The sequence below is a fragment of the Nicotiana tomentosiformis genome, chromosome 11 (assembly GCF_000390325.3).
Source record: "Nicotiana tomentosiformis chromosome 11, ASM39032v3, whole genome shotgun sequence".
NCBI lineage: Eukaryota > Viridiplantae > Streptophyta > Magnoliopsida > Solanales > Solanaceae > Nicotiana > Nicotiana tomentosiformis.
In genome coordinates this window covers 93,647,638-93,719,726 of record NC_090822.1, presented here as the reverse complement: position 1 = coordinate 93,719,726, position 72,089 = coordinate 93,647,638, and the positions used below count along the sequence as shown (strand labels likewise).

Genomic DNA, 72,089 nt, shown 5'->3' with positions numbered 1-72,089 from the left:
GAAGGGTGGACTGGGTGTGCATAGCGAACGCGAGAGGTGTTACGCGTTCGCGAAGAAGAGAGGAAGCAGCCGAAGACCCCAGGCAATTGGTCTACGCGTTCGCGTAAGGGGGTATTGCGTTCGCGTAGTGAGTGGGAACGAAGCATCGCGATGTGTTGAATGCGTTCGCATAGAAGGCATTGATACAGAGGCATTTTGTGCTTCGCGAACGCGAAGGTGATGTCGCGTTCGCGAAAGAGGAATTTGGACGGGAGTTATTTTGTGCTTCGCGAACGCGAGGCACTGACCGCCTTCGCGAAGAAGAAAAGTCTGGGCAATGAGTATAAGTTCTGAAAATGGGACTTCGTCCCATTTTCAGTTTTTGGCGATTTGGAGCTCGGAATTGAGGCGATTTTGGGTGATTTTCAGAGAAAATAATGGGGTAAGTGTTCTTAACTCAATATTGGTTAAATTACTCGAATTCATAGTTATTTTTATCATTTAATTGGTAAATTGAGTTGGGAAAAATTTGGAAACCTCTTTGTTTAAATTGAAGATTTGAGGGTCAAGTTGGGGTCGGATTTTGGTAAAATTGGTATGGTTAGACTCGTGGTTGAATGGGCTTCCGGATTTTGTAACTTTTATCGAGTTCCGAGGCATGGGTCCCACGGGCGATTTTTGAGCTAATTTTCGGAGTTTTATGGAAAATCATTATTTTCTTATGAAATTAATTCCAATAAATTTTATTGACTGAAATGAATTATTTATGACCAGATTCAAGGCCTTTGGAGACCAATTCATGAGGAAAGGACATTGTAGAATAAGAATTTCGCAGTTTGAGGTAAGTAACGATTGTAAATCTAGTCTTGAAGGTATGAAACCCCATATTTTGTATCATTCTACTATTTTTAGTGATGCACGTGCTAGGTGACGGCCGTATGGGCGTGCACTGATGGGGATTTGTGACTTGGTATGTCACGTAGCAACTGTAAAGTTGCATACTTTGTTGAAACCATATGATACTTATATGTTTTAGAAAGAAGTTCTATAAATTGGGTTGAATGCCATGTTTGGGCCTTGCGTCAATGTTGTTTGGACCCTTAGGGGCTGTTTCTTACCATCTTCTCATTGTTTTCGATTGAAAATCTGTACTCAGTCATGTTTATACTTGTTTACCGCATAACTCAGTTTCATGACTCTATTTGACGCATATAAATATTTTGGGCTGAATGCCCTGTTTTACTGAAATGCCCGAGTGGCTTGAGAGGTTTATGACTGAGTGAGGCCGAGGGCCTGATTTGTGAGGGTGGGTGTGGATCGGGGCTGCCCGCCTGCAGCAAACTTTATTATTATGGCATATGAGTTGTCTGTGCAGCACGTGAGTTGTTCGTGCAGATTATAGCGCTTGGGCTGAAGGAGCCCCTCCGGAGTCTGTTCACACCCCCAGTGAGCGCAGGTACCTACTGAGTGCGAGTGCCGAGTGCTGAGTGACTGGGAGGCATGAGTGATTGTGAGGTATGCCCGAGTGGCAAGCGTGATTGTGAGGTATGCCCGAGTGACACGAGTGATTGTGAGGTTTGCCCGAGGGGTTGTTTATGATTGATGTTTTGCCTGAGGGGCTGTTTATGATTTCATCATTTTTGCTCACCTTTGCATTGAGCCTTTGTTTGAAAAACTGTTGGAAAAATATCTTTAAATAATTTTTACTGGAACCGGGTTTAAACGAGATGATTTGATTCTAACACTGATTTTTAAAGCATGTTGTACTTTACTAAGATTTCATGATATGAATGTTATATGCTTTATTGCTCGTCACTACTGCTCAGTCTCTATTTATTGTTGTTACTTACTGAGTTGGCGTACTCACGTTACTCCCCGCACCTTGTGTGCAGATTCAGGTGTAGCTAGACACGGTAGCAGTTATTGAGTGTTCTGGTTACAGATTTTCTTGGAGATAGCAAGGTAGCTGTTTGGCGATCGCAGCCCCTACTCTTCTCCCTCTTATCTTCCTCTAGTTGTATTTAGTTATTTTTCAGGCTGAGTTAGCCTTGATATTGTTAGACAGTTTTGTAGTAGATGCTCATGACTAGTGACACCCCGATGTCGGGCTTTTCTTTCCGCACTTTTATTTTGATTGGAACTCCTTTACGAAGGTTTTTATGTTAAATAACATTGAAATTATCTTTGAAATGAAATTATTGGTTTGTTTTGGAAATGAGCCGGCTTGCCTAGTTCCACGATAGGTGCCATCACGATAGGGGTTAGTTTGGGTCATGACAGATTGGTATGAGAGCCTAGGTTACATAGGTCTCACGAGTCATGAGTGGGTTTAATAGAGTCTTGCGGATCGGTACGGAGACGTCTGTACTTATCTTCAGGAGGCTACAGAACCTTTAGGAAACTCCACATTCTTGAATTCTTTTCATGTGAATCTGTTGATTCAAGTAACTAAACATCTATTGTTTCATTCTCTCATAGATGGTGAGGACTAGTACTATCGGTCAAGAGGGCTAGCCACCATTACCACCAGCCAGGGCCGCGAGAGGCCGAGGCCGCGGTAGAGGCCATAGTAGGGGCAGAGGTGCAGCCCGTACAGCAGCTGGGGTAGTACCTGCAGATCCACCGGTTGTCCCAGATCAGGACCAAGTTCCAGTTGTTGATGCACCAGCTCAGGTACCACCTGTGCCTATTGTGATTCCAGGCCTTCAGGAGGCCCTAGCTCAGATTCTGACAGCGTGTACTGGCCTTGCTCATGCGGTCTCTATTTCGACGGCCGCAACCACTTCTCAGGCCAGGGGAGGCACTCAGACTCTCGTCACTCGCACACCCGAGCAGGTTATTCAGGGACTTCAGACACCGGAGGCACCACTAGCCCAGCCGGTTACTGTTGCTCAGTATTATGTGGTTCTTGCTATTCTTAAGGATGATCAACGTAGGTTGGAGAGGTTTGGGAGACTTCATCCACCACCTTTCAGTGGCACAGAGAGAGAGGATGCTCAGGACTATTTGGATAGGTGTCAGAGGATACTCCGTACTGCTAGTATTTTGGAGAATTGTGGAGTCTCATTCACTACCTTTCAGTTTTCTGGGGCTGCACTCAGATGGTGGGAGACTTACGAGAGGCGTAGGCCTGTTGGCGCAGCACCCCTTACTTGGCAACAGTTCTCCGTGGTCTTTTTGGAGAAGTTCGTGCCTCGATCCCGCAGAGAGGAGTTGCGCAGACAGTTTGAGCGGCTTTGCTAGGGTGATATGTCTGTGACACAGTGTGAGATGTGGTTCTGTGAGTTGGCCCATCATGCGATCTTGTTGGTTCCCACTGACAGGGAAAGGATCAGGAGGTTTATTGATGGTTTCACTTATCAGCTATAGTTGCTCATGACCAGAGAGAGGGTTTCGGGTGATAACTTTAATGAGGTTGTCCACATTGCTCGGCAGATTGAGATGGTTCACGGTCAGGAGAGGGTTGAGAGGGAGGACAAGAGGCCTTGTGGTCAGGGTTTATTCAGCAATGCTCCTTTTGGGGGTCAGTTCCAGCACAGTAGAGGTCATCATTTCAGACAGGCTCAGTCAGCTGGGCCATTTCATCGGGGTGCATCATCTGGCCATGGTTCTCACAGTTCTCATTAGGGCCACTCATCACTTAGTGCCCTTCCAGTTCAGAGTACGTCCCGTGCTCCACTTGTTCAGGGCCCTTCCACGCCAGGTTCTTGTACCAGTCATCCCGGTGCTAGAGGTTCCCTTCAGTTTCCGCCACCAGCATCGGGGAGTTATGTTTGAGTATGGGGAGCTTGGGCATATGTGGAGGTAGTGTCCTCATCGTCATGAAGGTCTATCTCAGCAGAGGAGTCAGCCTCCAACTACATCACCAGTTACCTCACCACCCGCCCAGTCAGCTCGGGGTGGAGGTCAGTCAGCTAGGGGTCGTCCTCGAAGGGGAGGCAGATTAGGGGGCGGTCAGGCCCATTTCTATGCTCTCCCTGCTAGACTAGATGCTATTGCTTCAGATGCTGTGATTACAGGTATTGTCTTAGTTTGTCACAAAGATGCCTCAGTATTATTTGACCTTGGCTGCACGTATTCATATGTTTTCTCGTATTTTGCCCATTTTCTGGATATGCCCCATGAGTCCTTAGTTTCATCTGTACATGTATCTACTCTTGTGGGCGATACTATTATTGTGGACTGCGTATATCGGTCATGTGTGGTGACTATTGGGGGTCTGGAGACCCGAGTGGATCTATTGTTGCTCAGTATGGTTGACTTTGATGTGATATTGGGTATGGATTGGTTATCTCCATGTCATGCTTTTCTATATTGTCATGATAAGACAATGATGTTGGCTATGCCGGGAATTCTGAGGGTTGAGTGGAGCGGTTCTGTAGATTATGTACCAAGTAGGGTGATTTCATATTTGAAGGCTCAGAGCATGGTTGAGAAGGGTTGCCTATCTTATTTGGCTTTTGTGAGAGATGTTAGTGCAGAGACTCCTGTCATTGATTATGTTCCGGTGGTACGTGATTTTCTTTATGTGTTTCCTACAGACCTGTCGGGCATGCCGCCTGACAGGGATATTGACTTTAGTATTGATTTGGTGTCAGGCACTCAGCCCATTTCTATTCCACCGTATCTTATGAAACCGGCGGAGTTGAAGGAATTGAAAGAACAGCTTCAGGAACTCCTTGATAAGGGGTTTATTCGGCCTAGTGTGTCACCTTGGGGTGCACCGGTTCTATTTGTGAAGAAGAAGGATGGTTCCATGAGAATGTGTATTGATTACAAGCAGTTGAACAAGGTCACAGTCAAGAATAAGTATCCTTTGCCTCGCATTGATGATTTATTCGACCAGCTTCAGGGAGAGAGGGTGTTCTCCAAGATTGATTTGATGTCCGGTTATCACCAGCTGAAGATACGGGATTCAGATATTCTTAAAACAGCTTTCAAAACTCGATATGGCCATTATGAGTTCTTGGTGATGTCTTTTGGGCTGACCAATGCCCCAACAACGTTCATGCATTTGATGAACAATGTATTTCATCCCTATTTGATGAACAATGTATTTCATGCCCCAGCAGCGTAGCCAGGAGGAGCACGCTCAGCATTTGAAGATTGTATTACAGAGATTGAGGGAGGAGAAGCTTTATGCAAAGTTCTACAAATGTGAGTTTCGGCTCAGTTCAGTAGCATTCTTGGGGCACGTGGTGTCCAGTGAGGGTATTCAGGTGGATCCGAAGAGGTTATAGGCGGTGCAGAGTTGGGCCAGACCGTCCTCAGCCACAGAGATTAAGAGCTTTCTTAGTTTGGCGGGTTACTACCGTCACTTTGTGGAAGGATTTTTATCTATTGTATCTCCCTTGACCAAATTGACCCAAAAGGGTGCTCCATTCATGTGGTCGGATGAGTGTGAGGAGAGCTTTCAGAAGCTCAAGACTGCTTTGACCACAACTCCAGTGTTGGTTCTACCATCAGCTTCAGGTTCTTACATCGTGTGTTGTGATGCCTAGAGGATAGGCATTGGCTGTGTTTTGATGCAGGAGGGTAGGGTAATCGCCTATGCCTCGCGCCAGTTGAAGACCCATGAGAAGAACTATCATGTCCATGATCTTGAATTAGCAGCCATTATTCACGCCGTGAAGATATGGCGTCATTATTTGTATGGGGTTCATTGTGAGATCTATACTGATCACCGGAGTCTGCAGTATCTGTTAAAGAAGAAGGATCTTAATTTGCATCAGCGGAGATGGTTGGAGCTTCTTAAGGACTAGGATATAACTATTTTGTACCATCCGAGGAAGGCCAATATGGTGGTTGATGCTTTGAGTCGCCAGGCAGAGAGTTTGGGGAGTTCAGCATATCTTCCAGCAACAGAGAGACCGTTGGCATTGGATGTTCAGGCCTTAGCGCGCCAGCTTATCAGATTGGATATTTCGGAGCCTAGTCGGGTATTGTCTTGTATGGTCTCCAGGTCTTCTCTTTATGACCACATCAGGGAGCATCGGTATGATGGCCCCCACTTGCTCGTTCTTCAGGACAGGGCCCAGAGAGGTGATGCTAGGGATGTGACTATTGGTGATGACGGCATGCTGAGAATGCAGGGCCGGATATGTGTGCCTAATGTAGATGGGTTTCGAGAGTTGATTCTTGAAGAGGCCTACAGCTCGCGGTATTCCATCCTTCCGGGTGCCGCGAAGATGTACCAGGATTTGAGGCAGCACTATTGGTGGAGGCGGATGAAGAAAGATATAGTTGGGTTTGTGGCTTGGCGTATCAACTGTCAGCAGGTTAAGTATGAGCATCAGAGACCGGGTGGCTTGCTTCAGAGATTAGAGATCCCAAAGTGGAAGTGGGAGCGGATCACCATGGACTTTGTAGTTTGGCTCCCACGGACTTTGAGGAAGTTCGATGCTATTTGGGTTATTGTGGATCGACTGACCAAGTCCACGTACTTCATTCCAGTTGGTACTACTTACTCTTCAGAGCGGTTAGCTGAGATTTACATCTGAGAGATCGTTCGCCTGCATGGTGTCCCAGTTTCCATCATTTCAGATAGGGGCACTCAGTTCACATCGCAGTTTTGGAGGTCCGTGTAGCGAGAGTTGGGTACTCAGGTTGAGTTTAGCACATGTTTTCACCCTCAGACGGACAAGCAGTCCGAGCGCACTATTCAGATATTGGAGGACATGTTGCGTGCTTGTGTCATTGACTTTGGGGGTTCATGGGACGAGTTTATGCCACTCGCGGAGTTTGCATATAACAACAGTTATCAGTCGAGTATTCAAATGGCTCCGTACGAGGCTTTGTATGGGAGGAGGTGTAGATCTCCGGTCGGATGGTTTGAGCCGGGTGAGGCTAGGCTCTTAGGTACAGACTTGGTCCAGGACGCATTAGATAAGGTGAAATTGATACAGGAGCGGCTTCGCACGGCGCAATCTAGGCAGAAGAGATACGTGGATAGGAAGGTCCGTGATGTGTCTTTTATGGTTGGGGAGAAGGTTTTGCTGAAGGTATCACCCATGAAGGGTGTTATGAGATTTGGGAAGAGGGGGCAAGTTGAGCCCCCGGTTCATTGGGCCTTTTGAGGTGCTTCAGAGGATAGGGGAGGTGGCGTATAAGCTTGCCTTGCCACCCAGCTTGTCGAGTGTGCATCCAGTGTTCCATGTTTTCATGCTCTAGAAATATATTGGAGATCCGTCCCATGTTTTGGATTTCAGCACGGTTTAGTTGGAGGGTGATATGACTTATAATGTGTAGCCGGTGGCTATTTTGGATCGGCAGGTTTGAAAGTTGAGGTCAAAGGATATAACTTCAGTGAAGGTGCAATGAAGAGGTCAGCCTGTGAAGGAGGCCACCTGGGAGACCGAGCAGGAGATGCGGAGCAGATATCCACACATATTCGAGACTCCAGGTATGTTTCTAGACCCGTTTGAGGACAAACAGATGTTAAGAGGGGGGGATGTAACGACCCGGCCGGTCGTTTCGAGAGTTATAGCCCTATTTTCCCCATTTCTACTTATTTTTATGTTATTAAGCTATATTATATTATATCGGGTTAGTTGGTTCGGGTCCGGAAAGAACTCGAAGTGAAATGAGACACTTAGTCTCATAATTGAAAATTTTAAGTTAGAAAAGTGGACCGGATATGGACCTATATGTAAACGATATCGGATTTGAATTCTGATAATTCCAATAGCTCTGTATGGTGATTATGGGCTTAGAAGCGTGTCTGGAATATTATTTGGAGGTCCGTAGAGGAATTAGGCTTGAAATGCCGAAAGTTTAATTTTTGAGAAGTTTGACCGGGGGGTTGACTTTCTAATATCGGGGTCGGAATCCAATTTTGAAAATTGAGATACCTCTGTTATGTCATTTATGACTTGTGTGCAAAATTTGAGGTCAATCGGACATGATTTGATAGGTTCCTGAGTCGTTTGTAGAAATTAGAAATTTCAAAGTTCATGAGGCTTGAATTGGGGTGTAATTCATGGTTTTTGCATTGTTTGAGTTGATTTGAGGGTTTGACTAAGTCCGTATGATGTTTTAGGATTTGTTGGTATATTTGGTTGAGGTCCTGAGGGGCTCGGGTGAGTTTCAGATGGTTAACGGGTTTGATTTTTGGACTTGGAACTCTGCTGGAATTTTTCTGATACACCATCTGGTTTCCTTCATCGCGTTTGCGAGTGGAGCCTCGCGTTCGCGAAGAGGAACTGAAAGGCTGGCAATATTTTCTCTTCGCGTTCGGGAAGGGTGGACTGGGTGTGCATCGCAAACGCGAGAGGTGTTACGCATTCGCGAAGAAGAGAGAAAGCAGTCGAAGACCCCAGGCAATTGGTTTACGCGTTCACGTAGGGGGTGTCGCGTTCGCGTAGTGAGGGGGAACGAAGCATCGCGTTCGTGATGGGTTAAACGCGTTCGCATAGAAGGCATTGAGGCAGAGGCATTTTGTGCTTCGCGAACGCGAGGGTGATGTCGCGTTCGCAAAAGAGGAATTTGGACGGGAGTTATTTTGTGCTTCGCAAACGCGAGGCACTGACCGCGTTCGCGAAGAAGAAAAGTATGGGCAGTGAGTTTAAGTTCTGAAAATGGGACAGTTTTTGGCAATTTGGAGCTCGGAATTGAGGCGATTTTTGGTGATTTTCAGAGGAAACAATGGGGTAAGTGTTCTTAACTTAATATTGATTAAATTACCTGAATCCATGGTTGTTTTTATCATTTAATAGGTAAATTGAGTTGGGAAAAATTTGGAAACCTCTTGGTTTAAATTGAAGATTTGAGGGTCGAGTTGGGGTCGGATTTTGGCAAAATTGGTATGGTTAGACTGTTAAATGGGCTTCCGAATTTTGTAACTTTTGTCGAGTTCCGAGGATTTTTGAGTTAATTTTTGGATATTTATAGAAAATCATTATTTTCTTATGGAATTAATTCCAATGAATTTTATTGACTGAAACGAATTATTTATGACCAGATTCGAGGCGTTGGGAGACGAATTCACGAGGAAAGGACATTGTAGAATAAGAATTTCGCGATTTAAGGTAAGTAACGATTGTAAATCTTGTCCTGAGGGTATGAAACCCCGAATTTTGTATCATTATACTATTTTTAGTGACGCACATGCTTGGTAACGGCCGTGTGGGCGTGCACTATTGGGGATTTGTGACTTGGTCCGTCCCGTAGCAACTGTAAAGTTGCATACTTTGTTGAAACCATATGATACTTATATGTTTTAGAAAGAATTTCTGTAAATTGGGCTGAATGCCATGTTTGGGCCTTGCGCCAATGCTGTTTGGACCCTTAGGGGCTGTTTCTTACCATTCTCTCATTGTTTTTGATTGAAAATCTATACTCAGTCATGTTTATACTTGTTTACCGCATAACTCAGTTTCATGACTCTATTTGATGCATATAAATGTTTTGGACCGAATGCCCTATTTTACTTAAATGCCCGAGTGGCTTGAGAGGTTTATGACTGGGTGAGGCCAAGGGCCTGATTTGTGAGGATGAGTGTGGATCGGGGCTGCCCGCCTGCAACATACTTTATTGTTATGGCACGTGAGTTTTCCATGCAGCACGTGAGTTGTCCGTGCGGATTATAGCGCTTGGGTTGAAGGAGCCCCTCCGGAATCTATACACATCCCAAGTGAGCGCAGGTACCTACTCAGTGCGAGTGTCGAGTGCCGAGTACTGAGTGACTGGGAGGCATGAGTGATTGTGAGGTATGCCCGAGTGGCAAGAGTGATTGTGAGGTATGCCTGAGTGGCACGAGTGACTGTGAGGTTTGCCCAAGGGGCTGTTTATGAGTGATGTTTTGCCTGATGGGTTGTTTATGATTTCATCTTTTTAGCTCACTTTTGCATTGAGCCTTTGTTTGAAAAACTGTTGGAAAAATATCTTTAAATGATTTTTACTGGAACCGGGTTTAAACGAGATGATTTGATTCAAACACTGATTTTTAAAGCATGTTGTACTTTACTGAGATTTCATGATATGAACGTTATATGCTTTATTGCTCGTCACTACTGCTAAGTCTTTATTTATTATTGTTACTTACTGAGTTGGCGTACTCACGTTATTCCCTACACCTTGTGTGCATATTCAGGTGTAGCTGGACACGGTATCGGTTATTGAGTGTTCTGGTTGCAAATTTTCTTGGAGATAGCAAGGTAGTTGTTTGGCGATCGCAACCCCTGATCTTCTACCTCTTATCTTCCTCTAGTTGTATTTAGTTATTTTTCAGGCTGAGTTAGCCTTGATATTGTTAGACAGTTTTGTAGTAAATTCTCATGACTAGTGACACCCCGATGTCTGGCTTTTCTTTCCGCACTTTTATTTTGATTGTAACTCATTTACGAAGGTTTTTATGTTAAATAACATTGAAATTATATTTGAAATAAAATTATCAGTTTGTTTTGGAAATGAATCGGCTTTCCTAGTTCCACGATAGGCGTCATCACGACAGGGGTTAGTTTGGGTCGTGACAGCTGCTTCTTCCCAGTTATCAGAGATTTATTTTCTTCTTTTGCTTTGCTGCTTCAAGGTGCTGATTTCAATCTCTTTTGATGTATCAGTTTTTTAAATGTCATAATGTCAAGAAATCTGCAATCATGGGTTACTTATGTGTTTGATAAATTCTCCTTGTAGCTATTAATCACTTATGTTCGAACCAATGCTCTTTTCTATTTGAGTTTATGCATGAAGTTTGTGTTAATCATGTTGAATTCGTATCTGAATTTATTAGATCTAGTTTGCGTGATTCTCATCTCGTTTGGTTGTTTTATTCCTGATAAACATTTTTTTTTACTAGTATGCCTTCTGTTAAGTGTTCAACTCGTCAGTTATTTGGTGATTAGCATCAAAGTGAGTCAAACTCTGTTGTGCCTTCTTTAAAGCTGATTAAAAGCTGATTTAAAATCCTGTGGGTATTTGTATTAGGAATTATGTTTTTGCAGACTAGGTCATAGCTCAAGCAACTCTCTTTATCTAGAGAATCGCTATTTTTCAAGGTCTAAAGGATTTGCTGGAGAAGTTTGTAATAGTTCGACTTGAAATCAAAGCATAGAATCAGAAGTTTGTAACACATGTAGCACTATATTACTCATTAGTTTCAGTTTTGCTATAATATGGAGTTTGTAATTTACTAATCACAAGTTGAGTTACATGCTGTAAAAAATATTTGAAATAGAAAACGGTGACTGACAATGTAGATGATTTTCGAATAAGGTTTTGACGTAATGGGTTCATTATGTAAATCTGGGTCTACTTGCGTTAATGTTAGAGACCCAATATGGCTATTTCTGATTTGTTTCCTTATTGAGTTTGAAATCTTGAAGTGTTGACAGATGTATGAGCCTTCTATATGAGATTAGAATCAATGTTTATTATGTTTAAGCATGGTGTTAGGCTAGATGGGTAGTAACAATTATATGTGTCTCGACTTGGCTATCTTGAATTGCCTCACTTTGTTTTTTGGGCCGTATGTTAAATTGGTCCATTTTGAAAGCCTGCTGTAAAATCAAACGCGTCAGGTCTCAATTGTTGAGAGCCTAAAGAGACCTCGTGGAGAATAGGTCTTTCTGGGCCTATCATATTGTGGCCCAGGCCTCGAAAAGCCATAAAACAAAACACCACACGGTATTTGTAAATTGTTTATAGTCCAAACGTTGGTTGAAAACATATAGTCATTCAATTAGAATTTACCTAGTGTAATTCTGTACACCCTCTCATTAAGCTTAAACCCTGCTGCCTTGTCAATCAATTTCATATGGTTAAGTTATTTTAAGCCATTTGTTGTCACGCCAACAAGAGTGGTGCATGAATTGATAGCAGATCTTTGTTAGAATCTAAATGAAAGAGATCGTTGGTTTATTTATACAAAAATTACAAATCTTTGTAGATTGTGTTAGGCGCGATTAATAAATCATTGTGACTATGAATACGGTTCTCATGGCATAGTCATGACACATAATTCTCAATTCGAGTGCGTGTTCACGCGACTTGACCGCAACTTCAAATGATTAAAACAGACATGTTGTAAATCACGTAAACGTTTCACGTGGCATGCTTTGCAATGTGTACCAAAACGACAAGTGTACAACATCGTAACTCGTTCAAGAAGTAATTTCATAAATCCTAAAAGCAATTAAAATTCTATTAAAAGCAGTATGGAAGCGGTAACGCATAAAAGTTTTTTTTAAAACATGTAATAAATGAGATAATTAGTCCAATTATTAATAGTTGAGCGACCGTGCTAAAATCACGAAACTCGGGAGTGCCTCACACCTTCTCCCGGGTTAACAGAATTCCTTACCCGATCTTCTGTGTTCGCGGATCATAAATAAGAGTCAATTTCCTCAATTTGGGATTTTAAAATAAACCGGTGACTTGGGACACCATTAATTATTCCAAGTGGCGACTCTGAATTAAATAAATAATCCCATTTCAAATAAAGAATCTCTGGTTCAGGGTTTTGAATTCGAACTTAGAATACCATTATACTTGGCTTTTTTTTATTATCTAATTTTTACGTGTTTGAGCCTAATGTGCTAAATGCCGCTTTCTACCACTTTGATATTGCTTGAACTGTATATAAAACTGTTACGAAATCCTTCTCCTCTCTGAGTCTTCTAAATCTTCTAGTAAGTGCATGCTAGCGTGACTTCTTTTCTGTTAGTGTCATACCCTAATTTAGAACGAGGATCGGAATAGTTACAAAGCCGGATGGCCTTTTGGTTACCTCTATGTTGCCCCTCCCGACTCGAGTTGTCCGCTCGGCTAAGCCAGGTCTAGAACAATACACCCAGGTTTTTAAACTTAGAATGACATAGCCTCATGTCGGATCCCTAATAGGTATGTTTGCTTGCATCACGTGCATTTGACTTTGGGGACTCAACAGAGGGGTTGGGCCCGTCTAGGACAGGTGCACCCAATTTAAAAGACCATCCTGATGTAGTTTTACGTGCTACTTGTGTATTTATTTGTTTCGGCTTGCATGTTGACCGGCTTCCAGAATAGGAAAAGAAAATCGAGAAAAAACAAGAGTGGGGTAAGAGAGAAAATCACTCGGTTATGAAAATCTCAGCATTCAAAATATCCCGAAACTTTGTCAAAATTTTGAAAAAAAAAAAATTCAAAATAAATTATATTTTCCTATTGTGTCAAAACTTACCAAACTACGCGGGTCTAATTCTCACCGGATGTGAGATACGTTGGCAAACCTCATCGTTTTCGGCCCTAATTTTTAAAAATTCAAAAATATTTTCCTTTAGTTCCTTCTTTAGAAGTCTTTCCTTAGAAAATTCCAAATAAAAATTTAAAACCAAAAGTCATTATTCGAAAAAAGAAAACAAATCAAATCAAAATCCAAAAATATTTTCTATCTTTTTAGAAGTCTTTCTCCCAAAAATTCAAAAAACAAAATCAAATTCCAAAAATATTTTCTTTCTTCTTTATAAGTCTTTCTTTTGGAAATTAAAAAGAATCAAATCAAAATACAAAAAGAGTTGGTTTATTTACCTTATTTCTGATCTTCTTGAACTACGTAATGATCTGATTCATGTGGCGTCATGATACGTAGTCAATCCACATAGGATTCGATCATAAGCCATAAAATTTTTTAAAAAAAGAAAGTGAGTGAAAAAGAAAGAAAAGAGTGGAAAAAAGAAAAAGAGAAAAAAGAGAGTGCCAAAAAATAAAAGAGCGGCAGAAACAAAATGAGAAAATCAAGAGTGATTAAAGGGAGGCAGAAATGAAAGAAAAGAGGTACAAAGTGAAAAAAGGTTAGTTAAGGCCGGGATGAAACATGCAACCGTTCAAACACATGGTAGAAGCATTTAACTATTTAGGTGCATTGCATCCCAACGTACGATTTCCTATCTGTTAAGCGTCTCAAAACTAACAAGGTTGCTGGATGTGAAGCCAGGTTCTGTTTAGGTGGTTAGTTTGCTGGAATCCTGGCAAGTCATACATACAACACCAGGTCGAAACGCAAGGCAGTCATGACTAGCAAAGAAACAGACATGAGAATTGATGACCCATCGAGGGAGATTGTGGAGTTAGAATCTGAACTGAAAGAGGAAGTCCAAAGGTTGAAACATCAAATGGCGGAAATGTATCAGGCCTGGATCAAGGGACATCATGCACCTTCATTTCCCACCAACTATACAGAAAGCCCTGCATCCATCCCATCACTATCATAAGCCCAGATTCCCAGTACCATTGATCTTTCCCCTCAACATTCACCAGGCTTCACCCCTTACCACAACTACCCCGACACTTTATCCCAAATTTTCCATGCTCAACCAACCAAAACAACCTCATACCCTGCTCCGACATCTGCTCCTGTTTTTGTAGCTCCTCCATAAGCCACCCTCCATCGATCTTCTAGTGAACCCTCGTTCCAAGCTCCTGATGCCCAATACTATGCTCCATAACCAACCTTCAAGGTCTCGGATCCTTATTCCTACACCCCTCACTTTGATCCACCTGTTGAAACCGAGAAACCATCTAAGAACGTGGAGCAAGACGAGATATTCACAAATTATTGATGGCGTATTTCAGTCAGAGTCTGAGTGGGGCGGCTCTGGAATGGTACACCCGCCAAGACGCTAGCAGGTGGTACACATGTAACGATATGGCTCAGGCCTTTGCTCGGCACTTTCAGTACAACATAGATAATGTCCCGGATCGCCTATCCTTAACCAAGGTAGAGAAGAAGACCAGTGAAAGTTTTAGGGAATACAGTTTTAGATGGAGAGAGCAAGCTACACGGGTCAACCCTCCGATGGAAGAAGATGAGATGGTTGAGTACTTTATTCAAGCTTTAGAGCCTACTTACTTTGGCCATTTGACCTCAGCCATAGGTAATTCCTTCAATGATGTGGTAAAGATGGGAGGAATGGTGGAAGATGGACTCATTAAGAAGGAAATGGATGATATTGCTATGGTTGTTTCGGGACCATGGCGTGGCCCAAGGGGTCCGCATCACCAGTACACTCAGCCTCGACCCCAACCTTGAGCCTACACCCAAGCTCCATATAATCCATCCCAACATTATTTCACACCACAAAACCCTCAATACTCAGTCAGACCACCCCAATACCATGTTCACCACGCACAATCATATGCTCAACCCCTCATTACCCGCAATGGCGTGCACCAGCTCCACAAAACTCTTATCCGCACCCACAACCCTACCGAAACCTACTGGTCTGAACTTTCGACCTAGGCCTGAGTATAAAAGAGAAAGGCAATAGCGGAAAGAGACCTTCACCCCTATGGGGGAGTCCTATGCCAGTTTGTTTTAAAGGTTGAGGCAATTGGACGTGTTGAGGCCGATTGAGGCAAAGATATCAGATCCACCCCTAAAGAACCTTGATTATTCTCTGAGGTGCGCATATTGTTCTGATGCCCCGGGGCACAACATAGAGAAGTGTTGGCATTTGAAAAGAGCAACCCAATAGCTTATTGATACAAATCAAATTGAGGATTGAAATAGTTTGTAAGGATAGGGAGTCTGGGAATTCTACCAAGCCTGTCCCGCACATCTCTAAGTCTTTTATCAAGTCGGGAGTTGCAAAACTTTCAATATCATTAGTCCCGAAACCAGTAATTGTAGGTGGTGAAGAGCTGATCAAGAGTTTGCAAAGTCTATTTACTAAGGTTGATATAGTTGAAATTGGGGAAGGTTCTAGCAACACAGATGTGTAACCTATTGGACCGAACGTGAAGCTTAGTAATTGGGAAGCTACTCCTCTCCCCACCCGGGAGGAGTTTTGTAGTTTGCCTTGTTTTTCTTTCTGTTATCTGGGTTATTCCAGGGTTGTAACCCAGATTTCACTTTTGCTTGTTTTGATATTCAAACCCTTCTATCCTTTTATTCTCGATGGAATGCAGTTTTCTATTTTTTGTTATTCCTAATGTGTGTTTCATTTTTATTTTTCTTTTGTATAGTTCTTTTTATGCTGGTTCCAATGACATGACATACATGAGGAATTTTCAGCAAGATCTTAACAGTCTAACCTTGAAATAATAATCCAAGAAGCTGAAATTGATGATGATGAGTGGGTCAAAACCCGACTAAAGCAGTTGAGTTTGATTGATGAGAAAATATTTGCAGCGGTATGTCATGGTCAATTGTATCAGAAAATAATGGAAAGAGCAAAACAACAAGAAGGTGCGTCCCCAGAAATTTGAAGTGGGCTAGCTGGTATTGAAATGCATCCTTCGGCATCAGGCCGAAGCTAAAGGCAAGTTCGCCCCAAACTGGCAAGGGCCGTTCATTGTGACAAGAGTGCTTCTCAACGGTGTTTTGTATTTAACAGACATAGAAGGCAAATATGCAGATATGGCTATCAATTCTGATGTCGTCAAGAGATATTATGTATGATTTCTTTGCTTATCTTCAATTGCATTTTGTACTTGGCATGTTCAAAGTTGGAATGACGAAGGCATTTTATTCTGCTACCCAAACACTATTATTCTTTGCTACCATTTTTTTGAGCCTTATTTTTTTTTTTTCATACCCCACTTTTGGAATCAGAAGTAGAGTTGGGGAATAAAAAAGAAAAGAAGAAGAAGAAAAAATAGAAGAAGAAAAAAAAGAGAAAAAAGGAAGAAGAAAAAAAGAAGAAAAAAGAGAGAGAAAAAGAAAAAAAGCAACAAAAGCGAAACAACTTTTAGTTTGAACTACGTTCCACCTGATTCCTTTTAAGGATACGTCGACAGCCTTACTCTGAGGTTCGGTCGCATCAAAATAAAAATTCAAAATTCCCCAGACTCAAAAAAACTGGGGCAGAAGTTTTAGTTTTGCAAAAGATTTGATTCCAAAAGTTGTAATTTCGAACCCTTTCATCTTAAACTATCTTGAGCAGTCATGTCGCCCTTTCTTTCTAACCCCTTCCAAAAGCCCACACTACGATCCAAAGAAAGACCTTCCGATCAATCATTGAGGATGCTAAGTCAAGGGAGATAAAGGAATAATTTACATCATGGGTAACACTTTGATCATGGGCATAATTGAGAGAGTCTTTTGGGTGAAAATTGTTATACCCCATGTTTTCGTACATGAAAGTACGCCATAAGTAAATTGATGAAAGCTCGTAAATGAGATATTACATCCCGTATTTTCGTACGTTAAAGTTTCGTCGCAAGTTAATCGACGTAATTTCGGGAATGAGATTATTATGAGATTATAAGCATTATGCTATTTCAAACAAGTGACGAGTAAATTCGTGAAGGTGAGAGGGTAAGCAAATCGAAGAAAATAAATTTCGTCGAAGTTTGATATTTTGGGATAAAATACGGCCCGAACTAAAATACTCGGTATTTATGGACTAGTACCATACAAGGTACCACATGACCATAATAGTAAGATGTGCAAAGTATATTAAAAGTGAGTAGTATTTTAAGTAACTTGAGATAATTCCTAATTATGTGGATAAGTGGGTAATTATTAATTTTAGTGGGAGATTAATAATTAATTAAGTAATTAAGTGGATAAATTTGGATAAGACTAACCCCCTCCCCAACGTGGCAGCAAACCCACCCCGAATAAATGACTCATAATGTCACTTGGTAATGTGGCAAAGTTTGAGAACTCTTTGGTTAAAGTATTAGAAATAATCTATATAATATTCTATAATTTAAAAGATATGTTTGATCTTAAAAATGGATAACTCTTTTACCAATTAAAATCTTGATTCATAGACTTGCTTAAGCTCACGGGTGAAGCTCAAGAATTTCAAGAATCACCTTATTCACTACAAGACTTCTAATTCACAATGGAACGTGAATTAGCATTTAGCAAAGTAGCGGATTTTGAGCAAAGAATTTCATACAAAGTTACACTGCGTAATAGCAACGGAATTTGCAATTCTAAGAGAGCACGTTGCAATCTTTCTCAAGAATATCAAATGAATTTTTCCTACTCCGGTCTTGCTATCACGTGTTTTGTCGCAATTGTTGTATGTTAGAGGGATTGTCCGGAGAACCGGCTCAGGTATGTTAAGGCTATCCTTTCTTTCTTTTTGGCATGATTAATATGAAACAAACGAAACGAGCAAATGCACAATTTTCATAAATGACTCTATTCATAGAAATATTAGGGGTGTCTATATTCTTGATTCCCTATGTGAATTATTATTATATCTTCTGTTCATGGGTATCAGAAAAATACATATTTGATAAAATTTATCCGACAGGCATATTATTTTTATGACATTCCGAGAAAATCTTATTAACGTATTTCTTATGCATTTCATGCATTTATACATGTACATTGACCCATGACCAGATGGCGTTATATACGCGTATATTATATGTATATGGGATATGGGAAAAAGGTTATGGCGTTATATACGCACCACCACCTGATCAGCTGGTATACGTTGATGATTTGCCCACAGTGGCCGAAATGATATGATGGGATGCCCTCAGAGGCTTGATGATGTTATGAACGCATATACCAATGCATGGTATGACATTTATACGCATATGCGTGACATAAAAATGAAATGGTTCACAGATCTATGCAGACGTACATGTCAAGTCTTTTACTCCATGTTTCTCTCATGTCTATTATTTACTGATTTTCATTCCTTACATACTCGGTACATTATTTGTACTGACGTCCATTTTGCCTAGGTACACTGCGTTTCATGCCTGCAAGTCTCGATAGACAGGTCGAGAGTCCTCTAAGTAGGCGATCAGCTCAGCGGAAGATATTGGTACACTCCATTTGTTCCGGAGTTGCTTGTATGGTCAGTATGATTAGGACATGTACTGATTAGTATGGCGGGGACCTGTCCCGACCTTTATGACATTTATGTACTCTTAGAGGCTTGTAGACATATGTCGTGTACGTGAAAGATTGTACGGCCTTGTCGGCCTATGTTTTGAGTTTATAAATGATGTTGTTGACCTATTAGGCCCGTATGTCACATGTATATGATGATGTAATAAGAAAGATACCTTTCGTTGGTACTCGGTTGAGTAAGGTACCGGGTGCCCGTCGCGGCCCATCGGATTGGGTCATGACAAAAGTGGTATTAGAGCAGTTCTGTCCTAGGGAGTCTACGAGTCGTGTTTAGTAGAGTCTTGTTTGTGGGTGTGTCATGCACCGCACTTATAAGCATGAGGCTACATGGCATTTAGGACTGTCACTCTTTCTTCTCACTCTAGATCGTGTGGTAGAGCACAGTTGTAAGAACTCAATTTCCTAAACTTTGTCTTATTCATAATACGACGATGCCCACATCCAGAAAGATGATTGGTAACAGATTGCATGTGTCTGTAGAAGCGTTGCGCTAGAGGAACTCGATTCTGCGTGATGCTTATGATAATCAATATGAGGTCTTCAGCGGATCATGCGTGTACTAAAAGGTGTAAGCTTCTTGATAAGAAGCCCTAAGGCATGAATATTTATCCACCCATCTCAGTCATGCCCTATGAGAGCAAATGGATATGGTTTAAGAGAAGGACAGGATATCAGGATCCGGCTGGGGTTAGAGTAACCCAAAATAATGGATGATTTGTTTAAGTTAGTTGACATTTCCGAAGGATATTACAAAGGTGCTAATAGACCTCCTTATGAAACACCCAGATGGTGCACTCTAGAATATTACAATTAGATGTGAATACTAGCATGATCAAGAAAATTCAGAAGATAGGCACTGAAAGTCTAGAAGGGATAAATACTACCTTAGTGTGGATCCTGTCCCTAGTAGAGCGAAAACGTTGAGCAAACCGAAGAGCCAACGAATGAAGCAAGGGGAGCTAAAAGCAAAAGAATGTCTTGTTGAAGTTTTCAAAAGAAAGGGATAGGCAGAAATATTAGCAGGGAAATAAGAAGAGAGACAAGGAAACACTATGAGTAAGATGTGATACATGGATGACAACGGTATATCAAAAAGATGACAGTATTACAGAGTCTATAGTCAAGTGAAGGAAAATACGAGAGGTGACAGGCCGTGAGGCCACAAAAGAATATAGGTCATAAAGTCACATCTTCATTTACAGAAATAAGTTCGCAACTCTAATGCGATTACCAAAAGGAAAAGTTAGGCCCTAGAGTGATAGAAACCAGTATGTATTGGTGAACAACATAACCTAAAAATGAATTAGGGACATGGTGATTTGATAGTAGTCGGCATCATGAGAATATCAGTTTTCGTTCCGGCAATAATAGAATGGACCATCGAAGAAGATTCATGACAAATTCAGAGAATGGTCATTCGGGCAGACGCTTCCCTAAAGCAAGTAATGTGAGCAAAGTTAAGCTTAAAGAACTGTGTGTGCCAACTACACTGGTGTCACCCTCGTAAGTAAGGAATTTTGTTACCCTTTGTACATAAGGGTTACAGCAAGGCAAGTAAAGGCCATCGATGATGTGAAAAGATGTCAAAGATGAAGAGGTAAAATATCTATAGGTAGATCGTCGTAGTGCTAGATCTTAGCACTGCCCAAAATAGGGGAATATGGAGTGATGTGGCATTAAGTCAGAATTAAGCGGTTCTAGTAATTATGGAATGGTAAAGGAATAATGCGATAAAAAAATGAATGAAAAAGGGATGAGATTGCACTTGTTCAAAGCCTACAGATATGCTACGATTCCAGAACCTTAGGCAAACACGGCGTCAAGGAAAGGAAGTAAGGGTTCCTGCCTGAGATGTTATTGATAAATAAGGAGCCAGTACGAGACATAAGTTAAGACAAAGGAAATAACCCAAGAAATATTATGAGGAATATTGATATGAGAGTGGTCCAACGATTAGTTAGTGGTTGATTCAGGAAGAGCCTAGTTATGGCTAGCTAAGACGATACAGACAAATCAATAAATCGTGCAAGATAAATGTAGTGAACCCCAACATGGGGGATTCAGTCTCGCAGATATGACATCGTGACCTTGAGTAATATTCAGATAGGAGTTGGGGTAGTTAAAGATACCGTATGAATGTTGAGGGAAGACAATCAAAACTTCAGTTCAGGAGCAACCGTACAAGCATATAAGTATGGAGGTAAGTAACTAAGGAATTTTATATGTGAGTACGAACATCGTAAATCCTGTCGAGTATACGATGTAATAAGCTCGCAGCCTTGCAAGAGTCAGAGGGTCCTCCCTAAGTACTACAATAAAAGACTAGCAGAGGAAATAATGAAGGAGGATTTAACCTAAGCACAATGACCTAAATAGGAAATGGTCATGTAATAACAGTCTCACAACAACATTGTATGCACTCCATCAGCAAGTGGCACCTATCGTGGCTAATGAACGGGAACGGTTAATGAACGGGAAGAAGAAAAAAATATATATATATATCAAAACCAAAAGGTGATATTCAAGATCATATGGGTTGTATGGAATTCCAATATGTGTGGGCACTAAAATAAGCCAAATATTCATGCAATGAGTGGTAGAACGACCAGGAGAAGCAATTGCTTGTATTTAAAGAAAGTTGAGAAGGAACGAAAGGAATTATTCGATCAATAATCCAGAGATAATTACATAATGAATGTACCTAAGATTTAGGAGTATTATCCATGCGGCATATATGTTGATAATCACACAGTCGTAGAAGATTCCGGTATAGGTTAAAAGAAAGAATTAAGCCCAGGTCATAGACAAAAGATTGAATTGTTATAAGATAGTATCATGGATATTCCATAGCTTCCATGAAGGGCTAAAGTAATAACTACTGCCATGAGCCGCAGATCGGAAGATAGCTTAATCACATAAAGGTTGATCAGAGGGAAGAGGAAACAAAAGAGTTACACCAACTAAGTAAATCAGGAGTCTGATTGTTGGACCCAGAAAATTATAAACCTCATGATTGAGAACATTGCAGGATCACTCTTAAATGTCAGAGGTACAAGAGCGATAATACAGTAGCCATATACTATAAGGGCGTCAGAAAAATACCAGCCTCACAAGAAGTCAATATGAGACTCCCACCGAATTGTGTATGCACCAGAGGTGCAAGTATTGCAATAGAGATTCAAGTCGTGGACGTGAATTATACCTATGTGGAGGGGAGGTCATGCAAGAGATAGAAGATGTGATGCGAGACTTTAAGGTAAGTAAGGTAAAGGTGGACAACGTAGGAGATACTCAAAAGCAAAAGGTTGTGAATAGTTCATACTTCAGATAGAAGGCTAGAAGCGCTGGGATTCAGAATTTTGGAGTGATAGCGACTACATCAGTTACATATTTTCAAGCCCATGGTTTCTAGGTACTGAGAGGTCTAGTTAAGAAAGTAAAGAAGAGTTAAAGATGATGTGATGTCTCGCTTGACGTTCCAGAATAACACAAGGAAATTTATGGTGCAAGTAAGTTGAAGGAAGGTTGCGAGTAATATAACTAGATATGTGTAGGTCGCAAGCTAAAGTATGGTAAAGCGACAAGGTATTAGGAAGACAGGAGTAAGGATAAGAAAAGGCAAGTGAGAAGGTGACAAAAATGGATAAGTCCTCGGGATTAAACTCATGAAAACAAGAGAGCTGATGGTTTCTCTAAATTATACAAAGCTCAGTATAGCCCAAATGAGCTCAAACGTGTCTAAGACTAATGGCATATAGAAGAGATGGAATGATGCCCTGATAGTCCAATGAGGGTGTAATTGGGATAGATAAAGGATGACGTTTAGGCCTTCAATTGAGTAATGATTTGAAGAGGATTTCATGAATTGTACGGGATTAAAATACCCACGTAAGTGAATCACGTTGGGATGCTATAACATACGGTTATTGAAGTACAGTATCGCCGCTAAGTGGATTAGGAAAATCACTTCAAATATTCCTCGATGCACGTAAGCCCTAGTGGCAAGGTATTACGTAAAAAGTTTCAAGTTATCAGTGGTATATTGTAGATTAATATTGAGGTGAATCAACAATGAATGGACAAAAGTCAAAAAGTATGAGATGAGATTAGGTTGTCATTCTTAAGATGAACAATAATGAGGAAGCATTAAAAGACTTAGATTTATACATATGGGATAAGAAACGAAAGTAACCTGGAGTTCGGTAGCAGACCTCAGTAACGATAAATTGAAGTAAGAGTTATGGTATAGTATGACCTACCTAGATGCAGTAAAGTCATACGAATGTATAATCAGGTCTATGAAATAAGATATAACAATATTCGTAAATTCAACAAAGTACCGAGCGAAGAACTTCAGTATACCTATAGATGCTCAGAGGTACATCATATCAAGCTCGGTATATGTTTACAAAGTGAGGGCTAGAGATTGGCTAAAAGCTAGAGGAAAAAGGAGAGAAGAGTCGTACATGCTGCATGATAAAAGGTAGCAACAGTTACGAGATTGGAAGAATTCCGACCACAAGTTATGGTGTGAGAAAGATACATAAAGGGGGGAATGCCTTGGCCTTTGGATTTATTCAAAGAACAGTTGCCTAAATGGAAAGAAGAGTATTAAAGTATCCGCAAGAGCTATGAGTTATGAGAATGATAAGTGCATCAGTCAACATTCGAGGACAAATGTTCCAAAGGGGGGAATGACGTTATACCCCATGTTTTCGTACGTGAAAGTAAATTGATGAAAGCTCGAAAATGAGATATCACATCCCGCATTTTCGTGCATTAAAGTTTCGTCGCAAGTTAATCGACGTAAGTTCGGGAATGAGATTATTTTGAGATTATAAGCATTATGCTATTTCAAACAAGTGACGAGTAAATTCGTGAAGGTGAGAGGGTAAGCAAATCGAAGAAAATAAATTTCGTCGAAGTTTGACATTTTGGGATAAAATATGGCCCGAGCTAAAATACCCGATATTTATGGACTAGTACCATACAAGGTACCACATGACCATAATAGTAAGGTGTGCAAAGTATATTAAAAGTGAGTAGTATTTTAAGTAACTTGAGATAATTCCTAATTATGTGGATAAGTGGGTAATTATTAATTTTAGTGGGAAATTAATAATTAATAATTAATTAAGTAATTAAGTGGATAAATTTGGATAAGACTAACCCCCTCCCAAACGTGGCAGCAAACCCACCCCTAATAAATGACTCATAATGTCATTTGGTAATGTGGCAAAGTTTGAGAACTCTTTGGTTAAAGTATTAGAAATAATCTATATAATATTCTATAATATAAAAGATATGTTTGATCTTAAAAATGGATAACTCTTTTACCAATTAAAATCTTGATTCATAAACTTGCTTAAGCTCACGGGTGAAGCTCAAGAATTTCAAGAATCACCTTATTCACTACAAGACTTCTAATTCACAAAGGAACGTGAATTAGCATTTAGCAAAGAAGCGGATTTTGAGCAAAGAATTTCATACAAAGTTACACTGTGTAATAGCAACGGAATTTGCAATTCTAAGAGAGCACGTTGCAATCTTTCTCAAGAATATCAAACGGATTTTTCCTACTCCGGTCTTGCCATCATGTGTTTTGTCGCAATTGTCGTATGTTAAAGGAATTGTCCGAAGAACCGGCTCAGGTATGTTAAGGCTATCCCTTCTTTCTTTTTGGCATGATCGATACGATACAAACGAAACGAGCAAATGCACAATTTTCATAAATGACTCTATTCATAAAATTTTAGGAGTGTCTATATTCTTGTTTCTCCATGTGAATTATTATTATATCTTCTATTTATGGGTCTCAAAAAAATACGTATTTGATAAAATTTATCCGACAGGCATATTATTTTTATGACATTCCGAGAAAATCTTATTAACGTATTTCTTATGCATTTCATGCATTTATACATGTACATTGACCCATGACCAAATGGTATTATATACGTGTATATTATATATATATGGGATATGGAAAAAAGGTTATGGCGTTATATATGCACCACCACCTGATCAGCTGGTATACGTTGATGATTTGCCCACAGTGGCCGAAATGATATGATGGGATGCCCTCAGAGGCTTGATGATGTTATAAACGCATATACCAATGCATGGTATGACATTTATACGCATATGTATGACATTATAAAAATGAAATGATTCACAGAGCTATGCAGACGTACATGTCGAGTCTTTTACTATATGTTTCTCTCATGTCTATTATTTACTGATTTTCATTCCTTACATACTCGGTACATTATTTGTACTGACGTCCTTTTTGCCTAGGTACACTGCGTTTCATGCCCGCAAGTTTCGATAGACAGGTCGAGAGTCCTCTAAGTAGGTGATCAGCTCAGCGGAAGCTGTTGGTACACTCCATTTGTTCCGGAGTTGCTTGTATGGTCAGTATGATTAAGACATGTACTGATTAGTATGGCGGGGCCATGTCCTGACCTTTATGACATCTATGTACTCTTAGAGGCTTGTAGACATATGTCGTGTACGTAAAAGATTGTATGGCCTTGTTGGCCTATGTTTTGAGTTTATAAATAATGATGTTGGCCTATTAGGCTCGTATGTCACGTGTATGTGATGATGTAATAAGAAAGATGTGTTTCGTTGGTACTCGGTTGGGTAAGGTACCGGGTGCCCGTTGGGGCCCATCGGTTTGGGTCGTGACAAAAACCCTCGCGGGCACCATAAGGCGATGGCGAGCTGAGAGAAAATTTAAAATGAGAGTCTTATTGGTGAAAACCCTCGCGGGCACCGTAAGGAGACGTTGAGTTGAGAGATGAACAAATGAGAGAGGCTTGTTGGTGAAAACCCTTCGGGGCACTACAATTCGAATGAGGTTTGTGGCTTTACAGAGAAATTGGATCGTTGAAAGCCCGATTTTGAAGTATGAAGACATGATATGAATTGAAATTGTAATTGGTTGGACGGATTTAGGTTGATCAATCCGAAATGCATGTCATGATCATTAGAGTCAGTTGCTTCACTCAGATAAGTCTTTTTTCCTCTATCCTCCGAATAGAACATCTTCATTCAGATCTTTCTTTTGTTTCTTTTGCCAAAAATCACTTCACTTTGTTTCTTTTGGTTCTATTCCTTTGTGTTTCTTCTAAGTCAGTTTTGTTAAAGCAAGAGAGAAAGGACTTAAAAGCCTACTACTGGCTTTTTGACTGCGCAAGGCAAAGTTTGGTCGAGCACATCATAAATAAAATGATTCAGGAAGAGCAATATGGTGATAACTGATGTTCAGGTGATCAAGTGAATCTTGAATTTTGAGAAAATAGAAAGGCTCAACAATTGTCAGAATGAAAATGCAATACAACAAGTGAGTGTAAGGGATTTGGGTCATTCAGAGATTTTTATGTTCAAGGCTCGACCAGGAGATCAAACAATGCATTGTTGGCCCGAAGCAGCTAATCAGAATGAAACATGGCAGTGGCAGAAATGGACGCCTCCGGCAGCGATGCCACAAACTGACCACCACATTTTCAAACTGGCGAGATTTACTTTGTTTGAAACAGGGGCAAGAAATTTTGTTTGCTCTGCCGGAATCCTCCATGAGGAAAGCATGCTCTAGGTAAGTTAAGTTTTAAGTCTTCAGGACCCTCCTGGATAATGGGATTTAATTTCAAGTTTCCAGGACCCTCTTGGATAATGGGATTTAGTTTTAAGTTTACAGTACCTCCCCGGATAATGAAATTTAGCTTTCAAGTTTTCAGGACCCTCCTGGATAATGGGATTTAGTTTTAGATTCTCAGGACCCTCCTGGATAATGGGACTCAATTAACACTCACAAATGTTCCTGGTACAAACTAGGGAAGGAAATTTTCTTTGTTTTGTTATGTTTGCAGGAGCCCACTTGGAGAATGAGGGAATTTGTTTTAATTTTTTAGTCATTGGCAGGTGCCCACCTGGAGAACGAGGGAATTCATTTCAGAATTTATATCAAGATCAAGTTAATAGCAGGCGCCCACCTAGAGAACGAGGGAATTCATTTAAGAATTTATTTCAAGTTCAAGTTAATAGCAGGTGCCCACCTGGAGAATGAGGGAATTCATTTTAGAGTTAGGTCATTAGCAGGCGCCCACCTGGAGAATGAGGGAATTTATTTCAAGTTTAAGTCATTAGCAAGCGCCCCACCTGGAGAATGAGGGAATTTATTTCAATAATTAAGTCATTAGCAGGCGCCCACCTCGAGAATGAGGGAATTTAATTCAAGTCATTAGCAGGCGCTCACCTGGAGAATGAGGGAATGTATTTCAAGTTTAAGTCATTAGCAGGCGTCCACCTATAGAAGGAGGGAATTTATTTTAAAAGTTAAGTCATTAGCAGGCGCCCACCTGGAGAATGAGAGAATTTAATTCAAGTCATTAGCAGGCGCCCACTAGAAGAATGAAGGAATTCATTTCAAGTTCAAGTTAATAGCAGGCGCCCACCTGGAGAATGAGGGAATTTATTTCAAGTTTTAAATTAGTAGCAGGCACCCACATGGAGAATGAGGGAGTTCATTTCAAGTTCAAGTTAATAACAGGCGCCCACCTGGAGAATAAGGGAATTCATTTTAAGTTTCAAGTTAGTAGCAGGCACCCACCTGGAGAATGAGGGAATTCATTTCAAGTTTAAGTCATTAACAAGCGCCCACCTGGAGAATGAGGGAATTCATTTCAAGTTCAAGTTAGTAACAGGCGCCCACCTGGAGAACGAGGGAAGTCTTTTCAGAGTCATTTCAAATTTCAAGTCAGTAGCAGGAGCCTGCCTAAAGAATAGGGTCGATTCAAGTTAGAAGTACGAGGAGCTCGCCTAAAGAATGCGAGTTGGCAGTTCGAGATGCACAGCAGAACTGTAGAAGATTCAAGATCAAGTTTTAGAAGACTTATAAATATGAATCTTGTAACTCATAGCTGATAGTCTTGTTTAGTTTCTTTTATTTTTGATTTTGGTGTAATAAGGAGTTCAGCAAGCAGTAACAGCAGTAACAACAGTGAAATCACAGCTTCTCTATAGTCCCAGCTATCAAAATTCCCAGAACTACACTGACATGATTTCTTTATAACCAAGGATATATAGGCAACCTCCGAAGCAAGGTTCGGTCAATTTTTTTCAAAACGCTTCCCATGGAGTATCCAACGGGCAAACATTACTCGTAATTGCTCACTTTATCTTTGCCTTAAAACTCTTCATATTTTCGAGCAAAGAGGGGCAGCTGTGAGCACGTAATATTTGCCCTATGAAAAATACTCCTATAAAATCCACAAAAATTAGATTTTTCTAATTATTTTAATTTTTTTTTTATAGAAATTCTAGAAATTTCTTGTTAATTATTGTTTGCATTTCGTTGCATATTAATATCTTAAAATCATAAGAAAACACCAAAAAATATCCAAAACCTTTATTGCATATCATTTTAGTTTTAATTTGCATTTTTACGATTTAATTATGTTTATTAGCATTATTAAATAAAAATCACAAAAATGCCATGGTCATTTTATATTTTTAGCTCTTAGTCTAAAATTATTAATTTTCTTTCATTAGTTTTAAGTTAATTAATTATTTAAAGGTAGATATAGATAATTAGGTTTAATTTCATAAATTAGATTTGGTTTAGGATTTAATTTAGGTTTCTAATTAATTTGATTAAAAAAAAGAAAAGGAAAATAAAGAAAGAAAGGTCTTGTTTAAGGCTTCATTCCGAATTGGGCCATTAGTAACTTCAATGGCCCAAAATTCCCTCAAATCCGCCCAAACCCATTCCCATTATTTGGCCAGACCCCTTTAAATTGAAACGACGTTGTTTCAGCATCTCAATCCCAGCCTTCCATTCTATCTAATCCTACGGCCTAGAACTAACCCTCCCATTCCCTTAAAACTGTCTGAAAACAACTTCAAAACCCTAAAGACCAACCTCATTTCCCCCTCATCTCTCATCTCTCATCTCTCACCATCTGCCGTCTGTCGCCGCCAGAAATCGCCCTACGGCGGCGGGCAGTACCCAATTCCAAATCCCCAAACCGTTTCCTTCAAAAATACCTACAACTCCGTGGATTCCAGATCTAAGAAGTTAAGAAAACGTAGTTTGCCTTTCTTTGATTCTTTCTAAATTCGGGTTTGTCCTACGTTATTACCTGCCTCAATCGACTATATTTAGAGTTGTCGAATGATGATTGGTTTCATACATTTGATAATCACCTCCGTTTGATTGGCCAGGTTTATTACAAAGACCTTTTCTTCTCCGTTCAAAACCTCAATGGCTCAGAGCAGTAGCCCCCATAGCTTTGAGGTATCGCTTTGTATTCGACTCTCCGGCCAAGCTATGGTCGTTATCGTTACAGACAGCCACTGTTTCTGCCTTTCGAGCATGAATCAGTGCTCGTGTGACGATATCGACCCATGCTCGGATTGTTTGAAGCTAGCAGTGTCGTTCTATCATGGTCATTTAGCTTAATTGTATGATTTACTGATAGATTGGTGTTTTGTTGTTTTACATGATATAACTTAGTTTTAGGTTAATTACAACATGTTTTAGCTTAGCTTCAAGTATACTTAGTTGATTTTGCTAAAATTATCATTTGAAATACTTGTTTAATGATGCATCAGCAATTGACTATTAGTGTATCTTTTCATATGTTTAGCATGTTTAGATTAGGCAGGATTTAAATTTAGTAATTATGTGTTAGGTTGCATAACAATTAGTAATTTGCAAGAATTGGGGGACTAAAGGGTATACTAAAATCAGAGAATCTTAGGTGTTTTGTCAAGAAATTTCTAGAAGGGTCTAAAGTGCAATAAAAAACAAAAATTAGGTCAGATTTTGGGGTAAAAGGGGAATTTTCATAAGTTAAAAGGTTCAGAAAATAAGAGAGAAAATCTGAATTGGACAGCTGTCCATTTTCAGTTTTAGAAAGATGCTGAAATTTGGATAGAAAAGGATAACTGTAGAGAATTAGTTAGAAAGATACTCTTTTCTCCTTAATTTTAGGAAAGGCACATGTGAGGTGAGCTGAGATTTTTTCCTTATATAAAGAGACTCTTTCACATATTCACACAGACGAGAGGACCCCTGAAATTCAGAGACTGATTCTCCTCATTTTCATTATGATTTCCTTCTCGTTAAGTTTAAAGCTAGAAAAAAAGGGTTTCCAAGCTGCTTTTCCTTTCCATTTTTACTGGTTTTACTCCATGTTGCTGGAACTTCTGATTTGAGTTTGAAGTTGTTATGTTTTTGGTTTTCTGTTGTTGTTTTCTTACTGCTGCTTCTTCCCAGTTATCAGAGATTTATTTTCTTCTTTTGCTTTGCTGCTTCAAGGTACTTATTTCAATCTCTTTTGATGTATCAGTTTTTTAAATGTCATAATGTCAAGAAATCTGCAATCATGGGTTACTTATGTGTTTGATAAATTCTCCTTGTAGCTATTAATCACTTATGTTCGAACCAATGCTCTTTTCTATTTGAGTTTATGCATGAAATTTGTGTTAATCATGTTGAATTCGTATCTGAATTTATTAGATCTAGTTTGCGTGATTCTCATCTCGTTTGGTTGTTTTATTCCTGATAAATATTTTTTTTTACTAGTATGCCTTCTGTTAAGTGTTCAACTCGTCAGTTATTTGGTGATTAGCATCAAAGTGAGTCAAACTCTATTGTGCCTTCTTTAAAGCTGATTAAAAGCTGATTTAAAATTTTGTAACACATGTAGCACTATATTACTCATTAGTTTCAGTTTTGTTTTAATATGGAGTTTGTAATTTACTAATCATAAATTGAGTTTCATGCTGTAAAAAACATTTGAAATAGAAAAGGGTGACTGGCAGTGTAGCTGATTTTCGAATAAGGTTTTGACGTAATGGGTTCATTATGTAAATCTGGGTCTACTTGTGTTAATGTTATAGACCCAATATGGCTATTTTTGATTTGTTACCTTATTGAGTTTGAAATCCTGAAGTGTTGACAGATGTATGAGCCGTCTATATGAGATTAGAATCAATGTTTATTATGTTTAAGCATGGTGTTAGGTTAGATGGGTAGTAACAATTATATGTGTCTGGACTTGGCTATCTTAAATTGCCTCACTTTGTTTTTTGGGTCGTATGTTAAATTGGTCCATTTTGAAAGCCTGTTGTAAAATCAAACGCATCAGGTCTCAATTGTTAAGAGCCTAAAGAGACCTGGTGGAGAATAGGTCTTACTGGGCCTATCATATTGTGGCCCAGGCCTCGAAAAGCCATAAAATAAAATACCACACGGTATTTGTAAATTGTTTATAGTCCAAACGTTGGTTGAAAACATAGTCATTCAATTAGAATTTAACTAATATAATTCTGTACACCCTCTCATTAAGCTTAAACCCAACTGCCTTGTTAATCAATTTCATATGGTTAAGTTATTTTAAGTCATTTGCTGTCACGCCAACGAGAGTGGTGCATGAATTGATAGCAGATCTTTGTTAGAATCTAAATGAAAGAGATCGTTGGTTTTGTCATACAAAAGTTACAAATCTTCGTAGATTAATCATCGTGACTATGGGTAAGGTTCCCGAGGCATAGTCATGATACATAACCCCCAATTCGAATGCGCGTTCACACGACTTGACCGCAACTTCAAATGATTAAAACAGACATGTTGTAAATCACGGGTACGTTTCTCGTGACGTGATTTGCAATGTGTAACAAAACGACAAGTCTACGACATCGTAACTTGTTCAAGAAGTAATTTCATAAATCCTAAAAGCAATTAAAATTCTATTAAAAACGGTATGGAAGCGGCAACGTATAAAAGTTTTTTCTAAACATGTAATAAATTAGATAATTAGGCCAATTATTAATAGTTGAGCGACCGTGCTAAAATTACGGAACTCGGGAGTGCCTCATACCTTCTCCCAGGTTAACAGAATTCCTTACCCGATCTTCGGTGTTCGCGGACCATAAATAAGAGTCAATTTCCTCGATTTGGGATTTTAAAATGAACATGTGACTTGGGACACCATAAATTATTCCAAGTGGAGACTCTGAATTAGATAAATAATCTTATTTCGAATAATGTCACTTTAATTGGAAAAACTCCCCTAATCCCCTCGGAAAAAAGGAGGTGTGACAAAGAATTTCAATCAAGAAAAAATATATTATTTTCTTTAATGTAATTAATCGCGCATAAATAAAGTATTTTAGAAAAAAAATCATAGGTAGAATAAGATATGATCATGTTAAAATTTTACAAGGACATTTAGTATTCATCGAGCTCGCACACATGGGTGATTACTAAGGAATGACTAGGAAAAGGTACAAGTTTTAGAACTCTCATAAGCGAATAAAATATGAGTAAAAATTCTTTATTTGCTCATAAACTATCAAATACAAATTTTGTAATAATTTTCAAGAATATCATGCACACATGTACTCAAATGCTAAGTTGAACGATCTTGTTACCTTTCCATCAAGTACTACTCCTAATCCTAAAATATTTTTGTACAATGAAGCAAGTACTAGAACAAACTTAATAAGGAAGAATTACTAGAGTAGATCTAAGCCCCTAAACAAGATTAACATTTTGGAACTTGTAATTTTTTATTAATTTTTTTGTTATTACGCAAATATATCTTTTGATTTATATTACTAATTATCTTATTTTTTAAAGGTATGTTCTTATTTGAACTATGTATAAATTTCTAATATTTAGAAGTTTAAATAAAATTAAATTTTACCTTATATGAATAATTTTTTTATTATAATCAGTATACTTCTTAAATATTATAATGACTTTCATTATTTCTATTATTATTACTATTAAAAGAAAAATTAGGAAGAAAGAATGAGAATACATTTAAAACTTAACGTGGCAAGCACAAGTTATTTTATATTTTATAGTACTGGTGAACTGTCTTATTCTAACTTGGATAGTCTATTTAGGATCAGAAGTTTAGATATAAAATCCTTATGTGAGTTAAAGTTCTTAAATATTAGGGATTTTCATATAGTTCAAATAAGAAAAGATTTAATAACTAAAGTTTTAGTTGATTTCAACGTTCTAAATATTAAAAAAATGATTAACTTATAACTTTAGGAAATAACTAAATTATAATTTTATCCAATGTGAAACTTATTTTTAAAGGATAAAAAAGGCGAACAACATTTCGATAAGCAGGGGCAGATGCAGAGTGCGGGATGCGGGTTCGGCCGAATCTAGTAGCTTTTGTTCAAACCATATATTTGTCTTAAGAAATCCATTGAATATGTATAATTTATTAATTTAGAACCCAATAACTTAAAAGGATTACAATCTCGAACCCATAAGGTTCAAATCCTGGCTCCGCCTCTGTCGATAGAGCCTTCGTGCTTTTAATATAGTATAAATTAATTAATATATAAGAAAAAATAATATAAAATAAAAAAATAAAACTTTAAAACCATAAAATCTAAGGTTAAATAAAATATTGAAATAAATACTAAGAGTTCAAACAAAACTATGAATAATACAAAAGCTTATAATTTAAAGTACCATGATATGTACCCTCGCTATAACGTTCTATTTTAATAACCAAAATATTATCAAAAATTTATCATCTTAGCAAGAATTTGCCATCTATACTTCCTTACAAATAAATGAACACAAACGTAGTTTTTTAATACAATAAGTTAATTTTTCTCTCGAAACACTACTGATTTTATTATCGATATTTTTTGAGAGCAACCAAGTTACAAACTAAATAAAATTAGAAAACACCAAATATCACAATAAATTATATTTTTCATTTATTGAGCTAGATAAATAAGATGAACATTTTTTATTTTCATAACTTGCTTTTAGAAAAAATCTATTTTATTGTGCAAACAGATTATTTAATAATATTTATACTTGAAGTTCCGGAGAGATAGACCAAGAGTTAACTGGAAATGCTTGATGTTCCAAAATAATGCTAGGCCAAAAGCTATATTTACCATGTGGCTGCAACTACATGGGAGATTGCTGACAGCAGACAGACTGATATAATGGGATTTAGTTGTAGATCCAAAGTGCTCCTTATGCCAAACTCATGATGAGAACAAGGAACACTTGTTTGCTAACTGTCGATTTACAAGGGAATTATGACAGAGAATCCTACATTGGATGCAAAGGCAGGATGTTATGAGAGACAACTGGGAACTGTTGAGTTTTTTTGTTTTTAAGATGAAATAGTATTAAAATGAGGGTGAATTGGAAATGGAGGGAAAATAAAATTTTTGAGTAAAATTTTAAGTTTCCCCCTCTTGACAATGAGACATTATCCTATATTGGAAGAGGAAAAGATTTTTGGTGGGTATATATATAATTGCTCTTCTTGTAGCTCTTAAAGAGTTAACAAGAAAGCAAGCCTCGCGCCGTCGTCGTCGTCGCTCGGCTCGGCTTCGGCTACGGCTTCGGCTTCGGATAGATTGATTGATTGATTGATTTTTTGGACCAAATTTATTTGTTAATAGTAAATATATTTGACTTCTAAAGCTTCAAATCTATTCACAAATAATTTGATATATTTAATACTAATCATAGGAATTAATTCCATATGAATTTATAAATATTTAGGATAAAAATCCGAAATTTATTTAAATATTTGACAGTGGGACTCACGTCTTAAATCCCGGAAAAACATGTAAAATTCGAATACCCGTTCCGCTACGAGTTCAACCATATAAAAATTATCCAATTCCGATATCAAATGGACCTTCAAATCTAAATTTTTGTTTTTTGGAAAGTTTTACAAAAATTCAAATTTCTTCCATCTAAATCCGAAATAAATGATAAATATAGACATGAATTTGTGAAATATAATCATTTTTGGTTAAAGAACACTTACCCAATTCAAAGTCGTGAAAACCCCCCTTGAAATCGCCCAAATCCGAGACTTGAAACTCAAAAATGAGTAAAAATTGCTAAGACCCGATTTTATGTATTCTGCCCAGCATTTTCGCATCTGCGGGCAATATTTTCGCACATGCGGTCACGCATTTGCGAGAAAAATCTCGCATTTACGAAGTAGGTCTGCCAGGCGAGGTTCCGCATCTGCGGACATTTCTATCGCACATGCGACGTCGCAGAAGTGACCAAACGACCGCAGAAGTGGTCTCTTCCACATAAGCGATTTAGCCTTTGAAGAAGCGGTCGCGCATTTGCGCCCCATTTCTGCGCAGAAGCGATGCAACGGGCCAGTGCCCAGGTCTCATAAGCGACTAGCTTCTCGCGGATGCGGTTGCGCACCTGCGATCACCATTGCGCAGGTGCGATTACACCAGGTTCTACCAAGAACCTACTGCTTTCAACATGCTCTAAACAATCCGAATTTCGTCTGAACATCACCCGAGCCCCTCGGGACCTTATCCAAATATCCCAAGAAGTCCCGTAACATAATACGAACTTACTCGGGGTCTCAAATCACATCAAATAATATTGAAATTGCAATTCACACCTCGATTCGGACTTTGAGTTTTTAACTTTTCAATTTGCAAACCTCGTGCCAAAACATATTAAATGAATCCAGAATGACTTCAAATTTGGCACACAAATCATAAATGCCATAACGGATCTGTTCAAATTTCCAGAATCGGATTCCGACTCGAACATCAAAAAGTCAACCCCGTGGTCAAACTTAGAATCTTTAGCCTTTAAATTTCTAGTGTCATTAAATGGTCATAACTTGAGCTAGGGACCTCCAAATTAAATTCCGGGCATACGCCCAAGTCACAAATCACAATACGGAGCTACAAAACTGTCAAAATACTGATCCGAGTTCGTTTGCTAAAAATATTGACCAAAATCAACTCAGTTGAGTTTTAAGGCTTTATTTCATATTTTAATCCATTTTCACATAAAAACTTTTCAAAAACTTTTATGGACTGCGCACGCAAGTCGGGGAATGATAAATGGTGCTTTTCGAGGTCTTAGAACACAAAATTACTTATTAAATTTAAATATGACATTTTGGGTCATCATATTCTCTACCTCTAAAACAAACATTCATTCTCGAACGGAGTTAGAAAAAGTATCTGAGGTGGAGAAAAGGTGTGGATATTTACTCCGCATGTCTGACTCGGACTCCCAGGTAGATGCCTTTATCGGCTGACCTCTCCATTGCACTCGAACTGAAGGATAACTCTTAGACCTCAACTGACGTACCTGCCGGGCTAGAATAGCCACCGGCTCCTCCTCGTAAGTCAAATCTTTGTCCAATTGGACGTAGTTGAAATCTAACACATGAGGCGGATCACCATGATATTTCCGAAGCATAGACACAAGGAACACCGAATGAACCGCTGATAAACTAGGTGGTAATTCAAGCATGTAGGCTACTTCACCCACCCTTTCAAGAATTTCAAAGGGTCCGATATACCTAGGACTCAACTTGCCCTTCTTTCCGAACCTCATTACACCTTTCATAGGTGAAACTCGGAGCAATATTCTTTCTCCAATCATGAATGCAATATCACGAACTTTACGGTCGGCATAACTCTTTTTCCTAGACTGAGTTGTGCGAAGTTGATCCTGAATAATCTTGACCTTATCCAAGGCATCCTGTACCAAATCGGTACCCAAAAACCGAGCCTCTCCCGGTTCAAACCAGCCAACTGGCGAACGACATCGCCTTCCATATAATGCCTCATATGGAGCCATCTGAATGCTCGAGTGGTAGCTATTATTATAAGCAAACTCTGCAAGTGGCAATAACTGAACCCAAGAACCTCCAAGCGCGAAGTATATCTTCCAATATCTGAATGGTGCACTCTGATTGCCCGTCTGTCTGTGGATGAAGTGTTGTACTCAACTCAACCCGCGTGCCTAACTCATATTATATAGCCCTCTAGAAGTGTGAGGTAAACTGCGTACCTCGATCCGAAATAATCGACACGGGCACACCGTAAAAGCGGACAATCTCACGAATGTAAATTTCAGCTAACCTTTCTGAAGAATAGGTAACTGCCACTGTAATGAAATGTGCAGACTTGGTCAACCCGTCCACAATGACCCAAACTGCATCAAATTTTCTATGAGTCCGTGGGAGTCCAACAATAAAATCCATAGTGATACACTCCCATTTCCATTCAAGAATTTCTAACTTCTGAAGCAAACCACCAGGTCTCTGATGCTCATACTTAACTTGCTGACAATTCAGACACTGAGCTACCTATGCAACTATATCCTTTTTCATTCTCCTCCACCAATAATGTTGCCGTAAATCTTGATACATTTTGGCGGTACCTGGATGAATAGAATACCTGGATCTGTGTGCCTCTTCAAGAATTAATCACGAAGCCCATCCACATTAGGCACACAAATACGACCCTGCATTCGCAGAACTCCATCTCTCCCCACAGTAACCTGTTTGGCATCATCGTGCCACACAGTGTCCTTAAGGACAAGTAAATGAGGATCATCATACTGCCTCTCTCTGATGCGCTCATATAAAGAAGACCGAGTGACTGTGCATGCTAGAAACTGACTGGGTTCTAAAATATCTAACCTCACGAACTAATTAGCCAAAGTCTGAACATCTGCAGCTAATGGCCTCTCACCAACCGGAATATACACTAGACTGCCCATACTCACAGTCTTTCTACTCAAAGCATCGGCCACCACATTGGTCTTGTTGGGGTGATACAAAATGGTGATATCATAGTCTTTCAACAACTCCAACCATCTTCTCTGGCTCAAATTAAGATATTTTTGTTTGAACAGATACTAAAGGCTACGATGATCAGTAAATACCTCACATGAGACACCGTAGAGGTAATGCCTCCAAATCTTCAGCGCATGAACAATGGCTGCCAATTCTAAATCATGAACAGGATAATTCTTCTCATGAACTCTCAACTGCCGCGACGCATATGCAATTACCTTGCCATCTTGCATTAATACTACATCAAGCCCAATGTGAGATGCGTCACAATACAACGTATACGATCCTGAACCTGTGGGTAATACCAACATTGGCACTATAGTCAAAGCGGTCTTGAGCTTTTGAAAGCTCAACTCACACTCATCTGACCATCTGAATGGGACACCTTTCTGAGTCAATCTGGTCAATGGGCTTGCTATAGATGAAAACCCTTCCACGAACCGACGATAATAACCTTCTAAACCCAGAAAACTATGGATCTCTATAACTGAAATAGGTCTAGGCTAATTCTGAACAGCCTCAATCTTCTTATGATCCACCTTTATGCCTTTTGCCGATACAACATGCCCCAAAAAGGCAACTGAATCTAACCAAAACTCGCATTTTGAAAACTTGGCATATAACTTTTTATTCTTCAAGGTGTGAAGCACACTTCAAAGATGTTGCTCATGTTCCTCTCGACTGCTGGAGTAAATCAAGATATCATCAATGAATACAACCACAAAAGAATCCAAATAAGGCTTAAACACCCGATTCATCAAATCCATAAATGTTGTTGGGGCATTTGTCAACCCAAATGACATCACTAGGAATTTGTAATGCCCATATCGAGTTCGAAAAGCTATTTTAGGGCAATACCTCCGTATGCGACCAATGTTTCCACACTCATAACACCCATCCTGATGTCGTGGCTGCTGAAGCTGAAGCTGACCCAGATGGGCCGGATAACCACTATAGTAACTCTGGAGTGGTGGTGTACTTATAAGAGCTGAATGTGCACTGAATACTGGCTGCCCAGAGTAAGGCATAATAGGATCGTGACTCCCTGAAGCACCGAGAGATACATGAAGTGCTGAATGAAACGGTCTGGGAAAATGACCCCTACCAAAATTACCTCTGCCTCCAGATGAGGCACACTGAAACCACCAAACTGACGAGGCCTCTTATCGGACCTCTCGATCCTCCTTGCGATATTAGCAGCCTCCTAAAAAGAAATCTCACTTCCGGTCTCCTTGGCCATATGAAGTTTGATAGGGTGAGTGAGTCCCTCAATAAACCTCCTCACTCTCTCTCCCTCCGTAGGTAGTAAAAGGAGAGCATGATGGGCCAAATCCACAAAATGGGACTCATACTGAGTAACAGTCATACTGCCCTGCTGTAGATACTCAAATTGCTTGCGGAATTCCTCTCTCAGTGTGATAGGGAGGAACTTCTCCAGAAATAGCTGAGAGAACTGCTCCCAAGTAAGTGCAGGCGATCCGACTGGTCGGGTCAATGTATAATCTCTCCACCGCCTCTTGGCGGAACCCGTCATCTGAAATACAGCAAAATCAACCCCATTGGTCTCAACTATACCTATGTTCCGCAGCACCTCGTTGCAGCATTCAAGATAATCATGTGGGTCCTCAGAAGGTGTACCACTGAAGTGAACTTGAAAGAGCTTGGTAAACTTATCCAGTCTCAATAAGTCCTCAAAAGACATGGTGGGCCAATCACCGATCTGTGCCGCAACAATTGGCTGAACTACCCCAACTGGAGGGGCTACTGGAGCCTGATTCTGGGGAGCCATCTGCTCCGGAGCGGGAGTAGTAGGAGTTTGCGCTCCTACCCCAGCCTGTGAAATAGCTGGTGCTATTGGAAATGTACCATTCTGGGCCACGCCCTCCATAAGACTTACCAAACGGACTAGAGCGTCCTGAAGTACTGGATTGGCTATGAATCCTTCCGGGACCTGAACTGGTCCAACTGGTACATTTTGAACTGGAACCTCCTCCTGAAGGTCCACCTGAGGTTCTACAACAGGTGCAGCTACTCGAGCTTCGGACTGAGCTCCACATCGGCCTCTACCTTGGCCTCTAGCACGACCTCGACCTCTACCCCTGGCCATAGTTGCCAATGGGGGTTCTGGTCCATGTCCATCGATAGAGGTATTACGTGTTCTCACCATCTGCGAGAGAATAAGAGTAGAATGGTTCAATCATCGATGATAGAATAAAATCGCATGACAGAATAAGAAAGAAGTGATACTGTTCCTAAACTTCATAACTTCTAAGAGATAAGTACAAACGTCTCTGTATCGATCCTTCAGACTCTACTAAGCTTGCTTGTGACTCGTGAGACCTATGTAACCTACGACTCTTATACCAACTGTCACGACCCGAAATTCCCACCTTCGGACCGTGATGGCGCCTAAATATTTCACTTGCTAGGCAAGCCAACGTTAGAATAATATTATTCATTTTTAAAACAACTTTTAAATTTATTAATAACAGAGAAGAATTGCGGAAGTAACGTCTGAATTATAGCGAATAATCCATAAAAATAATGGTGTCTAAATACCATCCCAGAATTGGTGTCACAAGTGCACGAGCTTCTAGAATAAATACAAATAAAGGTCTGAATAAAATAAAGCTGTCTGGAAATAAGCACACAGCTAAAGTAAAATAGACGGGGACTTCAGAACTGTGGACGCCATGCAGTTATACCTCAAGTCTCCTCTGGTAGCTGAAATCCGAGCAAGTCTATGGCCTAGGACCAACTCTGAAATCTGTACAAGAAGTGTAGAGTGTAGTATCAGTACAACCGACCCCGTGTACTGGTAAGTGCTGAGCCTAACCTCGACGAAGTAGTGACGAGGCTAAGGCGGGTCACTTACATTACCCGTATGCAATATTAGTAACAACAACAATAATAGAAATAAATCAGGTAACTCATTTATAATAATTGAAGCCAACTCAACAGTGATAACCAATTATAATTTCCATCAATTCTGTTACAGCGTGCAACCCGCTCTCACAATATATTCACATTCAATTCTGTTGCAGCGTGCAACCCGCTATCACAATATATTCACATTCAGTTCTGTTATATGTTTATTTCAATCAAGTGTGTGTGTGTGTGTGTATATATATATATATATATATATACTTTTAAATAAGTCTGTTGCGGCGTGCAATTCGATCCTCTAATATTGACTTTTAAATAAGTCTATAGCGGTGTGCAATCTGATCCCCAATATTGACTTTAATAAGTCTATTGCGGCGTGCAATCTGATCCCCCAAATATTGACTTTTAATAAGTCTGTTGCTGAGTGCAACCCGATCCTCAAATATTGACTTTTTAATAAGTCTGTTGCGGCGTGCAACCCGATCCTCCAATATGGACTTTTTAATAATTTTGTTGCGGCGTGTAACCCGATCCTCCAATATATACATTTCAATCAATTCTTATAGAAGAAGTTCCATAATAAATGCAATAATTAATATAAAATTATAAGACAACAAGCATACAATAATTATGATTTAATTATGAAATAAACAATGACAAATATCAATTTATTATGGAAATTAGGGAGAAAGTAGGCAGTTTAATGTTTAATATGCTAAATGTCAAGTAGCAATTAATACACATAATTCAAATAAGATGTAACAATTAATGCAGGAATTCAAAAATTAATATTTGACAAATAATAGGAGAGAAACAATTATTATAACAATTAATTCATGATTTAAAAGAATTTATGATTTTTCAAGTAAATATGTAAACAATTAATTTGACGACGTATAGACACTCGTCACCTCGCCTATACATTGTTCACATGCATTTCACATAACAAATAATTTAAGGGTTCTATTCCCTCAAGTCAAGGTTAACCACGACACTTACCTCGCTTTGCAAATTCCAACCAATTACTCAACCACAGCTTTTCCTTTTAAATTTGACTCCGAAAGTTTCAAATCTATTCACAAACAATTCGATATATTCAATACTAATCATAGGAATTAATTACATATAAATTTACAAATTTTTCGGATAAAAATCCGAAACTCATTTAAATATTCGACAGTGGGACCCACGTCTTAAATCCCGGAAAAAGTTATGAAATCCGAACACCCGTTCCGCTACGAGTTCAACCATACAAAAATTATCCAATTCTGATATCAAATGGACTTTCAAATCTAAATTCACGATTTTTGGAAAGTTTTACAAAAATTCCAATTTCTTCCATCTAAATCCGAAATAAATGATGAATATAGACATGGATATGTGAAATATAATCACTTTTGGTAAAATAACACTTACCCAATTCAAATTCGTAAAAATACCCCTTGAAATCGTCCAAATCCGAGACTTGAAACTCAAAAATGAGTAAAAATGGCTAAGACCCGATTTTATGTATTTTGCCCAGCATTTTCGCATCTGCGGGCTATATTTTCGCACCTGTGGTCATGCATTTGCGAGAAAAATCTTGCATTTGCGAAGTAGGGCTTCCAGGCGAGGTTCTGTATCTGCGGACATTTTATCGCAACTGCGACGTCGCAGAAGCGACCAAACGACCGCAGAAGCGGTCTCTTCCGCAGAAGCGATTTAGCCTTCGCAGAAGCGGTCGTGCATTTGCACCCCATTTCTCTGCAGAAGCGATGCAACTGGCCAGTGCTCAGGTCGCAGAAGCTGCTAGCTTCTCGCAGATGCGGTTGCGCACCTGCGATCACCATTGCGCATGTGCGATTACACCAGGTTCTGCCAAGAACCTGCTGCTTTGAACATGCTCTAAACAATCTGAATTTCGTCCAAAACTCACCCGAGCCCCTCGGAACCTTATTCAAATATTCCAACAAGTCCTGTAACATAATACGGACTTACTCGGGGGTCTCAAATCACATCAAATAACATCAAAATTGCAATTCACACCTCGATTCGGACTTTGATCTTTAAACTTTTCAATTTGCAAACCTCGTGCCAAAACATATTAAATGAATCCAGAATGACTTCAAATTTGGCACACAAATCATAAATGCCATAACGGATCTGTTCAAATTTCCAGAATCGGATTCCGACTCGAACATCAAAAAGTCAACCCCGTGGTCAAACTTAGAATCTTTAGCCTTTAAATTTCTAGTGTCATTAAATGGTCATAAGTTGAGCTAGGGACCTCCAAATTAAATTCCGGGCATACGCCCAAGTCCCAAATCACGATATGGAGCTACCAGAACTGTCAAAACACTAATCCGGGTCTGTTTGCTAAAAATGTTGACGAAAGTCAACTCAGTTGAGTTTTAAAGCTTTATTTCATATTTTAATCCATTTTTCACATGAAAACTTTCCGAAAACTTTTACGGACTATGCACGCAAGACGAGAAATAATAAATGTTACTTTTCAAGGTCTTAGAATACAAAATTACTTATTAAATTTAAAGATGATATTTTGGGTCATCACAAATTAACCCCAAAATCAACAGTGAGGCCCACGTCTCGGAACCCGATAAAAGTTATAAAATATGAATGCACATTTAACCATAAGTCCAACCATACAAAAATTAATAAATTTCGACACCGATTCGGCCTTGAAACCCTTAACTTAATTTTTGAAACTTTTTTGTTCTAATCCACCAAATCATGAAATAGGTGCTGGAAATAGTGTTTGATTCATGAATAACTGACCAAATCAAGTTAAGATTACTTACCCCAGTCCAATTAGTGAAGTTTGCCTCTGAAAATCGCCCAAACCGAGCTCCCTAACTACGTTTTTGCCAAAAATGGCAAAAACCCCCGGTTTATAGAGCCCCTTATGTTTGTAGCGCCACAAGTGGCATGGGGCACTACCTGTGGCACCTTTTCCAGTACTCCAAAAGTTATAGTACCAGGAATAGCGCCCCACGCTACCCTAGACGCTGATGACGGGAAATATATTCTGACATAAAAATGGGCATAACTCTCTCATACGATGTCCGAATTCGACGACTCATTTTGCTATGCCTCTAAAATTTCAATGCGGATCTAATGCTTTTATCAAAACTGAGTTTGGAGCTCATTTGCTTAATGTGATACCAGTTATTCTTGTAGAAATGACGTCAAAACATCCTACATTCAATGCCGAAACCTAGCAAATCAAGTCTGATTGACCTCAAATTTTGCACACAAGTCATAAATGACATAATAGACCTATTTCAATTTCCAGAATCGGATTCCGACCCCGATATCAAAAAGTCAACTCCCCGGTCAAACTTCCAACTTAAATTTCTATTTTAGCCATTTCAAGACTAATTTAACTACGAACTTTCAAATAATTTTTCGGACACGCTCCTAAGTCCAAAATCACCATAAGGAGCTATTGGAATCATCAAAACTCTATTCTGGGGTCGTTTACACATAAGTCAATATCCGATTAACCTTTTCAATTTAAGTTTTCATCTTTGAGACTAAGTGTCTCAATTCATTCCGAAATCTCACTGGACCCGAACCAATTACCTCGGCAAATCACATAACAACTATAAAGCACAAATTGAGCAGTAAATGGGAGAACGGGGTTGTAATACTCAAAACGATTGGTCTGGTCATTACAAGAAGAAAGAAGTTCCCAAGAATAGCCCTAGAAAAGCTAATGTTGGTGATATTGATTTGGGTGTTTTGTCATGGGATTCACCCAAAAAAGTACTAAAATCAGCACATGCAAAACCAAAGACAAAGTCCAAGCTTTCCCCCCGTGAAGCTAGGGTAGAAGCTCGAACAAAACTCAAGCATGACAGGGATGCTGGTGAAGCTTTGACATCTGCTAAATCAGTAAAGCGGAAGGGCAAAGAAATTGCTTGTGATGATGATTTCGTCGAAGAAGAAGTTATCCCGAAACCTGCAAAGAAAAAATCAAAGTTTCTCCTACTGTCAAACCTTAAAAAAGAAGAACATTCAAAAGTCACCTAAAACTATACCCCAATAGTCATTGGAGAAGTTAAAATTTTAGTAGTTACAATTTTGGTTTTTTTTAAAAATTACAAAACCTGTTCCCAGTCTCATGACTATACATATTTTTTATTTTTTTGTATTTGTAGAAATTTTGTCTACATTGTGTATATTTATTGTTGGTTATCAACTTTTCTACATTTTCCTCGAAATTGTAGACTTTTTGTATATTATTCGAAAACATTTTATTAGGGAATGTACTACATGATTTAGTTGATTTTATTGGGTATTATTTGCTCTATTTTGTAGATGTTAGTTTTATTTTCTGTAAACAAATTGTATATATTATGTATAGTTGTTACTTTCTAATTTCTTGCTCTAAACATAATTTGTAGCTTCAATGTAGTCAGTTATTATATATGTTTACTAATTTTGTAACTTACTTGTATGCAAGGTATTTATGTCTTTCTGATTGTAGCTAAATTGTTATAGAATTGTATTTATTTTATTTTTTTGTCTTCATACAAGTTTTATTAACTTACTGTTTCTTTCGGTGCAGAATCGAATATTTATAGTCTATTATTCGAAATCATGTTGTTAGGGAATGTACTACTTTATTTAGTTGGTTTTATTGGTTATTAGTTGCTCTATTTGTAGATGTTAGCTTCATTTTCTGTAAACAAATTGTATATGTTATGTCTTGTTGTTACTTTCTAATTTCTTGCTTTAAACATAATTTATAGCTTCAATGTAGTCAGTTGTTATATATGTTTACTAATTTTGTAACTAACTTGTATGCAAGGTATTTATGTCTTTTTTATTGTAGCTAAATTGTAGTATAACTATATTTATTTTGTTTTTTAATCTTAAAACGAGTTTTTGTTAACTTATTGTTTCATCTGGTGCAGAATCAAATATTTTTTGCACCACATGATGTTGATTATGGCATCACTAGGTTCCAGACATTATCCGACCCTGTTGTTTCTGGCAAAATCAATGTTTATTATCTGAAAATGGGTTAAAGTTGTTTAAGAAGACATATTTTGGGCATTTTCTTTCCCTGCCCAAAATATGTATCCAAAATCAGGTAATTCACTTTCTCATGAAGTATGAATTGAACGCATCCGGTTCTGACTTTTTTACAGCAGAGATAAAGGGTGAGAGGCTGAACTTTGGGTTGAGGAAGTTTGCCCTTATCACTAGCCTTAGATATTTTACAAAAGTAACGGATTTTGGTTACACAACTAAGTATGACAGTAAAATAATGAGGAGTTATTTTTCAAAGAAGAAAAAAGTCAAGCTGTGTATTCTCTATCTCATAGAATTCTTTCTCTATCCTTCACAGAAAGATAATGGTTTGATAGACCATTTTAGATTCTACTTGGTGCACTCAGAGCAGTTTGCAAATTTCGCATGGGATATCAAAGCTTATACACAATTGCTTCAGTCCGTTAGGCACAAGCTCAACCCTTCTATGCATTTTTATCCCATTCAAGGTTTTGCACTCGCTATGCAAATATAGTTGTATGAGTGTTTCTCTACAATCAACATTGATATATCTACAATGGTTGGTAATTCGATCCCCCGCATACTTAACTGGATAGCTAGTAAGGACAAGATATGGATATCTGCATTGGAAGATAGAATGATCGAACCATCATGGATCAAGGTAAATGTTTTTTACTTCTGTACAGACAATTTAATACAAATTATCTACATATTATGACTAGGTCCCTCACATTGTGTTTCACTCAGTTCACCAACATGCTTGAAGCCCCAGAAGAGCTTTCAAGAATGAATTTGCCAGAGAAAGTTGAATACATCCGTGAAGAAGCTGAAATAAAGGCCGAGAATCCGACATATGCTTCATCTCCATCTCCGTCCGGACATAAGCAGGCAATGGAAATAGATGACAATAAAGATATTGTAAAATAATTAAAAAAATTAAGAAAATATGATAATAAGGTAATCTATTAAGATAATCCTAGCTGGTTTCTTTAATTTATGTTATGCAAATTATTTCTTTTAACTCTTTCTATTTTAATACGTAGGTCGGTTCAGACCTTGGAACCTTCAAGAAAGAGGTATACCTAATTCTTGATTTTATACATCAATGTAGGTGATTCAGATAATGACTCCAGGTCTGGAAAAAGGGCAGTAACACTTGATGATTTTGAGCTTCCATAGAACTTCTCACAGATTGTTAAGTTTAGAGAGGTAAATGAAGATGAAACGACCCCTATGCATCAGGGAAGAACAAGGGTTCCTGAAAAGCATGCCAGATCACCTTTTCTCCCTTATTTCAGTTTTGGGGGAAGCACTTCTGTTGGACCTCCTACAATTTTCAACATCAAGCATCCATTTACTGGTGTTATTAGAGACGATGTTGATCCTGACTTGTTGGAAGAATTCAATAAGTGGTTATATTTAGGTACCAACACAGTTTCAAAGAGGTTAGATTATACAATTTTTCATGTTATAAAGTGCATACAATTTATGGATTTCAAACTAAAACTACATAATAATTGTACTTGCTATGTCTCTAAATAGGAGGAAGGCGCCTTATACTTTAAAAGATAACCAGCTCAACCCGTGGTTTGATCTTGAAGTGGAGAAAGTTGATAAAAAGGACTAGTTTTATACCTTGGCACATCTCGGGCAAGTACTCAACAACACGGTACACACATACCCTTGCAGAATTTAATGATTAGTTGTAGTATTCTTTTATTTTAGAAATATGCAGATTTTTTATTTGAAAATTGTAGTTAATTTGTATGAAGCATTGAGAAATAATCAAATCTGTTTTTTTTTTGCAGTACATTGATGTTATTTTATACTATTTGAGGAAGAGAGAAAACTATGGTCCTACAAACAAAACATGGCTTACAACTACTGATTGTATGTTCAAGACTAGAATTGAACAAATTAATGAGAGGTACATTAATGCTCTTGCCGATAAGAAGCTTGTTATTGTCAAACCCGAGGACGTCGTGGAAGAATACATATTGGGGTACCGATTACTTGCAAATATTGCATGGGACAAAGTTGATTTTGTGATTATGCCAATAAACATTATGGAGAAATTTCATTGGTTGTTGGTTGTGTTTGACATCACCGATAGGGTTCTATATGCTTATGATTCTATGGTCTCTTCACGAAATCACAAACTTGTTGAATCTGTTGTCGACAAGTTTGCTATTATGATCCCCTTCTACTTGTCATGCACCGGCTTCTATGTGACATTCAGTGGTTGGTCGGTGAGATACCCCAACAAAAAGAAGGATCACTGTATGTATTGCTTTCCTTCTATCTATTTTAACTAATTGTATTTTACATTGAATGCTAAAACTTTTCAGCTATTATTTTTTGCAGTGACTGTGATGTATACGTGGCGGCATTTTCAGAATATGTCAGCATTGGAGAGTTATCAATTTCAAAGGAAGACCTTCCTGATATTGATCAACACCATCGACGCTATTAGTGAAAGTGAGGTGACTGGAAGATTAGAAAGAAGAAAAAGGGCACCAGCAGTGGATGAGAGAACACAAGTCCGGAAAAAGAAGAATTAGTTGCCCTTTCCAGTAGAAAAAATATAGTTAAAATGTTTAGATATAGCTGGATTGTAGTAAAGCTGTAGGCAAATTATTTATTAAGAAGGAGTCAGCTGCAATTTATTTGTAGCAGATTTATGCTATAGTTATTTTACCTTTTGTGTTGTTATTTTGTCTAGAATTCTACATAGAATAGAAAATATTTGTGGCTTTTTCTTTGGTTGAAAGTTTTTAGTACTTGATCTCGATATTGGTACTATATAATTTTTTTACAGCATAACTACAATTATTTCTACAATTACTATATAAAAATACATAATCTATTCAATTTAGCAGTGTTGTTAGGAAAGGCTAAAAATAATAAATAAACCCAGTATTTGAACAAAACAACTACAAATCAATTGCATTAAAAGTTGAAATCTTTTTAGCAAACATTCATTATATGAGACAATGTTTATTCATATTAGCAATACATTTACACCACAACTATAATTCTTCATAACAGAACAAATACAACTTCATGTGTCTTAAAGGACAAATTATCATCAACTGTATCAATTTTTATTTTCTTTTGGGAGCATTCCTACAAGATCTTTTGTTATGCCCTTCTACTCTGTAGTTGCCACATGAAACCTTGTACTTTTTCGCATTTACTTCATCATATGATTTGTATCTTTATTTTTGAGGTCTCACTTGCTGCTTTTTCCCAGTAAGTGGCTTTACAACTTCTTCAGCTATATGTTGTGGCATATTCCATTTGCTTTGGTCAGGCGGCGGGTCTACTGGTATTTCATAAGTCTGCATAAAGCTCTCCCTCATGTAATAAGGAGAGCAATAGTTTTCATAATATTCGCTCTTGTGCCTCATAGCCGCCAAAGCATGTGCACAAGAAAGTTCATCAAGCTGGAATTGTCCACAACTACATCTCTTGTTTTGAAGGCAAACAATGAAGCGTTTCACACCATCTATCACAGTATGGATATAATCTATTGAAGCCCTCGCCTACAATTTCATTACAAACACACAATAAGTTGTCAGCAACAGATACAAAATAAAATAACTACAATTATACAACAACTTTTCTAAAATTAACAGTATATATTTAGTTTGATGGAATTAATGATCTGATGTTATTGGCTATAGCTTACTCTCACGTTCTGTGATAATGTCTGGTTGTCCTCTAGCTCTTTGTTGTATTTTTTCCCGAGGTATGTGAACGTACACTTTGCATTCAATAACTTTTCATTAGTCCAACGTTCAAGAAGAGTCCTCATGTACTCTAATAGTTCTACTACGGGGAACTTTCTTGCATATTTGGTTACCATATTCAATGACTCTGCAATGTTTGATGTCATCGTCCACGTTCTATTCACTGTAGAATGTACCCCGAGACCATCTATGATAGCCAATATCATATAGGTATGCTTTAACACGTGTGTCGATCTCTTCAATCTTTGACATTCTTTCATTAAATTCATCAAGCGTGTATGATCGTGCCATGGAAAAATACAATTCGCTTAACTTTAGATGACCCTTCTTAAACTTTGACCTTGCATTTTTTCAAATATACCACATGCAAGCATAATGTGGCATTCTGGTATAAACAATAGATGTTGCCTTCAAGACACTCTCATTTTGGTCCAAAACAACACATATATTTAGTTTTTCACCATATGCATATTTGAATTGCTCAAAAAATCACCTCCATGATGCTTCATTTTTTGAATCAACAACGACGTATGCTAGTGGTAATATGTGTAACGACCTGGCCGGTCGTTTCGAGAGTTATAGCCCCGTTTTTTCCATTTCTGCTTCTTTTTGTGTTCTTCAGCTATATTGTGATATATCGAGTAAGTTGGTTCAATTTACGAACTGAATTGAGACTCATAATCTCTTAATTGAAAGCTTAAGTTGGAAACGTTGACCGAAAGTTGACTTATGTGTAAACAACCTTGAATTTGAATTTTGATGGTTCCATTAGCTCCGTTGGGTGATTTTGGACTTAGGAGCGCATCCGAAATGTGATTTGGAGGTCTGTGGTAGAATTAGGCTTGAATTGGCGAAAGTTAGAATTTTGGCGATTTTGGCTGGTAGTGAAAATTTTGATATCGGGGTCAGATTGGATTTACAGAAGTTGGAGTAGGTTTGTGGTGACATTTCTGACTTGTATGCAAAATTTGAGGTCATTCAGACGTGGTTTGGTAGGTTTCGGCGTCGTTTGTGGAATTCGAAAATTTCTAAGTTCATTAGGATTGAATCCATGTGTAATTCATGTTTTTGGTATTGTTGAAGGTGATTTAAAGATTCGACTAAATTCGTATGATGTTATAGGAAGCGTTGGTATGTTTGGTTGAGTTCCCGAGGGCCTCGGGTGAGTTTCGAGTGGTTAATGGATCATTTTTAGCCTTGGTGAGATTGTTGATATCTGCTGCTGCATTCTTCTTGTTTCCTCTTTCGCATTCGCTAGTGGGCCCTCGCGTTCAAAGAGTGTTTTCTGAGTGGTGAAATTTTGTTCTTCGCGTTTGCGAAGGGGAGGATGCGAACGCAAAGGTGTGGCCTGCGTGTGCATCGCGAATATGGGAGCAGGGTCGCGTTCGCAAAAAGGAGTGAGGCAGTTGAGGACCCCAGGTCCTTGTTCTACGTGTTCGCGAGGTGGTGGTCACGTTCGCAAAGGTATGAGCTAGTAAAGCATCGCGTTCACGAAGCATGTGTCGTGTTCCCGAAGAGTAAAGTGGAGAGGTAGTCAAGTTGGTCTACGCGAACACGAGAGGACGGTCGTGTTTGCGAAGAAGGAAATCTGGGCAGACAGTGTTAAATTCAAAATCGAGGGTTTGAGCATTTTTCATATTTTGAGCTAGAGATCACGGATTTGGGCGATTCTTGAAGGGATTTTCTCGGAGTTGATTGGGTTAAGTGTTTCTCACTTGGTTTTGATTAAATTCCATGATTATATCTTGATTTGTATCATCTAAATTGTGATTTGGGTGAAAAATTGGAGAAAAAGTGGAAGAGTTCTTGAGATGGAATTTTGAGGTTTTGAAGGGGATTTTGTTGTCGGATTTTGGTAAATTTGGTATGACTAGACTCGTGAGTGAATGGGCTTTCGGGTTTTGTGATTTTTTTTGGATTCCAAGACGTGGGCCCGGGGACCGGGTTTGAGCAGATTTCGGATTTTGGCTATAATTTGGTATTTTTCTTGTGGAATTGATTCCTTTAGCCTAAATTGATCGTATTGTATTACTTGTGGCTAGATTCGGGACGTTCGGAGGCCGACTTGAGAGGCAAGGGCATTCCGGAGTAGGACTTTACTTGGTTTGAGGTAAGTAACATTTTCAAACTTGATTCTGAGGGTTCAAGACCCCGAATTATATGCTATGTGATTGGTATTGAGGTGACGCACATACCAAGTGACGAGCGTGGGGGCGTGCACTGTGAGAATTGTGACCTGGGTGATTCCATGGCACTGTTTAGTGACTCTATCCTGTTGATATCCATGTTTTCATTAGGTGATAAAGTAGTTGAGTTGTATATCGTGCTAGATATCATGTTTAGGCTTTGTGCCGCGATTGGTTAGACCCTTAGCAGTCGTTTCTTGCTGTCATCTCACTAGTTTCATTTACTATTCCATACTCAGTCATGATCATACATTTTTATATCATATATCGGACTCAGTTATTTATTGATTCATCATATCATTGTTTCGGGTTATTTTCATGACATTGTGAGCCCGTGGTGAGACAGGAAAGGTTGATGACTGAGTGAGGCCGAGCGTCTGGTTATGAGTGACAGTTATGGGATCAGGCTGCACGCCGTAGTGGTTATATTGATGATTATGATAATGATTGGGTTGTAGGAGCCCTCCGGAGTCTGTAACACACCCCTAGTGAGCGCGGATGATAGTATTGAGGGATGGATTTCCCTAGACATGGATTTGTCTGAAGTACTTGATACCTGGAGATGGATTTATCCACAGGGTTGGATTGCCCTTTTTCCTCGGTACTGGTGACTTATAGTCAGTGTTGTATATGTTCTGAGATGGATTTCCCTGGGTCGGATGGCTATATACATGGTGCATTTCATACAGTCTGTGCATTGGCACATAGAGATAGCTGAGTTTTATACCTTACATTGTACAGATTTGTATTTCCTTTACTGTTTTGAGTTGTATATTTGACTTGAAAGCATGCCTATATTTCTGCACATTTATTTCTGTTATACCTGTTGAGGTTGAGTTCGTCACTACCTTTCAGTCCAAAGTTTGGACTTGTTACTTACTGAGTTGGTGTACTCACGTTACTCCATGCACCTCGTGTGCAGATCCAGGCGATACCGGTCGTAGTGGCGGTTGCTGATTGAGGATCCTAGAGTTTTGGAGACTATTAAGGTAGTTGCACTGCGTTCGCAGGCCTTGACTCTCCTTCTTTATCTTTGTCATACTTTCAGTTTATATCTCTAGACACTGTAGTAGACTGTATTTCTGATCTAGATGCTCATGTACTCAGTGACACCCTGGTTTTGGGCTGGATTATATCACTTTGGGATTTTCTTATGCTTCAAACAGTTTTTCTTTAATGTCAAATGCTTCCGTTAACATGTTCAAACTTATTGTTGTTGGTGTTGGGTTGTTGAGTTGAGGCTGTCCTAGTTCCACGATAGGCGCCATCACGACGGTTGATTTTGGGTCGTGATAAGTTGGTATTGAGCCTAGGTTACATAGGTCTCATGAGTCATGAGCGAGTTTAGTAGAGTCTTGCGGATCGGTACGGAGACGTCTGTACTTATCTTCGAGAGGTTGCAAAACCCTTAGGAAACTCCACACTATTGAATTCTTGTCATGCAAATCTATTGATTCTAGTAACTAAACATTTGTTGTTTCAATCTCTCACAGATAGTGAGGACCCGAGGGCACGGTAGAGTCCACGGTAGGGGCAGAGGTGCAGCCCGCATAGCAGCTAGGGCAGTACCTTCAGATCCACTAGTTGCCCCAGATCAGGACCAGATTCCAGTTGTTGATGCACTAGCTCAGGCACCACCTGTGCCTATTGTGATTCCAGGCTTTCAGGAGGCCTTAGCTCAGATTCTGACCACGTGTACCAGTCTTGCTCAGGCGGTCTCTGTTCCGGCCACAGCAACCACTTCTCAAGTCGGGCGAGGTGCTCAGACTCCCACTGGCCACACACCAGAGCAGGTGGTATAGGGATTCCAGACACCGGGGGCGCCACCAGCCCAACCGGTTGCAGTTGTTCAGGACTATGTGATTCATGCTACGCCTGAGGATGAGAAGCATAGATTGGAGAGGTTTGGGAGACTCCAGCCTCCATCTTTAAGTGGTGGAGAGGGCGAAGATGCACAGGGTTTCTTGGATACTTTCCAGTGGGATCTCATTCACTACTTTCCAGTTCTCTAGGGCTGCCTTAAGTTATTGGGAGGATTACAAGAGGCATAGGCCGGTCGACGCAGCACCCTTTACTTGGCAGCAGTTCTCCATTATCTTTCTGGAGAAGTTCGTGCCTCAGTCCTGCAGAGAGGAGTTGCGCAGGCAGTTTGAGCAGCTTCGTTAGGGTGATATGTCTGTGACGCAGTATGATATGTGATTCTCAGAGTCAGCCTGTCATGCTATCCGGCTGGTTCCCACATACATGGAGAAGATCAAGAGGTTTATAGATGGCCTCACTTATCAGCTGCAATTGCTTATGACCAGAGAGAGAGTGTACGGTGCTACTTTTGATGAGGTTGTCGATATTTCTCGGCAAATTAAGATGGTTCGCAGTCAGGAGCGGGTCAAGAGGGAGGAAAAAAGGCCTCGTGGTCAGGGGAGATTTAGTGGTGTTCCTTCTAGGGATTAGTTTCACCACGGCAGAGGTCGTCCTTACAGGCATGCTCAGACGGCCCGTCAGTTCATCGTGGTGCATCATCTGGCCATGGTTCTCACAGTTCTCAGCAGGGCCACTCATCTCTTAGTGCCCTTCCAGCTCAGAGTTCGTCTCGTGCACTATCAACTCAAGGTTCATCTATGTCAGGGCCTTCTAGCGGGTATCCCTGTGCTCGGGGCTCCCTTCAGTCCCCACCGCCAGTGGCCGGTAGAGGTTGCTTTGAGTGTGGAGATTTGGGTCATATCAAGAGGTATTGTCCCCGCCTTACGGGAGGTTCATCTCAGCAGAAGAGTCAGCCTTCGACTTCAGTACCAGTTACTTCACCACTCGTCCAGCCAACTCGGGGTGTAGGTCAGTCAACTAAGGGTCGCTCTAGAGGGGTAGGCCGATCAGGTGATGGTCAGGCCCATTTCTATGCACTCCCTGCCAGACCAGATGGCATTTCTTTAGACACAGTGATCACAGGTATTATTTCCATATGTCATCGAGATGCTTCTGTATTATTTGACCCTAGTTCCACCTATTTATATGTGTCGTCATATTTTTTATCATTATCTGGACATGCCCCATGAGTCCTTAGTCTCATCTATGCATGTATCTACTCCTGTGGGAGGTACTATTGTTGTGAATCGTGTATATCGGTCCTGTGTGGTGACTATTGGGGGTCTGGAGACCCCGAGTGGACCTTTTACTACTCAGTATGGTTGATTTTGATATGATATTAGATATGGATTGGTTGTCTCCATGTCATGTTGTTCTAGATTGTCACACTAAGACCGTGACGTTGGTGATGCTGGGGTTGCCAAGGGTTGAGTGGAGCTGTCTATAGACTATGTACCTAGTAGGGTGATTTCATATTTGAAGGCTCAGCGTATGGTTGAGAAGGGTTGTCTATCGTATTTGGATTTTATGAGGGATGTTAGTGCAGAGACCCCTACCATTGATTCTTTTCCGGTGGTACGTGATTTTTCGAGTGTGTTTCCTGCAGACCTGCCAGGCATGCCGCCTGACAGGGATATTGACTTTGGTATTGATTTGGTGCCGAGCACTCAGCCCATTTCTATCCCACCGTATCGTATCGCACCGGCGGAGTTGAAAGGACAGCTTCAGGAACTCCTTGATAAGGGGTTTATTCGGCCTAGGATGGCTCCATGAGGATGTTAATTGATTACAGGCAGTTAAACAAGGTCACCGTCAAGAACAAGTATCCTTTGCCTCGTATTGATGATCTATTTGACCAGCTTCAGGGAGCGAGGGTGTTCTCCAAGATCGATTTGAGGTCTGGGTATCACCAGTTGAAGATTCGGGATTCGGATATTCTTAAGACAGGTTTTAGGACCCAATATGGCCATTATGAGTTCTTAGTGATGTCTTTTGGGCTGACCAATGCCCCAGCATCGTTCATGCAATTGATGAACAGTGTATTCCAACCCTATTTGGACTCATTCGTTATTGTATTCATTGATGACATCCTGGTGTACTCCCGTAGCCAGGAGGAGCATGCTCAGCATCTGAGGATTATATTACAGAGATTAAGGGGGGAGAAGCTTTATGCAAAGTTCTCCAAGTGTGAGTTTTGGCTTGGTTCAGTAGCATTCTTTGGGCACGTGGTGTCCAGTGAGGGTATTCAGGTGGATCCGAAGAAGATAGAAGCGGTGCAGAGTTGGCCTAGACCGTCCTTAGCCATGGAGATTAGGAGCTTCCTTGGTTTGGTGGGCTATTACCGTCGCTTTGTGGAGGAATTTTCATCTATTGCATCACCCTTGACCAAATTAACCCAAAAGGGTGCTCCATTCAAGTGGTCGGATGAGTGTGAGGAGAGCTTCCAGAAGCTCAAGACTGCTTTGACCACAACTACAGTTCTAGTTCTACCGTCAGCTTCAGGTTCATACACCGTGTATTGTGATGCTTCGAGGGTAGGTATTGGATGTGTCCTGATGCAGGAGAGTAGGGTGATTGCCTATGCCTCGCGCCAGTTAAAGACTCATGACAAGAAATATCATGTCCATGACCTTGAATTAGCAGCTATTGTGTATGTCTTAAGGATTTGGCGGCACTATTTGTACTGGTTCATTGTGAGATCTATACTGATCACTGCAGTTTGCAGCACTTGTTCAAGAAATAGGATCTTAATTTGCGCCAGCGGAGATAGTTGGAGCTTCTCAAGGACTATGATATTACTATTTTGTACCATCCGGGGAAGGCCAATGTGGTGGTCGATGCTTTGGGTCGCCGGGCGGAGAATTTGGGGAGTTTAGCATATCTTCCAGCAATATATAGACCTTTGGCATTGGATGTTCAGGCCAGCTTGTCATATTAGATATTTCGGAGCAAAGTCGTGTATTGGCTTGTGTGGTATCCAGGTCTTCTCTTTATGACCGTAACAGGGAGTGTCAATATGATGACCCCCACCTGCTCGTTCTCGTGAACGCGAAACTTTAGGGACCTGGGGGAGGGGTTAGTCATTCTTCTATGCGAACGCGAGCATGGGCTCGCGAACGCGAAGGCCAGGGGGAGTAGCCTTCGCGAACGTGTAAGCCACTCGGGCTGCTGCTCATCGCAAACGCGGCAGGCCCTTCGCGAATGCGAAGAAAGCCTGATGCCCAGACCTTAAAACAGAACCAAAAAAGGAATTTTACCCATTTTTCATAAACTCTCCATTAGAGCTCGGCCTAGATGCGATTTTGAAGAGAAAACTCAGCATCAATTCATAGATTTATACTCTTTAACTCATTTTCTACCATTTCTATCATCACCCATTAAATTCCTAACCCTAATCTTCGTTCTTTCATGGTGGAAAACTAGGGATTTAGGAAGAATTGAGGGTTTTTGCAGATTGGGATTTAAACCTCAATTTGGGGTCGGATTCCGAAACTAATTATATAATCGGGCTCGGGGGTGAATGGGTGAATGGATTTTGGTCCGAACCTCAGGTTTTGACCAAGCGGGCCCGGGGTCAATTTTTTCTTTTTGGGGGAGAAAGTTTGGGAAATCTAAATTTATGCATTATAATTGATTCTTTTAGCAATAATTGATATTGTTGAGTCGTTTGTGGATAGATACGAGTGTTTTGGAGGTGGATTCTAAAGGAAAACCGTGGTTGAGCTTTGAGTTTGGTCTTCGGAGCGAGGTAAGTGTCGTGGTTAACCTTGACTTGAGGTAATAGGACTTGTTTGTCTATTTGCTATATGTTTAAGAACAACGTATATATGAGGTGACGAGTACTTATGCGTTGTAGTTGGGTTAAAGCATACGGGCGGGGCTTGGTTTCTCAAGTATAGCTTCCTTTGTTCATGTTATCCATGTTTAGACTATTATTGTTAAATTGATCGTTCTTATCATGTTTATGGATCTTCTGTTGATAATTGAGTATTGATTCCGAAGTTGAGGTTGATAATGTGGAACCAAATGTTGAAGTAAGGATTGTACTTGTTATTCTATTTCCCTGTTGTTATTTGTTCATTGCATTATGGTAAGGGGGAGTGTTAATGCACGAAGGGTGATGTCGTGCCATATTGTGAGTTTTAATGCACGAAGGGTGATGCCGTGCCATATTGTGAGTGTTATTGCACGAAGGGTGATGTCATTCCATATTGTGCGTGTTAATGCACGAAGGGTAATGTCGTGCCATGTTATGAGAGTTAATGCACGAAGGGTGATGCCGTGTCATTTCTATTGATTTTATGGTGAGGTTGAGAGTAAAAGCACGAAGGGTGATGTCGTGCATTTTTCCTTTACTGTATTTACTTGTTCTTATTGGTTCATAGTATATTGGTTGTTCAAGTTACCATTCTGTTGTAGTTCCCTATCTCGTATTCCCCTCAGCATGTTCCCCATCCCAATAGTACATGTTTAGTTATTATTTGTACATATACTATAAAATTGCACAGGTTTGTTATGTAGGTGTCTTGTCACAGCCTCGTCACTACTTCATCGAGGTTAGGCTCGACACTTACCAGTACATGGGTTCGGTTGTACTGATACTGCACTTTGAACTTCTTGTGAAGATTTTGGTACCGGCCCTAGCTGATCATGAGGCTTAGCAGGTTGGATTTGCTGTCAGGAGACCCAAGGTAGATCTGTTGGCGTCTGCAGACCCTGGAGTCTCTTCCTAGTTTTATCATTTATAGTTTCCTTACTTCAAAACAGTGCATTTTCCCTTTTTAGACTCTGTTTGTAGTAAATCATAGTAGCTCGTGAGTTGTGACTCCAGATGCGGGTGGTAGTAATTAATGATGTTTTTATATTATTCTGCACTCGTTGTATTGAATTTTAGCTTATTTATTATTATTTACTGAATTGAATAAGGATTGGTTTAATAATTCTCTAACGTCGGCTTGCGTAGCAAGTGGAATGTTAGGCACCATCACGGTCCCGATGGTGGAAATTCAGGGTCGTGACAAATTGCTATCAGAGCACTAGGTTGCCTAGGTCTCACAACTCACAAGCAGGCTTAGTAGAGTCTGGAGGATCGGTACGGAGACGTCTGTACTTATCTTCTAGAGGCTATGAAGTTTAGGAACAAATTTCACTTGTATTCTTTTATGTCGTGCGATTTTATTCTATCATTGCTGATTGAGCTCTTCTGTTATTGTCCTTCAGCAGATGGCAAGAACACGCACCGCATCTTCAGCTGAGCAGCAGCCAGATCCTCCAGTGGCAGCTCCTAAGGGTCAGATGTAGATGCCGAGGTCGTACCAAAGGCTGAGGCATGACAGAGCTCAGCCAAGAGCTCGAGCAGCAGCACTAGCGGTGGAGCCTCACGTAGAGTTTGATGAAGAGGTTCCAGCCCAGACTGTTCCGGTCGGGACAGCTCAGGTTCCGTAGGGGTTCATTGCCACCACAGTACTTCAGGATGCTTTTGTCCATTTGGTGGACCTTATGGAGATCGTGGCCCAGACTGGCGCATTCCCCATGGCACCAGCCGTCTCTCAGACTGGAGGAGAAGCATAGACTCCTACTACTCACACTCCCGAGCAGATAGCTCCCCAGTATCAGACTCCAGCAGCTCATCCAGTCGGAGTAGTTCAGTCGGTTATTGCGGCACAGGCCGGCGATGGGTCAACTATGTCTTCTGAGGCTTTATGGAGATTGGACAGGTTTTCCAAGCTCTTTCCGGTTTACTTCAGTGGTGCTTCTTCAGAGGATCCCCAGGAGTATCTTGAAAGTTGTCATGAGGTGCTACGGAATATGGGTATAGTGGAGACCAATGGGGTCGATTTTGCTGCATTTTAGATGACTGGTTCCGCCAAGAAATGGTGGAGAGATTATTTGTTGACCAGACCAACTGGATCGCCTGCTCTTACTTAGGACCAGTTCTCTCAGCTCTGTCTAGAGAAGTTTCTCCCTATCACACTAAGAGAGAGAGGAGCACCTTCGTCAGTTCGAGCGTCTCCAGTAGGGCAGTATAACTGTTACCCAGTATGAGACCCGTTTTGTGGATTTGGCCCGTCATGCTCTTCTTCTGCTTCCTACCGGGAGATAGAGGGTGAGGAGGTTTATGGACGGACTTGCTCAGCCTATCAGATTGTTGATGGCTAAGGAGACTGGGAGTAAGATTTCTTTTCAGGCGGCTGCTAATGTCGCCAGGCAAATCGAGATGGTTCTTGTCAGGGAGGTCAGGGGTCTGACAAGAGACCACATCATTTCGGGGGGGTTCAGCGGTGACTCATCTGGAGGTAGGGGTACTTTTGGTAGAGGCCATCCTCCCAGCCATTTCATTCAGCACTCCAGGCATCCCATGATGCTTCAGGTGGACGTGGCCCTCATATGCCTTATTCCGACCAGCTAGCCTACAGTGCACTACTAGCTACTATTAGTGCACCTCTGCTCCAGCATTTTCAGGGTGGTTACTCAGGTCGACAAGGTCAGTTTTAGGATAAGCAGTCACAGCAGCCGAGGTCCTGTTATACCTGTGGCGATTCGAGGAACATTGCTAGATTTTTCCCTCGGGCATCGGGCAGCTCACAGCATCAGGGTTCTCGTGCCATGGTTTCGGCACCAGTTGTCGCACCACCTACTCAGCCAGCCAGAGGCAGAGGTCAGGCAGCCATAAGTAGAGGCCAGACTATTAGAGGTGGAGGTCAGGCCGTTAGAGGTAGAGGCCAGCCAGCTAGAGGTCATCTCAGGGACGTAGTTCTAGGTGATGGGGCCCAGCCCTAGTGTTATGCTTTTCTAACTATGTCTCAGGCTGAGTCATCTGACGTTATTATCACAGGTACAATTTCAGTTTGTAGTAGAGATGCTTCAGTTCTATTTGATCTGGGTTCCACTTATTCCTACGTGTCATCCTATTTTGCTTCATATTTGGTTGTACCTCGTGATTCTTTGAGTGCTCCTGTGTATGTGTCCACATATGTGGGAGATGCTATTATTGTATATCATATTTATCGTTTGTGTGTGGTCACCATTGGGAGTCTTGAGACTCGTGCAAATCTTCTACTTCTTGATATGGTGGATTTTGATGTCATTTTGGGTATGGATTGGATGTCGCCTTATCATGCTATATTAGATTGTCATGCCAAGACGGTGACCTTAGCCTTTCCAGGGTTGCCTCGATTAGAGTGGAGAGGGACTCCTGGTCATTCTACCATCAGGGTTATTTCTTATATGAAGGCTTGACATATGGTCGAGAAGGGGTGTCTGGCTTATTTGGCTTATGTCTACGATTCTAGTGCGGAGGTTCCTTCCATGAATTCGGTGCCAGTTGTACGTGAGTTTCCAGAGGTATTTCCTGCAGACCTGCCGGGGATGCCACCCGACAGGATATTGATTTCTGTATTGACTAGGCTCCATGCACTCAGTCCATTTCAATTCTGTCATACCGTATGGACCCGCCAGAGTTGAAAGAATTGAAGGAACAGTTGCAAGATTTGATTGATAAGGGCTTCATTAGACCTAGTGTCTCTCCCTGTGGTGCACCCGTGTTGTTCGTGAAGAAGAAATATGGATCGATGAGGATGTGTATAGATTATCGGCAGTTGAACAAAGTCACCATCAAGAACAAGTATCCATTGTCGAGGATTGATGATTTATTTGATCAGCTTCAGGGTGACAAGGTATTTTCGAAGATTATTTGAGATCTGGCTACCATCAGTTGAGGATTAGGGAATCTTATGTCCCTAAGATAGCTTTTTGGACTCGTTATGGGCATTATGAGTTTCTGGTGATGTCCTTTGGGTTGACAAATGCCCCAGCAACATTCATGGATTTGATTAACCGAGTGTTCAAACCTTATTTGGACTCCTTTGTGATCGTGTTTATTGATGATATCTTGATCTACTCCCGCAGTCGAGAGGAGCATGAGTAGCATCTCAGGATTGTACTTCAGACTCTGAGAGCCAGCCAGTTGTATGCTAAATTATCAAAGTGTGAGTTTTGGTTAGATTCAGTCACTTTCTTGGGTCACGTCGTATCAGTAGAGGGAATTCAGGTAGATCCTAAGAAGATTGAGGCAGTTCAGAACTGGCCTAGACCCACTGCAGCTACGGAGATCAGGAGTTTCTTGGGTTTGGCGGGTTATTACCGTCGATTTGTGGAGGGGTTTTCATCTATAGCAGCCTCGTTGACCAGGTTGACCCAGAAGGGTGCCCCGTTCAGATGGTCATACGAGTGTGAGGCGAGCTTTCATAAGCTCAAGACTGCTTTGACTACAACGTCAGTATTGGTGTTTCACACAGGTTCAGGATCATATACGGTATATTATGATATGTACCGTGTAGGGCTCGGTGCGGTATTGATGCAAAAAGGCAGGGTGATTGCATATGTGTCACGGTAGTTAAAGGTTCATGAGAAGAATTACCTTGTCCATGACTTAGAGTTGGCAGCCATTGTTCATGCGCTGAAGATTTGGAGGCACTATCTTTACGGTGTGTCGTGTGAGGTTTTCATGGATCATCGGAGCCTTCAGTATTTGTTCAAGCAAAAGGATATCAATTTGAGGTATAGGAGGTGGTTGGAACTATTGAAAGACTATGATATCACTATTTTGTACCACCTCGTTAAGGCCAATGTGGTGGCCGACGCCTTGAGTAGAAAGGCAGGGAATATGGGCAGCCTTGCGTTCATTCCAGTCGGTGAGAGGCCGCTTGCATCAGATGTTCAGACTTTAACTAACCAGTTTGCGAGGTTGGATATTTAAGACCCCAGTCGTGTTCTAGCTTGTACAGTTGCTCGGTCTTCTTTGTTTGAGCGCATCAGAGATTGGCAGTATGACGACCCTCATTTGTTGGTCCTTAGGGATACAATGTGGCACGGTGGTTCCAAGAAGATTACTATTTGAGATGACGGAGTTTTGAGGATGCAGGGTCATATTTGTGTGCCTAATGTGGATGGACTTCTTGAGTTGATTCTTGGGGAGGCCCACAGTTCCCGATATTCTATTCATCCAGGCACCGCCAAGATGTATCAGGACTTGCAGCAACATTATTGGTGGAGGAGGATGAAGAAAGATATAGTTGCTTATGTAGCTCGGTGTCTAAATTATCAGTAAGTAAAGTATGAGCATCAGAGACCTGGTGGTTTGCTTCAGCGGATAGAGATTCCTGAGTAGAAGTGGGAACGTATCACTATGGATTTTGTTGTTGGACTCCCACGGACTCAGAGAAAGTTCGATGTTGTTTGGGTTATTGTGGACAGGTTGACTAAGTCAGCGCATTTCATTCATGTGGCAGTTACCTATTCTTCGGAGCAGTTGGCAGAGATTTACATCCGCGAGATCATCCGTCTTCACGGTGTGCCAATGTTTATCATTTCTGATCGAGGTATGCAGTACATCTCGCACTTCTGGAGGGCAGTACAGTGTGAGTTGGGCACGCGGGTTGAGTTGAGTACAACATTTCATCCTCAGACGGACGGACAGTCCGAGCGCACTATTCAGATCTTGGAGGATATGCTTCGCGCATGTGTTATGGACTTCGGAGGATCGTGGGATCAGCTCTTGCCCCTTGCAGAGTTTGCCTACAATAATAGCTACCAGTCTAGCATTCAGATGGCTCCATATGAGGCATTATACGGTAGGCGGTGCCGGTCTCCAGTTGGATGGTTCGAGGCGGGGGAGGCATGGTTGTTGAGTACAGATCAAGTACAGGATGCCTTGGATAAGGTTAAGATTATTCAGGATCGACTTCACATAGCTCAGTCCAGGCAGAAGAGTTATGTCAACCGTAGAGTTCGTGATGTTGCATTCATGGTCGGAGAGAGAGTGTTGCTTCGGGTATCACCCATGAAGGGTGTAATGAGATTCAAAAAGAGGGGCAAGTTCAGCCCTAGGTATATCGGACCTTTTGAGATTCTGGAGAGAGTGGGAGAGGTGGCTTACATGCTTGTGTTGCCACTGGGCTTATCAACACTTCATCCGGTGTTCCATGTGTCCATGCTCCGGAAGTATCACGGCGATCTGTCCCACATGTTAGATTTCAGCTCTGTCCAGTTGGATAAGGATTTGACTTACGAGGAGGAGCCGGTATTCTAGCTCAGCAGGTTCATCAGCTGAGGTCTAAGAGTTATCCTTCACTTAGAGTGCAGTTGAGAGGTCAGCTTGTTGAGGCAGCTACTTAGGAGTCCGAGTCAGATATGCGGAGTAGATATCCACATCTTTTCACCAGCTCAGATACTTTTCTATGTCCTTTCGAGGACGAACGGTTGTTTTAGAGGTGGAGAATGTAATGACCCAATAGGTCATCTTATATTTTAGAACCAAATTCTGTGTTTTGAGGTCTCAAAAACCTCATTTTGGCCTTTCTCGATTTTCGTGCACAGTCCGGTATTCTTCCGGAAGGCTTATATGCTAAAACTGATAAAACAATAAGAATTTTGCCTTAGAAATTCATTTAAGTTGACTTTGGTCAATGTTTTGAGAAAACAGACCCGGATCCGTATTTGGACGATTCTGGTAGGTCTGTATCGTAATTTGTGAACTGGGCATATGCCCGGAATCGAATTCCGAGGTTTCTAGCTTGAGATATGGAATTTTAATAAAAAATTAAAAGTTTGAAAGTTTAATGATTTTTAGAATTGACTGATGTTTGGTACTGTCAAAACCGGGTCTGTATTTTGATTCCGGAGCCCGGTACAGGTCCATTATTATATTTATGACTTGTTTGTGAAATTTGATGAGAAACGGAGTTGATTTGATGTGATTCGGACGTTCGGTTGTGAAAATAGAAGTTTTAAAGTTTTCTTGAAAATTTGATTAGGTGTCTGATTCGTGGTTCTAGGTGTTATTTTGGTGTTTTGATCGCGAGAGAGAGTTCGTACGATGTTTTAGGACTTGTGTGCATGTTTGGTTTGGAGTTTTGAGGGCTCAGGTGAGTTTCGGATAGGCTACAGGGTTAATTGGACTTAGAAAAATATGATGTTTTGCTTCAACTGATAGCTAGTGTGTTCTTCTTCGCATTCGCGAAGGTACTCTCGCGAACGCGAAGAGTGAACTGGGCTGGGGAAGATTTTCTTCATCACGAACGCGGTAGATGGGTCGTGAATGTGAAGCAATGGAGCCTTACCCTTTGAGAACACGACCAGCTTCTCTCGAACGCGAAACTTTAGGGACCTGGGGGAGGGGTCAGTCATTCTTCTACGCGAAAGCGAGCATGGGCTCGCGAACGCGAAGGCCGGGGGGAGCATCCTTCGCAAACGCAAAGGAGGACTCATGACCACGTAAGCCACTCGGGTTGCTTCTCATCGCGAACGCAGCAGGCCCTTCGCGAACGCGAAGAAGGCCTGACGCCCAGACCTTAAAACTGAACCAAAATGGGATTTTACCCAATTTTCATAAACTCTCCATTAGAGCTCGGCCTAGGTGCGATTTGGAAGAGAAAACTCAACATCAATTCATAGGTTTGTAATCTTTAACTCATTTTTTTGCATTTCTATCATCACCCATTAAATTCCTAGCCCTAATCTTTGTTCTTTCATGGTAGAAAACTAGGGATTTAGGAAGAATTGGGGGTATTTGCAAATTGGGAATTTAGACCTCAATTTGGGGTCGAATTCTGAAACTAATTATATAATCGCGATAGGGGATGAACGAGTGAATGGATTTTGGTCTGAAGGTCGGGTTTTGACCAAGGGCGCCCGGGGTCGATTTTTGACTTTTTGGGAGAAAGTTTGGGAAATCTAAATTTATGCATTATAATTGATTCCTTTAGCAATAACTGATATTGTTGAGTCGTTTGTGAATAGATACGAGTGGTTTGGAGGTTGATTCTAAAGGAAAATCGTGGTTGAGTTTTGAGTTTGGTCTTCGGAGCGAGATAAGTGTCGTGGTTAACCTTGACTTGAGGGAATAGGACTTGTTTGTCTATTTGCTATATGTTTAAATATTGGGGAACAACGTATATGTGAGGTGATGATTACTTATGTATTGTAGTCGGGTTAAAGCATGCGGGCGGGGCATGGTTTCTTGCAATTATAGCTTCCTTTTTTCATGTTATCCATGTTTAGACTAGTATTGTTAAATTGATCGTTCTTATCATGTTTATGGATCTTCTGGTGATAATTGAGTATTAATTACGAAGTTGAGGTTGATATTGTAGAACCAAATGTTGAAGTAAGGCTTGTACTTGTTATTCTATCTCCCTGTTATTATTTGTTCATTGCATTATGGTAAGGGGGACTGTTAATGCATGAAGGGTGATGTCGTGCCATATCGTGAGTGTTAATGTACGAAGGGTGATGTTGTGCTATATGGTGGGTGTTAATGCACGAAGAGTGATGTCGTGCCATATTGTGCATGTTAATGCACGAAGGGTGATGTTGTGCCATGTTATGAGAGTTAATGCACGAAGGGTTATGTCGTGTCGTTTCTATTGATTTTATGGTGAGGTTGAGAGTAAAAGCACGAAGGGTGATGTCGTGCATTTTTCCTTTACTGTATTTAAATATTCTTATTGGTTCATAGTATATTGGCTGTTCAAGTTACCATTCTGCTGTAGTTCCCTATCTCGTATTCCCCTCAGCATGTTCCCCCTCCCAATAGTACATGTTTAGATGTTATTTATACATGTTGTCATGACCCAATTTCACCTATAGGTCGTGATGGCGCCCAACACTACAGCTAGGCAAGCCAACTAATAAATCAAACGTACATTGGTTAAACTTTTATTCCAAGAAAATAATAAAATACCAACTTCTACCAATGTGTGTGCCAAGACTCAGTGTCACAAGTGCATGAGCATCTAATAGATTATACAAAACTCCGAATATTGTCTGAAATGAAATAGACAGAATGTAAATATAAGAAGAGATACTGGTTGCTGCAGAACGGCTCAGAAATGCAGCTCATCACTATGCCTCGGGATGACGTGGATATGTGATGATAGGTCCTCCACTAGTACCTGTCTCAGATTCTGCACAAAAAGTGCAGCAAGTGTAGTATGAGCACGTAAACAACATGTACCCAGTAAGTATCAAGCCTAATCTCGAAGTGGTAGAGACGAGATGGCCAACTTTGACACTCACTATGAGTCAATAATAATAATTGAAATAAAACTAGAATATTTAAATCAGCATGATTCCCAGAATATAACAATAATTTATTTAACCAGCATAAATAATTAAATTCCTTCAAAATGCAACAATTCTCCGTATATATATATATATATGCAACAATTCTCCGTATATATATATATATATATATCCTTCAATTTCAATAAAATTCCAATATATCAAATAGCTTTACAAGCTGCAATTCAATTTCAATGAATTTTCAATTTATCAAATAGCTTTACAAGCTGCAATAAACCGTCGAAGTATCGTGTAATTATTATTATTATTAAGCATGATTTCTGCCGAGGTCGTTCGGCCCGATCCAGAATATTATGTACACTGCAGAGGGACGTGCGACATGATCCATAGATGCATCTATCCTGCCGAGGCGTTCGGCCCGCTCCACAAGAAAGGAGGACATTTTCTTATGTACCTCCGGAATGAGAGTATATTTGTTATAAGATAAATTCAGGAGGAAGAACAATTTCTCTTAACAATTAAATAAATTTAAACAGAACAACAACAAAAAATCAAGTATATGAGATTTCCATCCTCTAATATTTTTTTATCTAACAATTCACAATATATGTGTGTGTGTGTATATATATATATATATATCAAATAATATTAATTAAACAAAGAATACAATTTACACAATTTACTCATGCTTTGAGTCCTAAACTACCCGGACTTTAGCATTAATAGTAACTACGCGCACGGACTCTCGTCACCTCGTGCATACGTAGTCCCCGCAATTAGCAACAATTATTTAATTTTAATCACCTATGAGGTAATTTCCTCCTCACAAGATTAGACAAGAGACTTACCTCGTCTTTCTCCAATTTAATCCACTAGAAGGCCTTTTCCACGATTATCAAACTCTGTCTGGCTCGAATCTAGCCAAAATAATTCGATACAATCACTAAAAATTATAGGAATTAATTCTATAAGAAAATACTACATTTTTAATAAAAATCCCGAAATTAATTGAAAATTCGTCTCTGGGGCCCACGTCTCAGAATTAGGCGAAAGTTAAGAAATTCGACAACCCATTCAATTACTAGTCCAACCATGCCAGTTTCACTCAAATCCGATTCTGAATCGATACCGAAATCTCGAAAATTCGTTTCTATGAGATTTCTAAAAAAAATTAAATTTCAATCTCAAAACACTAATTAAATAGTGAAAATAATGATATATTTGTGTATATAGACAAAATCCGAGTTGGAATCATTTATCCCAAATGTCTTTCCTTGAAAATCTTTCAAAATTCGCCTCTGCTCAAGCCTAAGTTTGTCAAAAATGGCAAATGGGTCGAATGCCTATGTTTTTATAACTTACAGATCTGTCAAGTCCAATCAGGGAGCTCGATCAGGGGAGCTCGATCTTGGGAGCTCGATCTCGGGAGCTCGGTTTTTGGGCCTTGATTTTTGGGCCTCGATCTTGGGCATGATCACAGCCCAGAATTTCCAGCTGAAGAGAAAAAATTTGCAGTAGCTGTTTAAGTCCAATTTTTTATCCGTTAACCATCCAAAACTTACCCAAAGCCCTCGGGGCCTCAACCAAATATACCAACAAGTCCTAAAATATCATACGAACTTAGTCGAACCTCTAAATCACATCAAACAACGCTAAAACCACGAATTATGCTCCCATTCAAGCTTCATGAAACTTAAAATTTCTAACTTCTACACTTGATATCGAAACCTATCAAATCAACTCCTATTGACCTCAAATTTTATACACAAGTCATAAATGACATAACAGAGCTATGAAAATTTTTAGAACTGGATTCTGACCCCGATATCAAAAGGTCAACTCCCCGGTCAAACTTCCAAACTTTAAATTCCTATTTTAGCCATTTCAAGCCTAATTTCGCTATGGACTTCCAAATAAAATTCCGATCACGCTCCTAAGTCCAAAATAACATACGGAGCTGTTGGAATCATCAAAATTCTATTTCGGGGTCATTTGTACATAATTAGACATCCGATCACTATTTGAACTTAAAATTTTAATTTTTCATCAAAATTCTATATCTCGGGTTAGGGACCTCGGAATTTGATTTCGGGCATACGTCCGAGTCCCAAATCACGATACGGACCTACCGGAACTGTCAAAATACTGATCCGAGTCCATTTGCTCAAAATCTTGACCAAAGTCAACTCAATTGAGTTTTAAAGCTCTAATTCATATTTTAATCCATTTTTCACATAAAAACTTTCTAGAAAATTTTTTACGGATTGCGCACGCAAGTCGAGGAATGATAAATAGTACTTTTTAAGATCTTAGAGCATATAATTAATTATTAAATTTAAAGATGACATTTTGGGTCATCACACATATACTATAAAATTGCACAGGTTTGTTATGTAGGTGTCTTGTCATAGCCTCGTCATTACTTCGTCGAGGTTAGGCTCGACACTTACCAGTACATGGGGTCGGTTGTACTGATACTGCACTCTGCACTTCTTGTGCAGATTTTGGTACCGGCCCTAGCTGATCGTGAGGCTTAGCAGCTTGGATTTGCTGTCAGAAGACCCAAGGTAGATCTGTTAGCGCCCTTAGACCCTGAAGTCTCTTCCTAGTTTTATCATTTACTGTTTTCTTACTTTAAAACAATGTATTTTCCCTTTTCAGACTCTGTTTGTAGTAAATTCTAGTAGCTCGTGAGTTGTGACTCCAGATCCGTATGGTAGTAATTAATGAAGTTTTTATATTATTCCTCACTCGTTGTATTTTATTTTAGCTTATTTATTGTTATTTACTGAATTGAATAAGGATTGGCTTAATAATTCTCTAACGTCGGCTTGCCTAGCAAGTGGAATGTTAGGCGCCATCATGGTCCCGACGGTAGAAATTTCGGGTCGTTACACCTCTATGGAGAGATAATAAAATTTTGACATAATGCATCATAAAAATATTTATTTAACTTATGCAATAACACAAGAGCTTATGTGAAGCGCAAGTGCACATTGTGTTTTTTTTATGATTGCATTATATGTTACGGCGTAATACACATGTATTGCATGTCAATCGTTATAAAATTAAAATTTTAAAAATTATATATTAAAATTATATATAAAGTCTCGATTTATATTCAAGCTTTCGTCGTCCCTCATAGCTTATTTTTGTTACTTTCTTTGCGGATCCTTTCCTTGAGTATGAGTACTCCTATCCGTTCTTGGGTTCATAACCGATCCTATTGAATTAATTGCACATGAGTACGATCTTCTCGAAGCTGGCTGACTACGCTCGAGCAGAGCTCAGACTCAGAGGTGGTGGCTGAACTTGCCGCAGAGTTCAGGAGCGAGCAAGACTATCTTGGTGAATGCAATAAGAACCGGCTACTCGCCGCATAGAGTGCTTTGCCCATGCTGCTATCCGTCGCCGAAGCACTCAAGGGATTCGTGCTTGGAAGGAAATATAGAAAGGATATCTTACCTCAACTATACTCACTTATATGTCCATTAAAATGTAAAATTCCTGAATATAAGAGGATTATTAGATGATATCATCCCAAAAGTACAAAATTATGTTTCTTACCCATATAAGCTTAAATTGCTGCAAAAAGTCTTTTTGTACAAAGGTATACATGTATATATAACCAAATACAATAAATTTATAATAAAGGAAAATACAATAAAATTAAAATAAGACCAAATGCCATTAATTTAAAATAAGCCAATCACGTCTTATATAAGAGTGGAAAACAAAACAGTTACCATAATTGATAACTTAGATTGACTCAACTATTCATTTAATCAACAACATAAAAAAAGTTGGAACTATAAAAGCTGATATTTGACATGTAAATCTAGGAATTTTTTTTATAATTGAACACTCACAAATATAATAAGAATAAAATTCAGATTCAAAGTGCATTAGAAACAGAGGAAGAAACTTACAAAGCAAGTTAAAGAAAAAAAAAAGAACTTGACTATAACTGTAGTTACCTTCAACCAAATTTTTATTTTACAGTACGCAATAAGAATATAGACATTACAATATAGACGTTGCATGATACAAAATGCAATGATCTAAAAAATTATAAGAAAACTATTATAAATAAGTAATTATAAACTATAATAATTATACATGAGATAATTATAGTCAAAATCAAAAATGACAAGCACAAATGAATTTACCTTCGCAGAAGTTGGCACTGACACAAGTTTATGACAAAGAACGTGAACTATTGGCTTCTTTTATAGAAGTGTTCCTCCTTATTCTAAATGGTTTTGATTTTAAAATTATAGAAAATAAAATTGACTTTGTTTGATAAAAGAATTATAAACCTAATATGACATTAATTACTTCTCCTTATTCGATACTAGTATTAGCACTCGCACGGATGCGCGGACACTAACCATGTTAAATATTTGAGTTATTTGGATTATATGTAAATAATCTTAAAATTTAAACATTCTCGATAAATATAGATAATCATTGGATATTAATTAAGAAACACTACATGAAAATGAGTAAACATTTCTCAAATCTCCTAGTTATAATTTTATTTTTATTTTTTAGTGTCATTCTCGCCGGTGTCATTGGATCCAAAATATTGTGATGACCCAAAATGTCATCTTTAAATTTAATAAGTAATTATGCGTTCTAAGACCTTGAAAAGCACCATTTATCATATCTCGACTTGCGTGCGCAGTCCGTACAATTTTCCGGAAAGTTTTATGTGAAAATGGATTAAAATGTGAAATAGAGCTTTAAAAACTCAACTGAGTTGACTTTAGTCAACATTTTGAGAAAACAGACCCGGATTAGTGTTTTAACAATTTTGGTAGGTACGTATCGTGATTTGGGACTTGGGCGTATGTCCGGAATCGAATTCCAAGGTCCCTAACTCGAGGTATGAAATTTTGAAGAAATATTCAAAGATTGTAAGCTTAATGATTTTTTAAGAAATTACTGATGTTGGATTTATTTACCTCGGGTACGTAATTTAGTTCCGGAGCTCGGTGTAGGTCCGCTATAATATTTATGACTTGTCTGCCGAATTTGGTGAGAATAGGAGTTGATTTGACGTGATTCGGACGTCCGGTTGTAAAAATATAAGTTTTAAAGTTTTCTTGAAAACTTCCATTGAGTTGTTATCTGATTCGTAGTTCTAGGTAATATTTTGGCGATTTAATCGCGCGGGCAAGTTCGTATGATATTTTAGAACTTGGGTGCATATTTGGTTTGGAGCCGAGGGCTCGGGTTGATTTCGGGTGGTTAACGGATCATTCTTGGACTTGAGAAAAACTGCAGAAATCTGCTTCTGGTTTCCTTCTTCGCGTTCGCGAGGGGAGTCTCGCGTTCGCGAAAAGGAAATTTGGACTGGCACTTTTTGTGCTTCACGTTCGTGACTGAGGGAATGCGTTCGCGAAGAGTCAAGGCGCAAAGCTATGCGTTCGCGATCGAATTCCCGCGTTCGCGAAGGGAAAGGGGCTGGCCAGGAAAATGGCCTTCGCGTTCGCGAAGGCCAAGCCAGGCAAGCTTCGCGTACGCGTAGTAGCCCTCGCGTTCGCGAAGAGAAAAAATTGGTCAGCAAAAATTTGTGCTTCGCGAACGCGAGGCACTGACCTCGTTCGCGAAGGGTAAAAGTTCGAGAAACAGAACTTAAGTTCTAGAAAATGGGATTCGTCCCATTTTCAACCCTTTTTCATTTTTGAGCTCGGGTAAGGCGATTTTTGGGCGATTTTCACGGAAAAACATTAGGGTAAGTGTTCCTTATCCTATATTGATTATCTTTCATGATTCCATACTCGTTTATATCATGAATCCGTGAATTTATGGGGAAAATATCAGATCTTTATAAAATCTTCCAAAAACGAAAATTTAA

At 39.8% G+C, this 72,089-nt stretch overlaps 2 protein-coding genes and 1 long non-coding RNA gene across 3 annotated transcripts; 2 read left to right on the top strand and 1 right to left on the bottom strand.

The window, feature by feature from the left end:
• The first annotated feature begins 10,458 nt into the window (after positions 1-10,458).
• On the top strand, positions 10,459-11,047 carry LOC138900697 (uncharacterized). Its single transcript, XR_011411857.1, has 2 exons — positions 10,459-10,507; positions 10,925-11,047. It is a non-coding gene; the product is annotated as an uncharacterized lncRNA (long non-coding RNA).
• A 36,855-nt stretch (positions 11,048-47,902) lies between these two features.
• LOC104119949 (uncharacterized) lies at positions 47,903-49,243 on the bottom strand. The gene is made up of 3 exons (XM_009631584.2): positions 49,037-49,243; positions 48,582-48,890; positions 47,903-47,968 (listed from the first exon to the last, which is right to left on the bottom strand). The coding sequence occupies exons 1-3, from the start codon at positions 49,241-49,243 to the stop codon at positions 47,903-47,905; spliced, it is 582 nt and encodes a 193-aa protein (XP_009629879.2).
• A 3,990-nt stretch (positions 49,244-53,233) lies between these two features.
• Positions 53,234-53,734, top strand: LOC138901859 (uncharacterized). Its single transcript, XM_070189655.1, has 2 exons — positions 53,234-53,444; positions 53,490-53,734. The coding sequence occupies exons 1-2, from the start codon at positions 53,234-53,236 to the stop codon at positions 53,732-53,734; spliced, it is 456 nt and encodes a 151-aa protein (XP_070045756.1).
• Positions 53,735-72,089: the final 18,355 nt, after the last annotated feature.

Excerpts from the sequence above, each read along its gene's own strand:
- LOC104119949 (XM_009631584.2), bottom strand. The coding sequence starts at position 49,243 with ATGACATCAAACATTGCAGAGTCATTGAATATGGTAACCAAATATGCA. Across the intron at positions 48,891-49,036 it reads CATTATCACAGAACGTGAGA|GCGAGGGCTTCAATAGATTA; the intron begins GTAAGCTATAGC and ends ATGAAATTGTAG. Across the intron at positions 47,969-48,581 it reads TTACTGGGAAAAAGCAGCAA|CTTTACTACAATCCAGCTAT; the intron begins GTGAGACCTCAA and ends ATTTGCCTACAG.
- LOC138901859 (XM_070189655.1), top strand. The coding sequence starts at position 53,234 with ATGCACAGGGTTTCTTGGATACTTTCCAGTGGGATCTCATTCACTACT. Across the intron at positions 53,445-53,489 it reads CAGGCAGTTTGAGCAGCTTC|AGTCAGCCTGTCATGCTATC; the intron begins GTTAGGGTGATA and ends TGTGATTCTCAG.